A 72,089-nucleotide genomic window follows, 5' to 3' on the forward strand; every position below is an offset into this window, starting at 1 on the left:
ATTGCTTGAGATTTTGAGCACCAAAAATATTGTACCTCTTATCATAAGTAAGCCAAATCCAAATCACACTAAATTCTGAATTAGTATAAGGGAGTTTAAAAAAATTTTTAATTTTCCCTACAACTGCTCTGATATTTGCTATTGCATGCTTTTCTCATGGTTTTGGTGCTGGTGCCCTAAGTAACACTTTGGCCCCAGGGTTTGCGAAGGGATTTGTGGCAAGCAGGCAGTGCACAGATATAGTTCTACTAGCCACCAGTGTGTTGGGTGGCCCTGCCCCCACAGGGACTCCTCCAGCCCCACTTTGAGGACTCTTACTTTGGGGGCTCTGGCATCAGCTGTAGACCTGACAGCCCACTTCTGTAGAGGCTGACATGCATCCCTCTGGCTTTCCTTCTTTCTTCTTTCCTTCCCCCTATAACTCTGTAAACTTGTTTGACAGCAAGTAATCAGAAACTTGACTATCGGTACAAATCTAGACCCTAAAGAGGCCAATTATCTTCTTAAGAAGCCTGACAGTAGGAGGGTAGGTTTGACGGCTCATATCCTACGGTCTCAAGATGGCTGCCCCAGGGCAAGGCATCATTGTCCTCTTATAACATAACTTAAACTTTTTTTTTTTTTTGTGAGGAAGATCAGCCCTGAGCTATCATCCATGCCAATCCTCCTCTTTTTGCTGAGGAAGACTGGCCCTGAGCTAACATCCATGCCAATCATCCTCCACTTTATATGGGACATCACCACAGCATGGCCTGACAAGAGGCGTGTCGGTGCAGCCCGGATCCGCACCTGGGCCACCAGCAGCGGAGCACGTGCACTTAACCGCCATGCCACCGGGCCGGCCCCCATAACTTAAACATTAAAAAAAGGAAGCAAAAGGGCTTTCTTTCATGTGGTTCTTTCTTACATAGGCCAAAAAAATCCATGCTAAAAGCATCCTAACAGGCATCTGTTTATTTCTCATTGGCCAGAGTGAGGTCACATGACCATGCCTAGAACAATCAATGGCAAAGAGGATGTTGGGCTTACATCAATCAGGATTCATCCCCTGGGCAAGGGCCTGGGGCTTCCCTGAGCAATATTTGCCATCTTTGTGCAAGGAAGAAGGGGAGATGGCTATTGAGTAGGCTGCCATATAACCCCTTTCTCCTATCTCTTATGTCCTTTCTCCCAAAAGGCCTAAAAAGTAGAAGGCCTGGGGCAGGGGCAGGTCTGGGTCCAGGAACAGGGGACATGGTATGCTCATTAGTGAACTTCATAGTCATTCTTTTGCAGAACAATTGACCTCTGTGTTTTCCTAACTCTCCAAAGTCCTCAGAAAATTCTTTAATTCCAAGGCCGGAAAAACTATCTTGTACCCTGTACTAGTTTCCTATGGCTGCTATAACAAATGACCACAAGCTTAGTGACTTAACACAAATTTATTTTCTTACAGCTCTGGAGGTCAGAAATCCAAAATCAGTTTCACTGAGCTAAAAGTCAAGGTGTTAACTGGGCTGGTTCCTTCTTCAGGATCTGTAAAGAATTCATTTCATTGCTTTATTCAGTTTCTAGTGGCTTCCTCTGTTCCTCAGCTTGTGGCCCCTTTCACCATCTTCAATGTGTGTAACTCCACCAATGGCATTTGCTTCCCTGTATCCCACAGCCTTCTCCTCTGACTGACTCCTGCATCCCTCTTAGAAGGAGCATTGTGATTATTAATGCAGGATAACCTCCCTATCTCAAGATCCTTAAATTAATCACATCTACAAAGTCCCTTTTGCCATATAAGGTAAAATTTACAGGGAATTAGAACATGAATATCTTTGGGAGCCATTATTCAGCCTACTACACACCTCAATTACTTTTTTTTTTGTGTGTGAGGAAGATCAACCCTGAGCTAACATCCATGCTAATCCTCCTCTTTTTGCTGAGGAAGACCGGCTCTGAGCTAACATCTATTGCCAATCTTCCTCCTTTTTTTTCTTCCCCAAAGCCCCAGTAGATAGTTGTATGTCATAGTTGCACATCCTTCTAGTTGCTGTATGTGGGACGCGGCCTCAGCATGGCCGGAGAAGCGGTGCGTCGGTGCGCGCCCGGGATCCAAACCCAGGCCGCCAGTAGCGGAGCGCGTGCACTTAACCGCTAAGCCACGGGGCCGGCCCACACCTCAATTCCTGATCCTCCAATCTCAAAGTTTTAGAAGGGAGAACTTATAGGGTAGGAGGGAGTTCTAACGTCTTCTCAGTGACATTCAGCATCCCAGGAGCTCCGAATTGTCGCTTTGGGGTCTATAGCTTAGGTTTGTGGCAGGTGCTAGGGGTGGTGTTTGTGGCTGAAGGATAGAATTCCCATCCGAAGGAAGTCTTTCTCGGGAGCCTGTGGGGGAGACTTGTAACTCTCTCTGTGTGTTTTGTATTTTTGCAGATAAATGAATCACATTTACTTTAAGTCAGTGCATATGGAAGAGGTGGCAGACCCCATTAACGTGAAGGGACTTACATCAAATCACATGCTGGTGCTAGCTTCATCACATTTTTAATGAACTCCCACTGTGAAGCAATGATTCAATCTCTCCGATGACTATGGAGAATTTTGGTAGTGAGCTTACAGACCCCTCAGCCCTTTTCCTCTGTCTGCTTCCTCGCCTTTTGTTCTGGTCCTGGAGCCTGCCCCTGGCTTTCAGCGTCTCCGACTCTCATCTTTTAGATATTGGCAGCCTTGCATCCAGCTTTCCTGGCATTCCTCAGCCTTTCTGCCTGGTGAGTGTCTCTCATGGGCAGTGGCTTGTGAATGTTTGGTTGGTTTCTCCCCTGCAGCCTTGCCCTCCCCTGCAAATGGAACCAAAGCCTGGGGCAGACTCTGCAGGGTCCTGGGCAGAGTCACAACTGACCGACCAGAGTATATTTCAGGGACACTCTCCAGAGAAAACAAGCCCTAATTTGTAGGATTTGCCGATTTTCGTGATGCAGATACACCTACCGTGGCCTAATTCAAGCCACCAAGGTGAGGTCACCCTGAATGTGGAGTTGGGAAGAGGTGTGAACAACTGGCTCCAGCACGCCCCAGGGCCGAGCGCAGGCACGTCCTCATGACACAATATTTCCGCAGCCCACTTCTTCTGCAACAGGGAAGTACTAGTCAAACACATTCTCTCTGGAATTTTTTTCCCAAAGGAAGCCTTCCACACACTCGCATTCTCCCAAGTTAGTCTTTAGCCCGGGGGTGTGATTAGAAGTAAGCTTTGACTGGGAATTGAATTTTGCTCTTAGTCTTTCCCACAGTGGCTCTCCTTCCTTGGGTGAGGTAATGCTGGCTTATAGTCACTTTTACTGGCAAGACAGTCACCATGCAGGGGAAGTGAAAGGGCTAAATATAGGTGATCCGGCTCCTTCTGTGCATCTCAAGTGTCACACACAAGAAAATTCTCAACGTCATGTAGCATCTGAGGCTAATTAGCTGAGTTATCTATGGCAGTAAAAAAAAAAGGAAGTTAGCCCAAAATCAGATAGACGGATTTATTTCTCTTCCTTTCTGCATTCCTACACACAATGGGGTAGGGCACAGTGAGTGGCAAAATGACCAAAAATGGACTGTGAGAGGGAAAGCCAAGATGACCAGATAGTCCCCAAACTGCCTATCAGACCTAAGTGACTTAGAATGGATCCAACGCTGAACTATGACAGGAAATGTTGCTGAAGAAGGCACGTACAGTACAGGAGGAATAGTGGTGAAAACTCGCATGTCCAGGCAGAGCTCTGCCCACGGTACCTGCGGTGCTGTTTCATGGGCCTCGCCCGGAACACAACCAAGCAGAGGCGAGGGCCGGAGGGCATACCGCTCCCCGGGAAGCCAGGCACAGACAAGGGCATCCGAATGTTTGTTTGACTGAGCTGCTATTTCACCATTGTCTGCCTTGTTACCAGTTATGACATGTGCCAGAGCGGCCTTCGCCCCTTCATTCCACTGGCATTTGTTAAGACAACATTCACCAAGATCCAGTCTGGATGTGTCTTTTAGCCTGCTGGTAACTTTCCACTTTCAGGGAGATGTAATAAGGAGTTTACAAGTCCTAATTTCACAGCTTTTAAGAACAAGGATTTTAAAGCATAAACCTGGGAGAAATTCTTTTAAAGAAGAAATGAAGAGGGGAAGCTGAATTTTGGTTCCTAAATCCCCCCAGGCATTGTGCTTCTTGGTCCTTGGCGTCAACTAAAAGACGACAAGAGGAGCAGGAAAAATTATAGATCCATATTGGCTAATAGAGATATTCAGCCAAGGGGGAAATATTCAGGATGGGTATGGTCTGTCCTGGGCTCTAGTCCCATCTCCTACAACAAGGCCTAGCATATGGTCAACCCCAAATTAATATTTATTGAATGAATGAATGTAGATGATTGTTTTTGAGGATGCAAAGAAGGAAAGAAATGTAGTTTCAAAAGGATTTTTCTAAGTATCTACACCTGAGCCGCCTAGGCCACAGGACCAGGATTAGGGTGTGTGGAACGAAAGGCTTAAGGTACAAAACTGAAGGAGGTGCTCACTTTCAGTTTTGTGTGAGTTTCAATGCTGCACTTGTGTGACCTTGAGAGTAAGCTCGGCCTTAAATATCGTGCCCTCGACGTCTCACCTCACTCTGGTCCCAGCCCTGCTAGTCCATTTAGGGCCTACACAATTTTTTTTTAATTGTTTCTTCCTTAGGCTTGGTCCACTAACTCTACTCCGAGCCCCATAGGAGACCTTTCAGGGAAGGAGACATTTCAGGGACTAGGATTAGAGGCAGTTCCTACCTTGGGAAACCAGTGACTTCATAGTCAAGAATTGTCAGGTAGACCTGGGTTTTCTCAGCACTTACTGTGTACTTGGACAATTCCGTTAACCTCTGGAGCTTTCTTTTCTTCATTGATAAAACGCAGATAATAATACCCACTTCACAGGATAATTGTGAGCACTGGGAGTAATACACAAAAAGTGCCAAGTACAGTACCCGGCACATAGTAGGTGCTCAAGAAATGGAAGATTTTATTGCATTATTATTATTGGGAGCAATAGTGTTAATGCTGGCAACATTGCACAGCCAACTCTTTGCATGGGAGAGAAAACACACAGACTTGCTGAAAAACATATGCAGAGGCTGTATCGGAGGACAGATCTGACAGATGCAGGTAATCCAGGTGGAGCCCTGACTTGCATGCCAGGTGCTGTGCTAGGAGTTTTCCTGCATTTTCTTTAATCCTGACCACAGACTATTCTTAGTTGATTATCTATACTCGTGGACAATAGATAATTGTTACTGCACAAAGGGTACGATTTGCTCATGGCGAGACAAAAGCCAATCGCCGAGAGGCAAGATGGTGGAAAAGAAAGGGCAATTTATTACAGCTTGCTAGCAAGGAGGAAGATGGCTGACTAATATCTCAAAGAACCCTCTTACAGAACAAAGACTACCGGCCAGTTATATAGAGGGCTGGTCTCCAAGTGGGGGAGGCATCTGGTCCCAGGGTGGGGGCATCCATCTGATTACTGGGTGGAGGCATCTGGTCTCAGGGTGGGGGCATCCATCTGGTCTTAGTTCCTGGCAGTCTTTTGTTTCACTTGATATGCATCGAGACTGGAGCAACGCCCTATACTCTGATCTTTCAGTTGTCATTGATGATGGCTATCAGCATAGACTCTCTGCCTGGGGGTCATCACATCACATTCCTAAGGAACTCAAAAGAACAAAGTTATCAACTTATAGCAGCTGGGAGGGGCCATAAAGTCCAGAGTTAGTCAGAGGTCATCCAAAGTTACAATATGGTTTCACCTCTACAATATGGCTCCCCTTATGTCAACCCTGTATTGAGCGGGTATCATAATTTTTTAGTATAAGTATGGCCCATGCAACATTTGGGACATACTTATACTAGAAAAAATTAATTTGTTGGTTTCTGCAATCCAAATTTAACTGGACATCCTGCATTTGAACTGGCAACCCTCAGAGGCGAGTGGTTAGTGCAGGGACTCCAAAACGGCGCCCACCTCTGAGTGTGCCTCTGGAATGCACGTTTGCACTGATGGCCTCAGTGGCTCAGCACACTCTGCACTGCTTGCAGGTGGACATCTGAAGCCATCGTTGGTTCTTCTGGCTCCTGGCTTTCTCCTCCCTGCCTCTCCTTCCCCGACAGCTTCTCCTGCTGCATGCAGGAACTGTGGGCATGGCAGGAATGTACGAGACAGCTGGCAGTGCAGATGGGAAAGGGAGGGCAAGGAGAATTGGTTTAAAAATATATATAATAGTCAGCTGGTCCCATGCACCTCAGCCAAACACCCAGGGCAATGCTAGCTGCTTTCTGGGCTCACCACCACTCCCACCAGCCCTTTGTTTAGGGCTCTTCTCTCTGCTGTGTGTTTCACAGGAAAACAAAAAGAGAAAGCTTTTGCTGAAAAACTTTTGCTTATGGAAGTAGAATTTCAAAAATATGCCTCAGGTTCCTTGATGGCAGTGTGATATTTCTGGGTTGTGTTAATGGATAATCCTCAAAAAAAAAAAAAGATAAAATCATGACTGTCATACAGAAATAAAAATAAACACGTTAAAGATTTTATTTAACTCATTAATGAGGGAACTGGCATTACAACCAGTTCAACAAAGTAATAAAAACTACAAATTTATATGGAGTAAAGCAATGTTGAAATGAATGAGGAAATGGACATAAAACTGGCTTAGGGAGTGTTAGGTGCTGAATTGTGTCTCCCAAAATTTATATGTTAAAGTTCTAACCCCCAGGTACCACAGAATGTGACTGTATTTGGAGATAGGGTCTCTAAAGAAGTAATTAAGTTAAAATGAGATCATTAGGATGGGCCCTAATCCAATATGACTGGTGTCCTTATAAGGAGAGGAAATTAGGACACAGACACACACAGAAGGGAGACCATGGGCGGACAGAAGAAGACGGCCATGTAGAAGTCAAAGAGAGAGGCCTCAAAAGAAACCAACCTGCTGACACCTTGATGTGGGACTTCTAGCCTCCAGAAGTGTGAGAGAATACATTTCTGTTGTTTAAGTCATTCTATCTGTGGTATTGTTATCATAGCCCTAACAAACTAACACAGTGTGGAAGAGTCATTTGCATGTCTATAGACAAGAATTATTTCACATTTTCATCAGTTATTTACAATATACAGAGTTGTAAAATAGCTCTGTTAGAATCAGATAGGGGCCGGCCTATCTGATCTGGCTTAGTGGTTAAGTGTGTGTGCTCTGCTGCTCCCGGCCCCGGTTCGGATCCCAGGCACACACCGACGCACCGCCTGTCAGGCCATGCTGTGGCGGCATCCCATATAAAGTGGAGGAAGATGGGCACGGGTGTTAGCTCAGAGCTGGTCTTCCTCAGCAAAAAGAGGAGGATTGGCATGGATGTTAGCTCAGGACTGATCTTCCTCACCCCCCCAAAAAAAAAGAAAAAAAGAATCAGCCCAGTCAGTGTAATGAGACTTGATTTATGACCAGGATCCGTAAACTACTGCTTGTAGGCCAAATCCAGCCCCACCACCTGTTTTTGTAAATAAAGCTTTATTGGCACACAGCCACACTCAGTCCTTTACACATTGTCTCTGGCTATTTTCCCACTACAAAGGCAGAGTTAAGTAGTTGTCATCTGCAAAGCCTAAAATATTTACTCTCTGGTCTTTGGCAGAAAAAGTTTGCAGATTCTCCTCTAGACGATGCATGACTTTCCATTGAAGCGCAAATGGTTCCATACAATTGGAATGCCATTCAAGGTCATCCAGTCCAGGGGTTCCCAGAACTTGAGATCTCATGGGTCAGTAAAATTAAAAAAAAAAAAAATGAAAGATGGTCATAGGGTCTCCTATTTTTACTTTTGTCAAATACCAACTGCTTCATAAAAGAAGACATTTTAACTCCTTTATAAAAGAAGATATTTTAAAGTGACTAGCACATGAAACACTTGCTGCATTGTCCCTCTTTCTTTCATTTCTCTGAGGTTTGGTAAAAATAGCCACCGACCAGCCGCAGTTCATGGTCTGGATTGTGGAACCACTGATCTGGCCCTACCTTAGGCACCAACTCCTGGCTCTGTCCAGGGACACTCTACTGTCTCAGACCAGGAGCCCTGGCCTTACTTCCAGTACCCAGGCTGATGCCCTTGGCCTGGGATGTGGGGACCTCGGGGGCTTATTATTGCCAGAGCCAGGTACTGCCTTGCTTTAAATAATGTACTTTTTTTCTGATTTATGAAAGAAAGATGTGTTCAATGCAGAAAACTTGGGGAAAAAATGGGAAGAACAAAATTCATCTCTACCCAGAGAGATATAAAGATTTACGGATCCACAGGGGAATAAAAGCACTTTCCAATCTGAAAATCCTAAAGGGAGAAAACCCAGCATATCACCCACAAGCAAAATGGAACCTGGCACAGAGCAGGCACCGATATTTATTGAAAGAATAACTAAACTTAAGTAACTGCAATGATTTTTTCCTAGACGATCCAAGAAAATTCAAGAAGTCTTTTCTTTTTAATGTTTTGATAATCAAATGGCTAATATGGTAAGTCTACCAGGCAAAAAAATATTTGACGTATCTATTCTTTTTCCTTGTATCATTTTTTTTCTTTTTAAGGCTTATAACTGCCAAGAACAACCATTTAAGAAGCAAGAGTTATATATTTTCATTAATTGGTTTTCATCATGTTTTACTGTCCAAACAATTTACGTAAGTTTTCTTATTATTAAGCTACCCTAATGATACATACAATATAATGATCTTTAAAAGTCGATCTGGTAGATTCTCATGATCACAAAACGTGCCATTCCTAAAAAGCAAAGTTTAAATTATTGAATTATTTCACATTCATGCCTGGTCGAGAAACATCTTAAATTTGATATTCAAAATAAACAATTCAGAGTATTTCTTAACTCTCTGTGGCTTGCAGTCTTAAAATCAATAATTCATCACTATTTCCTATGAAAACATCATCCATACCTTCTGCTTTGCAAGGCAGTTCTAAGCCCCTTCAAGCAGTTTATCAAATCCATCTTCTTTAAGAAACAAACATTCCAAATAATCCCTGACAAACTGGAAGAATAAAAATGACTTCTCTCTGGTTCTTCTTTGTCTAAATGTTTCACTCATAGATGTCTTTGTTTCTCCTGATGTCTCATTATGGTTTTAGTACTTTCCTGTAAAAACATAAGCTCATTTTAACTTTTTAAAAATAAGCTGGGCCGGCTCCGTGGCTTGGCGGTTAAGTGCGCGCGCTCTGATGCTGGCGGCCCGGGTTCGGATCCCGGGCACGCCCCAAGGCACCACTTCTCCGACCAACCCGAGGCCAAGTCCCACGTACAGCAACTAGAAGGATGTGAACCTATGACATACAACTATCTACTGGGGCTTTGGGGGGAAAAAAATGAATAAATAAAATCTTTAAAAAAAAAATAAATAAAAATAAGCAAGCATCATCCCTTTTCAAAAATCACTTCCTTCTTTTGATGAGACATCTGGTTGCATCTTATTTAAGTCTTTGCTTGAATCCAGCCCACAACTATTTGCATTTGCTTATTTCTCTGCATCTCCAACCTTTAACCTCCCTGATCACAGCCCTCACTGTGCCCTGCCCTTGTCCAGATGGCCAGAGCCTCCTGCACTGCAACTTGGCCCAAGTGAGTCCTCAACCTGGCATATGATGAGGATGAGGCCTGGCATGGGTCCCAACTTCTCCACTTCTTCTAATTACATTTTTCTTTCCTTGTGCGTGAAAACTTTCCTTCTCAACATTTCCCGGGACCAGCCCTCTTCCTTCTCTCACTTCCTCTGGAACTTTTAATTAACGTGGCTGGGTTCAGCCCTTAATAATTTTGTCTCCTTACTTAGAATTGTTAGATCTGCTGCTACTTACTGATCACAGTCTTGAATTTAGTATGACCCTACACGTCACATACTATATGCTTCATATACGTTATTTCTAGTCTTCGCAACAAGCCTGTGAAGCCGTGTGAACTTGGACAAGCTACAAAACCTCTGTGAGCCTCAGTTTCCTCATTTAAAATGTGAATAATAACAACAGGAGTCTGCATTCTGCATACACTACACCACACGGCTTTTCTTAGATGGTTGTCTTATTTCTCTGTGGTGTCGCCGACACTTCCCAATGAGCTCAGTGTATCACTAGAGCTCACCACATACTTACTTGTTGATTGTTTGAATATAGTTATCTTATTCAGTTATTTTCCTGAATTAGTTCTAAGAAACGAAACACAGATTTGTATTTCAAGTTATTGAAAGCAATAGATACGTTAAGGAACCAAGGCAACAAGACACTACTTTTAAATGTCTAATGTGTATAAAGCTAAATTCTGAGACCTCTACTCTTGGAACGCTCTGGCTAATTGGATATCTGTTAACTGTTAATTAGTTTTTTGTTAAAATAGACTTGGTAGAAATTTAATAAATTTTACCAAATTTTAAGCTACTTTCTTGCCTTAGGAAAAAAAATCTGCTGGACATACCTGTATCCTGCTTTGGTGACTCAGGACTCTGCAGTGTCTCCAGGGTGGGATCTGGAGCATCAAGGAGCTCACTGAGGATGAGCAGGAGGGTGAGTGGCACATGCATTCTCCCAGGACTCAACTCCAAGAGGGTTTCTTCCCACTTGGTCCAGATATGGTTAATGCTGTCTTGCAGCTGAGGATTACTATTAGCTGGATTCCAGTTAACCAAATTTTTTTTTTGGCCAGTGTTTTTGTAACTCTTGGATCCCTTACTCGAGGGGCAAAACTTTTAAAATGACTTCAGTCAGGGTTCTTACCACTGGGACCAGTGCGATCTCCTTATGCATACATATATCGTTTTTTGTTTTTTAAAGATAATCATCCCAGATTTATATTTGTGCCCAAAATATTTTTTACAGCCTTAGAATTCTCACTTTGGTTGTGCTTTTGAGAAGTGCTAATTCTACAATCAAGTGCTGGCTGGGCAGCCACTTTAAATGAGGTCACCATTTGTTCAAATCAGTTTCTAAGCCCATCCTTCTCCCTCAGGTCTTGAAATAGCCAAGAGATCTACCTCCCAAGATATACGTGAGGAACTAAAGTGTGCAAAGACAAGAAAATCTAAAAGATGAATACAGATTATCTTCAGTTTTATTTACACTGCAATTGCCAAAATTACATGCTTTTTGGGTATTTGAAAAGTTGCTGTCAAAATTTATGATTGAAGTTTTGAGGAACCCAAACAAGGAGCCATATGTAATAACCTTCAAATCTACATGGCCGTGGGTCCCAAACTTTGCTGCACATGAGAATCATGGGAGCACACGGGAGCTCTTGAAACTCTAGATGCCTAGGCTCCACCCCAGACCAATTAAATCTGGGGGTGAGAGTCAGACATTAGTATTTTTTTTAAAGATCCTTAGGTGATTCCAAAGTCCAGCAAAGTTTGGGAACCGACGGCATGTGGAGTTGCAGGTGTAAGCAATTTGTAGCATATTACTTAAAGGACTCAACTTACAGAATACTTTAATTCACAGACCTCGTGTATATTTACATTCAAAATGCTTTAATATTATAATGGTAAATTATTTAAAAAAAATGAAAAAGAGACTTTCAGTAAATTAAAAATTATTCTGTTATCTGAAATACTGCCATAATATTACAATCCACTCCTTTTTAGGGGGAGAATATCAGGAACATTTATTTCCAGCTTCAAAATCCTTTTTATAAGTACAGAAGCAGAAGAAATACTGACGGATGAAGGGAAGAGAGGATATAAACAAAGAAAAACTAAAACGATTATTTACTAAGAATTGCAAATGCTCATTTTCTGAGTACACCACAAAGTTCCATTCTCGGTTCCTAGGACTTGGTGCAATTTTCAGGGACATGACGGTGGAGGGCTCGTGCTTTTAGTTTATCAACATAAACCTGAGTGTTCCTTTCCCCAGCCCTCCGTGAAAACTGAGACTTTACTCATCTTGAAAGAAAGAGAGAAAGAGAGAAAAGAGAGAGAGAGAAAGAAAGAAAGAGGGAGGGCGAGAGGGAGGGAAAGTGTTTCCTAGTGGTGAGCTCGCCCGTCCTTTGAACTGTTCTGTGGTTGAACGCCCCTCCTGATTGATCAGTCCTCATTGAACAGATTTTCATGTGTTAGGAACATTCAAGGATTACGTCAGCTGAGACTCCTGCTGCCTGTCTGGTAGAGAGAACAACTTATAATAACAAACACACTCCAGACTTGGATGAATTGCCCTCCTCACAACATGCGGGCCTGTTGGGGTCGTTCAGTTCTTCAAACAGTCCCGTTTCTATAATCTCTTCCTGCCATGCTATGGGGACCGCACCTGTTGCAAATCTTTGGAAGAATGTCTTATCTTTGTCATCAAATTCGACCCCCCGAACCTCAGAGAAATCGTCAATTTCATCGATGTCTTTGGCATAAACCACTGAAGGGTCTGGCACAAATGGAGGTTCAACTAGGCCAGCTTCCAGACGAGGAAAGTTGATGGTTTTGAAGAAAGGGTGTTTCCTAGGATCATCAGACTTTTCTCTGTGAAGAAAGGAGATTGCCAGCCTGAGACACAAAAATAAACCAAAATGGGAAATGTTCTAACAATACAAAATGGGTAGCATTCTTTTCCTATAATACATTTCATTTTAATTGCAAAGACAATATAACAACATAAAGAATAATCTTGAAAAATAACAACTTTAAAAATCACCCACAATTCCACTATACACAGACAGTAGCATTTTCATTGTTTGCAGATGGCCTTCACATGTAGATGTAATTTTTGAAGAGTCAAGTGATTGACATGACTTTTATTCTTGGTGTTTCATGGAAACACCTGGAAAATTCAGTGGGGCCAGAATCTGCTTGCCTGCAACTTCCAGTCATTGACTCTTGCTCTGCCCTTCGGGGTCACATAGGACAAGTGAAGGATATCTCTTCCCACATGACCACTGCTCACATTTTAAAAGATAGTACTTATATCTCCTCATTCTTCATATGACATGGTTTTTAGGAGTCCCACCTCCCTCCTCCAGTTGCCTCAATAGTCTTTAAAGACTTAAAAAACAATCAACTAGTAATTTTTAGTAGCATGAGTGAGCATACATTTGGTGCTTAAGACTATAGTCTTTTGTTATCAAGCCCTCCTTCCCTACACTAGAAATTATTCCAATATTTGCCTTAAAATAAGGGGAAAAATGTATGTTCTCAACTTTGTAACCTCTTGTATTAGTTATCTATTGCTATGTAACAAATTTCTCCAGCATTTAGTGGCTTAAAACAACAAACATTTATTATCTCACAGTTTCTGTGGGTCAAGAATATAGACATGGCTAAATGGGGTGCCTCTGGCTCAAAGTCTCTCATGAGGTTGCAGTAAAGCTGTTGGCCAGGGCTGTGGTCTCATCTGAAGGTTTGACTGTGGGTGGTGGTGGGGGGGAATCCACCTCCAAGCTCACTTGTGGTTATTGGCAAGCCTCCATTCCTCATCATGTGAGCCTCTCCACAAGGCTGCCTTATTGCACCTGGGTCTCTCCAGAGCAAATAACGAGAGAGAGAGAGAGAGAGAGAGAGAGAGAGAGAGAGAGAGAGAGAGAGAGAGAGCAACCAAGATAAGGCACAGTCTTTTTATTACCTAACCTTGGAAATGACATCTCATCACTTCTGCCATATTATATTTGTTAGAAGCAAGTCAACAAGTCCAGCTCATCCTTAAGGCAAAGGGATTACATGAGGGTGTGGATGCCAGGAGGTGGGGATCTTTGGGGACCATTAGGGGTGGCCTACCACACACTTCTCTTGGTTCTTCTTAAGTCCAGGTTTTAAAGAAATAAAAAGGGCATTGTTTTGTGGCTTCAGATTCAAATGAATTTCTTCTTTTTCTTTTATATGAATAGATATGCTGGTCTGACTAAGAAATGTCTTCCTTTTGGAAGAAGTCAATTTCTGTCATAAATCAACCTTAATAAAAATTAATCACATTCATGGTCTTTCCTTTTACATTTTCTATTCCAGTTACCAAAAAACTTTCAGAAAAGGATTGAAGACTTCCCCCATACATCTCCTTCAGAGATTCCCCACCATATCAGATGATAACTACAGCAGACTCTGCCCAGTAAGATGACTACAGTATAAACACAATAATGACACTCCTAATAAGAATAATGAGAATAACTAACATTTATTCAGAGCTTACTCTTGCCTAACACAACGTTAAGCTCTTCATTTATGTTATCACATTTAACCATCACAACAACCGTGTCTTTTAACTGTATTTTAAACTTCTTTTTAATCTCTACTTGCTTCTACATTTATAAATAGCTGTATATCTGAGAAAGCCAGAAAATACAGGTGAATTTTTCAAAGGAAAAGTTATAATCAAATGTTATTATGGAAAAGAGAAACTCAATTGGAGGTATCTGATGTTCAGCCAGTTCCCTGGTGTTGTTCTGTGATTCAGACCTTCCCCCATGCAGAAAGGCCCATCCAGGACTCCTCGGACTTTTCCCACTATGACCCAACTGAAAAGACAGGCATGGAAAGCTGTATCATGAGATACTGGAAGGTGTCTCTTTTCTTCCAAAAGCGATCAAACCTCCATCGATAAAGGAAAATGCAAGCTTGCCATCTACTAGAACCTACTGACTAGTGTCTATATGGTTTACATTATGTAGAGCAAGAGCCTGAAGGGAGGGTTACTGAGATAAATTGAAGCTTCATGATGGATTTTTTTTTAAGTTTGATTTATTGAGGTATAATTAACCCAGCAACATTCATCATTTTAAGGTAGCAGATAGATTTTAAGTGGGGCAGAACAAGGATAGAGCTAGAATTCCATCCAAGCAGAATCAGGAATAAACCTCAGGCCTATGTGTCTCAAAGAGAACAAACGAGTTGGAACGGGACCAGGGGCCACAAGGAAGGAGCTTGAACCACCTTGATAGCTGCAGGCAGGCATGCACACAGCGTCCCAGAGGTCAAGAGGGTGACTTAAGCTCACTCAGAGCAGCTGTAACTTGGACAAAAGGAGAGTGCCCAGGGGCTCTGGAACCTCGGGAAACTTGCCAAGCCAGTCTTTACATCAAGAGGAACATCTCAAGTAACATCTTAAGCAACCAGGCCAGATGGCCTTGGCTTGTCCATCAGAGATGGCCAACTGCAGCCCTTTCGCAGCTAGTTACAAAGGACAAGGGAACCATGGACAACTTTGAGGTTTTCTTTATGTTCCTAACACTCCCAGCTAGATGCTTCTAGAGGGCAGGACCCATGATTTATGCCCTTTTCCAATAAATGTCTGTGGTTGCTGATGCTAACAACAAAAGACCAGGCTTTCCAACCTCCGTTCCTTTCGCTCTTATGTCTGGGCCACGGCAAAGCTAATCACTTTGATCTTTTGCACCAGTGACTCTCACCTCAGTTCTGTAACTAGAAATAGCACGAAGATTATTTTACTTTTGAATCTTACCCTGCAGCTGTGCAGGGCTCTTTTGGCCCATAATCATGCAGTGTACTTGGGACAAATAGGAGAGGCTATTGATGGAGGCAGCATCTTTTGTAATAGCCAAAAGGGCAGCTGCAGGAAGTCTTCTCCTGCTTGGAGTGGAATATATTTCTGAGCATTAACAGAGGCTCTTGTGTTACTGAACCTCACACAGAGATGATAATGAATTTTCTTATAACAGTTAATGAAGGGGCCGGCCCCATGGCTTAGTGGTTAAGTGTGCGCGCTCCGCTACTGGCGGCCAGGGGTTCGGATCCCGGGTGCGCACCAATGCACTGCTTCTCCGGCCATGCTGAGGCCGCGTCCCACATACAGCAACTAGCAGGATGTGCAACTATGACATACAACTATCTGCTGGGGCTTTGGGGGAAAAAAAGGAGGAGGATTGGCAATAGATGTTAGCTCAGGGCTGATCTTCTTCACACACAAAAAAAAAACAGTTAATGAAGAAGAGATACCACCTGCCCATACATGAAGACCAGACGGAGGGGTTTGGTCGGCCATGAACAGTGGGTATTGGCTTGAAATTGTGTGTTGGAGAAGCACTTAAGTCAGAGAAGTTCATGGTTATTTGCTTTTGTTCTGGTGCACTGACTGATCAGAATAAAACCTGTAAAATACTTAAGTGGTCTTCATCTTTTATTTTATTAGAAAATACCATAGTTGACCCTATCTGGAGCCCCTGTGAGATGCTCAGAAAAGCTTTTGGCTTCTCTGCAAAATTAACTCACAGACTCATAAAGGCAAAGGAGGAAATCCTCTTCAGTGAGGTCAAAAGAAGGAGAAGGTTTTTAATTTATTTCAAATGCTTGTGAATGCAATGGCCTGGGGATGGGGGATTGAGGGAGGTGAGGGAGTGAGGAGGCGGGCAGTTGACTTCTCCGCTGTGTAACACGCTATTTAGGCATGTGCTCAGCTTTGGAGGACACCCGCTACATTAATCAAATGTTATCTCATTTGAATGAATTTTTAAAAAATACAAGGAGTTGAAATGAAAATTTTGGAAGGTTTTCTCTGTCACTGAACAGCTGGTTTTTATATGCCTTTTCTCTAATGTTGTAAACAGTTTTATTCAAAACAGTCACAACAACAGATGCTTTACAAAAAGTTTCTGCTTGATAGAACAGCTTTGGGCAATGATCCAGCGCTTTAAGGTGGCATTTTCCTGAAGAAGTTCGTCCATATTTCATTTTACAGACCCAAAGTGTGCTTATAAAGTATCGGAATACATTTTCAATCAAACACAGCAAGTGGGTGGTGTTCCCTTCAGGGAAGTCATCTAAAGAGACCGTTCACTTCCCCCACTGCCTCGGCCACTGTTGGTGTGGTCTCTGATACTCCCTGCCCTCGAGGACCAGGTGGGTAAGATGGTTAGCAGTCACCATACCCCATTCGCCTCTCCTTCCTGGGCACACAGAAGACAACACCAGCCAGCCCCCTCAACCCTAGGCAGGGCCTGAGGACTCGTCCTGGCCATCAGAAGTGTGTGTGAAGAGATGTGGGAAGTGGCCACTTCCCGGCTGAGGCAGTACAAAGCTCCCTAGTTCTCTGAGCTCTCTCTTCTCTTGCCACAGCACCTGAAAGCCACCAGCTCCAGTGGAGCTGTAAGATGGAAACAGCCTGGATCTGTGAGTCACTGCTTAGCAGAGAGAGAACTTGGAGAGCTGCTGGACCCATAATGGATTTTGTGTGAGTGAGAAATAATCCTTTTGTTTTAAACCAATGAGACTTTGGGATTTACTTGTTATCATAACATGGCCTATTCTGACCACACTAATACAACAACGTTGGAGTCCAAATAGGAAAATCAGCTCCACATTTTGCTTCACATAAATGTAGAGTTCCATCTAATTTCAAAATACTCATTTGTTAGTTTGGTTATCTGTCATGCTTTGAATGAATTTTGTTTCACTATTTAAAAAAATCAGGTCAAAAATTAAAAGCTTGCCTCCACACTCAAACATTTTGAGCTAAGGTAGCCCTGTTCTAGAGCCTTCACTGGCAATTACTTGGAGGATTTAGAGTAATTCAGCCGCTAAGTTCTGGTGTAATAATAAAAGTCAGTCATATTACTCTACGGTTGTAGCTTTCACATTTGTACATATTTTTAGGTTCTGAAAATTGAATCCAAGTAATTTAAGACATTGATGCTCATAGTTTAGTCAAAATATTATCTGGTATCTGCCTTAGAATAAATTAATAATAACTGCTATCATTTATTGAATGAGTCTTGACATACATTATATCTAACTTTGCATACATTATATCTAAACCTCAAAATATCCCACTGTGTTAGTCAGGGTTCTCCAGAGAAACAGAACCAACAGGATGTTGAAGGGCTCCAGGATGTACCACAGTGGCATAAATATTATTTTGAGCTGAAGGCATTTGAGCGTCAACAGATGCAGGTTTTGAACTCCCCTTATCTGCCTAAGAGCAGAGCCTCCCCTAAGAACTCAACTCATAAATCCTCTCCTGAGAGTTTTGGAAGCAGGGAAGACTGATTCTTATCACCAGTGACAGAAATCAGCGCCACACCTAAATAGACATTGTCACAAAACTATCATATCTTCCCATCTATTCTCCTAAGGGCCCATTTATCTTTCCTAAAAGGCATTTGTTCTCCTGTAAGTGCTCTTCCCCCCACCATTTCTGAGAAGTCATTTGTTTTCCTGTAAGTGCCCTTCCCCCCTCCCCTATTAAAATGGTATATAAGCTCCCAATTCCAACGACCTCCTAATCACATTTTTCTGTGAACTCCTGTGTATGTACGTGAATTAAAAATCTGTCTTCTGTCAGTTCAATTTGCAGGCGTCCATCTCTAAACATAAGAAGGTAGAGGAAAAATTTTTCCTCCCTGACAATATGTGTGTAGGTGTATGAGAGAGAGAGAGAGAGAGAGAGAGAGAGAGAGAGAGAGAGAGAGAGAGAGAGAGGAAGAGGTTTATTTTAGGGAATTGGCTCACACGATTGTGGAGACTTGACATGTCCAAATCTGCAGGGTAGGCTGTCAGGCTGGAGACCCAGGGAAAAGTTGCAGCTCCAAAGGTGGTTTGTTGGCAGAATTCCCTCTTTACCCAGGGAGGTCAGTCTTTTTCTATTAAGGCCTTCAACTGATTGGATGAGGCCCACCCACATTATGAAGAATAATTTGCTTTACTCAAAGCCTACTGATTTATATATTAATCTCATCTAAAAAATACCTGCATAGAAACATCTAGAATAATGTTTGATCAAATATCTGAGTACTGTGGCCTAGCCAAGTTGACAAATAAAATTAACCATCACACCCAACCCCTGCCCCCCCATTTTATATATGAGGATATTGAGACTCAGAAAAGGTAATTCAATTGCTTGAGGTAAAACGACCACCACATAGCAGAGCTGGGATGTGAGTCTATATCTGTGACTCTAAAGTGTTTTGTTTTCTCCCTACATCACACAGTCACCCAGTGCCAAGGATCTTTTCACAGGTCAGCTTTCACTTATTTTTTTCTTCTAAAATATCTTGATCTTATTATTCCATTGTAAGCAATAAAACCTGACTTTCCTCAAAACTAATTTCAACTGTACTTAACATAGCTGGCAGCATTATATGTACTCACTAAATATCTGTTGACTGACTGATATTTTACAGAGATGTTTAAAAGGGGCAGAATTTTCCAGAGCTATGGTTATCAGTACTGATAGTTTTTAAGTTTTAATTTTATTCATTTTTGAATAGATAATTTATTCACATCATTCAAAAGATAATAGGGTTATATAGTGAAAATCCTCATTTGCATCCCTGTCACTACCTCCCAATTTCCCTTTATTAGAGGCAACCAATCCTATACATTCCTTGTATACTCTGCTTGAAATCTTCTATGCAACTGTTTGAATTATATACTCTTTTTGTTCTTTTTGATGTTGCTGTTTTGCACCTCACTTTTTCATTTTAAAATATATCTTGGAGACTTTTCTGTATTGTGTTCATAGTGTTTGAAAGCATTGGAAATACTTAACCATATAATATGCAAATAATAATAGGAAAATAATACTACTACTTAATCCCAAGGCTTTGTCACTGATTCAAAGTATTTTCCCAATCCCTGTGGACAATGCTAACAGCACTAATCATCTCTATCACCTGGAAGTTTACCTGCTTCCTAAGCGTTGCTCTGGTTTTTTAGCCAAGAAGAGTCTGCAAATATCTTTTACTTCCTCTGTGAAGTTATCATGTTGGAATGTGACCTCCTCTTTCAGAGTTCTTTGCTTTAAATCCTCTTTACTGACTTTTTCCTTGAAATCTTTGAATGGTGTTCGTCCAGCAACCATTTCATAAATACTGCATCCCATTGCAAACCAGTCCACAGGATAGGAATAGCTCACTTTTTCCATCAGGATTTCAGGAGCCATATAGCCATTGGTTCCAGCCTGTAACACCCCAAACAAAAAACAAAACAGAACAAAAACACTAATGTGAGTGTAACAGATGCTGCCGATGGCCTATCCAATACCCACTCTCCTTTACTTACCTTGTTAAGGGAACCCTTATTTATTTGGGGTGGCAATGTGTCTAACTTAGTCTATTCCCTGCTTTCCCAGCAGCCTCTGGTACAGTCAGGGAAGGCCATGTGATCCATTTTGGCCAATGAGACAAAAAGAGGATTTGGCTGGAGTGCATTATAAAAAGGACAGACTTTGCTGCTCTTGAAGGGGAAAATCACGCAGCCTCTCTTAGTCTCAGCACCTCATCTTTAAGGTGAAAAGTTCAAGTGGATGTCTCTAGGATTCCCTAAGAACTGTCTGTATTTTATTCACAGGTAATAGAAAATTAGATGCATGATTTTTTTAAGGTTAGCACTTTATTGCTAATATTGATGTTCACATAATATTATCTAGTCTATGATGTTTTTTACTCTATTTGCTAGGTAATGATATTAATATCAGACATCTCTGCCTGCTTGTCTGTCTCTGCGTTGAAAAATGAACACTGTCATTTTAATCCAGAAAATCCTCATATGAAACTTCATTTAACATGCATGACTACATATCATAGGCACACTTCTACTGACAATATATGCCAAATGACCATTGGGTTAAAAATATATATATATATGTAAAATACACATGACACAAAATTTACCATCTTAATCATTTTTAAGTGTACAGTTCAAGAGAATTAAATACATTCAGATTGTTGTGAAACCAATCTCCAGAATTCTTTTCATCTTGCAAAACTGAAATGCTACACCCATTAAACAACAACTCTCCATTGCCCCACTCCCTAGCCCCTGGCAACCACCATTCTACTTTCCGTCTCTGTGAATTTGACTACTCTAGGGACCTCATATAAGTGGAATCATGCAGTATTTGTCTTTTTGTGACTGTGTGTGATTTTAATACATTCATTCATTCAACAAATATTTAATGAATACCTACAACATACTTTGTAATTATAAAGTATATATTTATATCATAATATGTTTTCACAAAAATTAAGTTGCTTTTGGTTAAAGTATAATGTATAACCTCTGCAGCAATTAAAAACACAAAGAACACCCTAGAATGACAATAACCTTCTATTAGTACATAAAAATGATAATGATAATATAAATTATTGGCAGAGTTGTGAGAAATAGATGTGCTCTGTAAATTGACCCAGACTGTTAGGAGAACAGTAAGATGTACAGTAACAGAAAATAAGATGTATCAACACTCCTGTCCTTCGACCAGGTTACTTAACTGTGGAGTATGTACCTCCAAGAAATGATTCAGAAGAAAGAAAAAGGAATCTATATCAAGATGTTCATAGCTCCATTACTCATAATGGTCACAAGCTGGAAACATCCAGATACCCATCAATAAAGACAATAGACCAGAGTCTATTGTAATACCAAGAAATTTATATATGTAATGGGTTTCACACACTGATTACAAATATGCATTTCAGTACATCAAAAAAGATTGGAAAGGGGCTGGCCTGGTGGCATAGTGGTCAAGTTCACATGTTCCGCTTTGGCAGCCTGGGGTTCGCAGGTTCAGATCCCAGGCGTGGACCTACGCACTGCTTATCAAGCCATGCTGTGGCAGGCGTCCCACATGTAGGGTAGAGGAAGATGGGCATGGATGTTAGCCCATGGCCAATCTTCCTCAGCAAAAAGAGGAGGATTGGCAACAGATGTTAGCTCAGGGCTAATCTTCCTCACCGGAAAAAAAAAAAAAAAGGTTGGAAAGTGTTTTTAGCTGTTCATTAGGTGATTTTTTTCCTGTGTAATTACTTAAGTATATGTTTTTTATGTGCACAGTATATGTAATGCCTTAGGAATATTAAATTTCATGGATAATTTTTACATGGATAACAACAATGAAAAAAATAAATGACTCAAGATCCAGCAAGGAGTAATTGGCCTGTGCAAGAAGATTCTGGAAGCGACTGGGGTCTGACAGGCTGGGCATGAGTCAGCATGGCACTGCTGTTTTCATAGAAGCTGGTATATAATTTGGATGACCATATGTTCCGGTTTGCCTGGGACAGCCCTGGTTTACATCTGTTGCCCTGATGTCTTGTCCGGTTTTGCATCTGCCCAGACAATAAGCCCTGACAGAGGCCCAGGATATAGTCTTACTCATCTTTGTATCCAAACCAGGTACTGACCGCAGGGCCTCACTTGGTGCATGCCCAACAAAACAACAGTAAAGATGGTAACTAGATGCTTTCCGTTCACTATCCAACAAATATTTATTGATCCATGTCGTGCAGTGAGTCCTAGGAATACTGAGACATATAAGGCCTGGCCCCTGCTCTTAAGGATTTACAGGCTGTTGGAGACAGAGAAGTCAAAAAGTTAATTCAGAAAAGTAGGATAAATGCCAGAATGGGAGTGCAAAACAAGCACAGGGAGGCCAGAGGGTGTGCGTGTGTGTGTGTGTTTGTGTGTGTGTGTGTTGGGGTTACTTCACTGAAGAGCGAAGGCTGAGCTGAGTCATGAGGGAAGAATCTGTCTCATAGAGAAGACTATCCAGGTAATGAGTATGTGCAAGAGATGGAGTCAGGAAAAATGTGGGGTGTTCAGGAACTTGAAGAAATTTGGCGTTTCTGGAATATAAGATCTGTGGGATGCAACAGTGGGAGGGAAGACTGGAGGAGGAGATGTGGATGAGACTGAGAAACACTGTATGCCAAGGTAGCAAAAATCCATTCCCAGTCTCCCTTTCCTCGTATCCCTCTACTCTAGAGGCCAGAAGGCTAAGTACTCCACCTCCAGCCTCCTGTGCACCTAGGGTGGCCATATGATATGAGCTTTATTTGAGAGGTATGCAAGGCAAAGGTGCCGAGGGTTGGCAAAAGGGGAAGTCAGCTTACTTGGAAATACATAAAAGATATAAGACGGATTAATGGATCAATAGAGGGATGGATAGACATGCAATAAAGCGAATCTACTAAAATATTGATAATATACAATGGAATAGTGTTTGGCCATAAAAAGGAATGAAGTACTGATACGTGCCACAACATGGATGAACCCTGAAAACATTATGCTGAGTGAAAGAAGCCAGTCACACAAGATTACTTATTGTATGATTCCATTTATATGCAACACCCAAAACAGGCAATTCCACAGAGCCAGAAAGTAGATTTGAGGTTGCTTAGGGTTGGGAAAGGGAGAACGGGAGTGACTGCTAAAGGGTATGTGGTTTCTTTTGAGGGTAAAGAAAATATTCTAAAACTGTGATAATGTTTGCATGTCTCTGTAAATATACTAAAAACCATTGAATTGAACACTTTAAATGGGTCAATTTGATGGTATTTAAATTATATCTCAATAAAGCTGTTTAAAATGTCAATGGTAAACTCGAGGTTGTGGGCATACAGGTGCTCACTGTGAAATTCTTTCAACTTTCCTTTATGCTTGAAAGTTTTCATAATAGAATGTCAAGGGAAAAAGGAGTGAGGAAGGGCGGGTAACGCATCAGCCAGGTGTTACCAGACTGGAGGCTGGTTCATCAAGCACAAGAGATTCTTCTGGAAGGGTCACAAGGAGGAGCCACAGGAGAGAGCGGAGGGGGCGAACCTATCTGCCCAGCTGCCTCCCATCTCCCATTTCCATCAGTCAAGGACTATCCGAAAGCTAACTTGTCTATATTTCCAGATATGGCATCCAGACCCTTAGCAGCACCCTGGAAACCAGGTCCCACATCCCATGGTGTGGCATTTCATCCAACTCTAAAAGTGGAGGGGCAACTCAGCCTAGAACCGGTGCCCACAGGGTTCCGTCCAGAGAGAAAAGCGGGCAGCAGAGGGACTGTAAGAAGGTATGTGAGGATCGTGGCCCAGGACACCAACTTCATGAAACTTCTCAATGAGGGACTTGGGCGTGGGGCTGCTTCTTCCGCGGTGCTCGCTCCTGGCTGGCCTCTCAATCCAGAAACCAGCAGCTACCAGCACTGGGAAATTTTCTCATCTTATTTCTTTGATCATTTTCTCCCTTCCATTTTCTTTCCTCTCTGTTTTTGGGAATCCCGAACTTATCCTTTATGCTTCTTATCTTTCGCTCCTATTTTCCATCTCTGTCTTTCATTATTTTTTTTTTCTGAAAGACTTCTATTTTTCCTTCCAACTCTTCTACTTTTTTAAAAAAAGTATTTTACTATGGGAAATTTCAAACATATACAAAAGAAGAGAGACTAGAATAATAAGCTCAGGGTACTTTACACCCAGCTTTGACAATCATCAACACACGGCCAGTCTTGTTTCATCTGCGCCCCTACCCACTCCCACTGCCCCACACTATCCTAGACATCGCATCATTTGTATTTCACCACGAATCTCTAAAAGATAAAGTCACTTAAAACAAACAAACAAAATCAAAGCACTACCATTATCTCACTTTGAAAATAACAATACTTCTTTAATATTATCAAATGTTTACACTTTCTCAATTGTTCTACAAATCTGTCCTCTAAACAGTTTGCTTAAATTCGGATCCAAATAAGGTTCATATGATGTGACTGATATGTCTTTTGAATTTCTGTGAACATATAAGTTCCTCCTCTGTCTCTTCCCACCCCCTGCAAGTTTATTTATTTATTTATTTTTGACGAAACTGGCTAACCTGTAGAGTTTCCCACAGTCAAATTTTGCTGACTGTATCCCTGTGGTGTCATTTAATATGTTCCTCTGTTCTTTGTGTTTTTTGTAAATTGATGGCTAGACTACAGGTTTAATCCTTCGATTGAACTTCTGATTTATGCAAATGTTTTTTTAAAATATGTAATTAACATAGAATAATGTGAACAGATCTTAAATATTCAGTTCAATAAATTTTGATAATTGAATATACCCATGTAAATACCACCCAAACAAGATATAGAACATTTCCATCCACCCAGAAAGTTCCCTTGTGCCCCTTTCTTGTCCATTCTCTTTCTCACTTCCCAGGCAACCACTTTCTGATTTCTGTCACCATAGACTACTTTTGTCAGCTCTTGGATTTCATGTAAACGGAATTGTATGATAGATTCTCTTTTGTGTGTGACTTTTTTTTTTTAACATAATGTTTTTGAGATTTATACATGTTGTTCTGAAGACATATTTGTGTATTTTTTTTTTTTTGCGAGGAAGATCAGCCCTGAGCTAACATCCATGCCAATCCTCCTCTTTTTTTTTTTTTTTTCTGCTGAGGAAGACTGGCGCTGGGCTAACATCCATGCCCATCTTCCTCCACTTTATATGGGACTCCACCACAGCATGGCCTGACAAGCGGTGCATCCGTGCACGCCCGGGATCCGAACCCGGGCTGCCAGAAGGGGAGCGTGTGCACTTAACCACAACGCCACGGAGCCAGCCCCTATTTGTGTATTTTTTACTCCCAAATGTCCTTGTTCTTCTCAGAATGTTCCTTGTTTTACAGCATCTGTTCTCGTTTCATGGATGCAATATCTTCTCTTAAATCTCAAAAGATATTAATTATAGGTTTTAAAAAACGCTCTCTTCCACTCCTTGCATTGTTCCTATTTTCTACAAGTTTTTTTCTTCTGTTTGTTTTGGCATTGTCTGTCATTTTGTAGGGTTTTTTTCAAATGACAAATGATCTTTGGCTATTTGTTCATATTTAAGAATGTAACACCAGGGGGCCACCCGGTGGCGCAGCGGTTAAGTGTGCACACTCCGCTGCGGTGGCCTGGGGTTCGCAGGTTCGGATCCCGTGCGCGCACAGACGCACCGCTTGTCAAGCCATGCTGTGGCGGTGTCCCACATAAAGCAGAGGAAGATGGGCACGTATGTTAGCCCAAGGCCAGTCTTCCTCAAGAAAAAAGGGGAGGATTGGCATCGGATGTTAGCTCAGGGCTAGTACTCCTCACACACACACAAAAAAGAATGTAACACCAAAAAGTGACAAGAAGTTTGTCAACTGATGGGCTTCCCTGGAGGACGATGCTGCCCAGCCACTTCACTGGGGACCCCACCTGTGAGTATCCGTAGACTTTTTCTATTGGGCTGCTCAGTTTCCCCAGAGAAATCCTCCAATACTTCACCAGAGAGGCATCAGCTGCTGGCCCTCATTCTGGAAGCTGAGATGGGAAGGGGCTGAGAGTCTCCCCGTACAGAGTATTTCACTCTCCACAACTCTCGGTTGGCTGTATGTTCCTGGGGCTGGCTTCTCTCTGATTCCCTCTCTTCTGCTGGGTGGGAGAGGCACGGAGAAAGACTACAAACAGCACCCAACTGCAGTGCAGACAGTGGTGACCGTAAGTCCTACTCAGCAGCACTTATTATGAGCTCGCTCCGTGTGTGGCACCCTTCCAATGAGCAGATTTCAGACGCGAGTGACTTTAAGGATTAAAATTGCTAATCAGGACACCAGATGAACATAGTCTCTCAGTGGAAGGTGTAGGGTGAAAGTGGAGAACAAGCCTGTCCTGAACAAAGGATTGTGAGTGACAGGCTGGGAGACAAATTGGAAATAATAATGGACAATACTTATTGAGTGCTTGTTACATGCTAAATATTTTCTCAAGTGCTTTATGTGAATTTCTAGTTTAATCTTCATGATAACCCTATGAGATAGAGACTACTTTATCCCCCATTTTGTAGATGAGAAAACCGAACCACAGAGAGATTAAATCCTGCCCAAGGTCACCCATCCGAGATCCACACGCAGGCCTGCACGTGGCTCACTACATTACACTGCCTCTGCGCAAGGAGGTGAGGGGGGTCTTTCTTACCCCCTAGGATCTCTTCAGGACTTTTCTTCTCCTTAGAGTCCCCTCCTTCCCTCTCCACATCTGCCAAGTACTAAGCCCTTGGCCTGGTCCGTTCTTGCTTCAGCTACTTCCCTTCCCCTTTCCCAACAAATTCTCCATTTTTTTGCCTGTCTCTCAGCTCATCAGGCTGCCTGGGCTGCTCCACACCACACAGGTGGCTGAGGGGTGGGGACCAGACCTTGAGCCATGTTCCGGGACTACCCTGCTCCCTCCCCAAGGAAATCAAGAAAGAACTGGCCCACCATCTTGATGCTCTGAAGCCCCTTGGCGTAGTGGAAAGAGCCTGAGACAGTATGCAGGGTAGCCTTAAATTCATTACAAATAATTTTCAGGACTAAATTTACCGCTTGGCCCTAAAAACAGAAAATGTCAGTGATGGAATTCAGAAGGGCACCACCCCCTTGCAGAGTGGAGGTATTTCACAGAGAAGAATGGAATTAGAGGCGCACGCCAGAGTCTAAGCACCCGAATTCCATTGCAGCCTCCAGCTGAAAAAATTAATTGCCTGCCCTTTATGCCATTTGTCTTGTGCATGTGAACTGCCTCCTCAGAGCGGGGTGGGAGGAGAGACAGGGCCACGCAGCATGGGGCAGGGTCCAACCACGCTGACCTCTCGTGGCTCCGTTTAACTCCTGCAGTTACAAAGGGCCCCGCACATCAGTCTCTGTGTCATCAGAACAGTGGCTCTCGGTCCGTGTGCCCAGCACCGCCACTGCCAGGGCTGTGGGGATCACCCAGTGTCAGCAGCAACGGATCTCTTAGTGGAGGTTTTTGTGTGTGGTTTGCCTTTTTTTAAAAAAACTTTTTGCTAATTTTGTTTTGCTTTTGGTTTTATAGTGCCCTTTGGTGGACCCACACAGGCCACACCTGGTTAGCCAAAGTGTACCCAGCATTGCAGGTGTCAAGTATCGGACCTCACAGGGTTTAGGACGCCAGGCAGGGGCCATTCCCTGCCCTCCTTGCCTCCCAGGGGACAGTGAGAAGTCCATCTACCACAGTCATCACTTGTGGATTGCTGAGTCCCATCAGGGGCACCTGTCACTTACAGGTATCCAGACTTTGAGGAAGGTGGACACCCTAAGGTGGGATCAGGACCAGAGCCAGCCTATGGGGACCTGTGTGGACACTCTCTCTATTTCTCCTGCTGTTGGAGGCTGGCTTCCACTGACCCTGTCGTTGTTGTCACTCTCAGCCCTGGGCCCATGGGGGCTGAGTGGCAGGGCCCGGGGAAGTGAGAGGATTCTGCACTCTGAATAGTCCCAATATAGCCCTGGACAGCAAGGGACTGTGGCTTTGGCAGGGATGAGAACAGGGAGGGGCCTTTCAGTGGGGCTGAGAGGGCACAGTTCACATGTTAATAGTTTCACATGTCCGTGAAAAAGTGTGTATGTGTGCGTGTGCACGTGTGCGTGTGGACGTGCAGGTCCTTCAGTGTCAAGGTCATGAGTAAACCTCCAGCTCCCACTGAATCTGAAAAGTTGGCAACCTTCAATTCCATCATTAGAAGAAATGCCGGTGTTGTGCCCCTGGTGTGGCCAGGTCAGGCTGGATTTGATGAGCGGGGCAGGGAGAAAGACGCAGAAAAGGAAGCTCTCTGCGCTTCCCAGAGGCAGCGGCCCGGCAGACCGGCCCGCAGAGCAAGCAAGACAGCGCCCGCGGGTGCCTCTTCCCCCCAGCTCATCACAAACCAGATCCACTCGACAGCACAATCCAAACAGAAGAGGGAATCAGAATGTACATCTTTTGTTTGCCGTGGCAGGAGAACTGTTGAGCAGAGGAAAAAAACAAGCTGAGCTTAGCGCTGTCAGCTCTTTCCTGGGGCTCGCTCCTTCCTTCCTCCAAGGGGGGCCTGGCCGCTTTGTTCTCGTTCCCAGCTGCTCCTCTGTGCCTTTAAGCGGTGGCCTTTGCAGACCTCGGAGGAATGCGCCTAAGACCCCAGGGGACTTAGCTCCGAGTCTCCGCCTGCACTCTCTCTGCCTGCACACTCGGCCCCAGGCTGCAGCCTCCATCAGGGCCTGCTTTTGCTCCTCACCCTCCTGCCCAGCAGTCACTTTCTGCCAGCCACTTCCTGGGCGGGGAGCACAGCCTCACCAGAGGTGGCTAGGGGGTCCCTGCAATAATGCTTTCTGCAGCTCTACAGTCTGGCATCAGTCTGCTGTGGTTCATTTTCCAGCTCTACTGATTATTAGCTGGTCACCCTCCTCTAGTAAGTCAACCTCTCTGAGCTTCATAGCTCTTACCTCAGAGGACCGTGATGAAGATTAAAGCCATTAAGACACACTGAGTGCCTCCCAAAGCCTGGCACACAGCAGGCCCTCAATAGGTGTTAGCAGCTATGGTGACCAAGCCTGGTTCTGGGTCTCAGGCAGGGCAGCCACAGAAGAAGAAAAACCCAGAAGCCTCTAAGTCTCCAACAGATTGAAAGATGGGCCTGGCACATTGTCAGAGATCAACAGCTGTGATTCTTCCACTGGAGTGTGTTGGTCGGTGGTTTCATGTTCTGTGCATCTGTCCAGGAGCGGGCTGAGGCATATTTTCCACGGTGCCTCTAAGATGCTTGGGATAAAACCACAAGCGAAGCTCCAGGTGCCTGCTCAGCTCAGCCCAGAGGTGAGCTGCACCCCTGCCCACTGCACACCCGGCCGCAGCCTTGGGGTCCTCTTGTCCCTGTGCCTCTCAGAGACCAAAGCACAGCTGTGAAGGTCACCTGAGCAGCTACGGTGCCTGTCAGGTGAGGCAGAAACAATGCAACAGTAGGGATTGTGGCTGAGGGTCTGGTGCTCGGCTTCTCGTAGAATAATCATAGCAATCATTTCTTGAGTGCCTACCAAGTGGCTGACCCCCTGCTAGGCATTTATCTACCTTGTTCCTTAATCTTCTCATCAAGCCTAAGAGGCAGGCCGTATTAACCAGGTTCAGAGAAGAGGCATGACTTGCCTGGGGTCAAGTGCAGGGCTATGGCCAGCCCTTGAGGCATGTCTGTGCCAATTAGAAAACACACTTGACATGGCTTGGTACATACAACGCAGGTTGGCTCTCAGTCCTCACTGTCCCCACGGCCAGGCGCCCCCGGTGAGGGGTCAGCCTGCACATCTGAACAGAGCAGGCACAGTAAGTGGCAGAACCAGGACTGGCACACTCACGCTCCTTGCATCTCACTGATCCTGAGGACTGTATGTCATCGCCTGCCCTTGATCTGAATGGATGCTCTGAGCTTCCAACACATGTCTGTATCAAATTAGATGATACAGCAACCTTCTTGTCCCTGGATTGCATCATCTTGCATGACAGCCCCTCCTGCCGCACCCTGCAGGCCTCCTGGCTCTCTCTCCTCACTCCCACAACTCACTAGACAATGTGCCGCCGCCCAGTTCCCAGACCCTCGGCCTCACTCCCCTCCTTTTTACCCTCATCCAACTCCCTCATCCTTCCAAGGCTGGTCTTGTCACTTCCCTGCCTGAAAGCCTTCAATGGCTCCCCAGCACTCCTGGCATTGGGTTCAAATGCCCTTGTCCCCTCCAGCCCCCTAGAGCCTGACATCTGCTACTCTCTCCAGTTGTCCCCTTTGTCACACTCTCACCCCATGACTCCACACTTCAGGCAGCTGCAGAGCCACTTGGTTCTGTGACTGAACCCCATGCCTCTCGCTCCAGGCTTCACCTGGGCCAGGGTTTTTCAACCGCGGCACTATGGATGTCGTGGGCCAGATCGCCCTTGTGGTGGGGGGCTGTGCTGTGCTGTGAGATGCTAGCAGTACCCCTGGCCTCTACCCACTAGATGCCAGTAGCACTTCCCCAGTCATGACAACCAAAAATGTGTCCAGACATTGCCACAAGTCTCCTGGGCCCAAACTGCCCTCAGTTGAGGACCCCTGACCTACGCCGATCCCTGTGCCCGGCCCCCTGTCCTCCCTCTTCACCTGCCTAGCTTCTGCTTGCCTTGTAAGTCTCCTCCTGGAAGCCCTTCCTGACCCCATGACCCCATATTGGGCCAGGTGCCCTTCCTATGCACCCAACTCGGACAGCCCTGACCACACTGTACTGTCACTGCCCTTTCCTTGTTGGTCTCTTCTCTGTCCTTGGGCTTCCTGAAGGCAGGTTCCCCGTTGTACTCAGGGCCCGAGTCTACACCTGTGACACAACTTCACCTAATAAATCACTATTGACACTCCCTCTCCATTACCCCATTTCCAAACCATCACAGAGGCCTATGCGTTCTGCAATCTCTTCCCACTTCTCCCGTTGCGCTCCGGCTCCACCTCCCCCTCTGGGGGCTGAGCTGCCATCATCTCTACCTGGATTACAAATGACCGAGATCCACCTGAATCCCTTCTGATCTGTTCTCACTTCAGACGGAGGAAGTTTTTCAAAACAGAATTCTAAGCACGTTGCCCCCTTGGTTAAATCCTTTCAAAAGCTTTTCTTAAGCAAAAAGCTGAAGTCTTTAACACGGCCTATGATGCCAGGTGTGGTCTGGCCCCTGCCACCTCTCTGGCTTCAGTCGAACCACTTTTCTTCTTGCTTTGTGCTTGTCATTTCCCCCAAAGCAGCAGGTGCTTTGCACTGGCTAGTCCCATTGCCTGACATGCTGTGCCCCACCTGGAGTGGATACCGTGGGCTCTGCCCAGATCCCCTCTCCAGGATCGCTACCTCCACTCCCCAGCTGCCGGGACCATGGCTGGCCTCCAGTGCAGTCGAACAGGGCCCTGTGCTCAGAAGCAGCCCTGTGCTGGGGTTTAATGCTGTGCCGAAGCTGTCTTGACAATTTTTGAATTTGTATTTTGTAAGTTAAGTCCAGTGAGACGATGTTGCACGCGCCCAGGTCCCGGAGCCTCGGCTCACACACAGTCCTGTCTCCCAACATCTTCCTGCCTCGCAGCAACGGGTTCTTGGCTGTCTGCTCCCTGTCTCTGCTCAGCAACTGTTGCTACCCTGTGTCCCCAGTGGGAGCCTGGACTGGAATGCAGGCAGGGTTGGGGTGTGGCCCGTGCTTCCTCAGGTCCAGTTGTGGGGTGGGGCCCTGGGTGTCTGTGAGGGTCTCCACTCACCCCTTGTGTGTCCTCGAGCCTGAGGGAGAGGGACATTAAACAGCAAATAAAAAACCACCATGACTTGTTGAAAGATTGAGCATGGAAGAAAGGAGACAGCTTTTTCTTGATATTTGAATAAGGGGCCCCACATTTTCACTTTGCAATAAGCCCTGAAAATTATGTAGCCAGCCCTGGCTGGGACCATTGACTGCTGCTAGCTCACAGCTGTTCCCCTCCCTGGGAACTGCCCTGTGCAGCAGGGAACTGCCTTGCCTAAGCTGCCCCCTTCTGGCAGCTGGCCAAGGTTACTGACTGGCTTGTGGAAAGATACAAAAGCCTGTACCTCACCTCGATTTGGGACAACTCTGAAGGGCCATCCCAACTCCAGAGCTCGCTGAAGGATTGACTGAGGTCTTAGTTCCACCCCATTGTGGGTCAGCTTCTCCCTCTGCCCAATCCTGCCTTCCTCATGCACGTGTCTCGTGAGAGTGCTCCCTAATGAATCTCCCACATGCAAATTTGTCTCGGAGTCTATTAGCCCAACCTACGTCCCTACTCCAAATACTTTGTTGAGTGAATTCCCATCTGTCCTTTTGATATCAAGCAAACTGTATTTCCCCTGTGGTTTACTCTCTGATCCTCACACATTAAGTCAGATCCTCCTTGGAAAGCCCCATAGACTACATCTACACAGCATTTATCATAATCGAAATTTTACATTCATCTGAGTGATTATTAAGTTCTATTTTCCCCACTAGACTGTAAGTTCCATGAAGGCAGGAAATCATGTCCATTTTTGCTCATTGTTCTATCTTTCATGTTTAGCACAGTTCTGGCATCTGGGACTGCTCAATGAATATATGTGGAATGAATGATGAGTGAATGAATGACTGCCTTTTGAATGAAGGAATGTCACAAATAATTCCAAGACTGTAATGAATATTTTTGAATTCCCTTAATAGTGGTAAACACTTTGAGGATAGATTTGAAGTTTTTGTAGTGGTCAAAAGTTACTAGGAACTAAATTTAGTTAATGATAGTGGTTATAATTTTGGTGGAGACATATGTGTGGCCGTGAAGAGACCAGGATGCCTCTCCTGTGTGGTTCATTAACTGGTTCTCAGAAGTAAATTCTCAAAGAGAAAAAATTTTGGAGCAGGGTCATAATGGTTGTGTTGTATGTAGGTATTAACTTCCAATGACACACATTCAGAGATCTTTCAAAAATCACTTATTCAGTGTGTCTCTAGTGTTATAATAGAGGCTTAAAAGCAAATATAATGCCCAAACTCCATCACCCATTATCCCTCTGAATGCTAAGGGTTGGCCAGAGGCTTCAAGATAGGACTAGGTAACCAGGTCACAAGCTTCTGAGTGGCGGTTCTAACATCATTCCCATTCCCAACAAAACAGCAAGTTTTAAGGACTCATGTTCCATAAAATCTGAAGATCACTCTTCTCCACAAAGAATGCTGACATTGAAAAATCCCAGCATGAGCCCGACTGCCCAATTTTCCTATTATATGTTTCTAGAGTCTCTAAAAAATGATATGAGTTAGTTTTACTGCGTGCATGTAGATGTCAGCTGAGACCAGGCCAGAGTGCTCATTGCATTTACTAACGTGGACGTAGACAGTGGCTGGACCACATTTAATTACACTGTGCTGATGTGTGGGAGGCTGGCTCTGAGACGTTAGCCACATCACGCCCCAGGTAGGTTGGAGTGCTCCTTTTCTGAAGTCTTGATTGTCAGAGGTTCAACTAGGCTTGTGGTTGGTGTCCATATCAGACCAGACCGAGCAAGGTTTGCTGATGTTATCACATGCACTTCTTCTGTCTGAGTTTTACTGGGTGGGGAGCCTTTATAGTATTACAAACAGACAGAACCATAGGCCATGTTCTGTCCTGTGTGTGACCTTAACAAGGTGGAGTTGAAACAGTAAAGGCTCTTGAATGTGACGTACCTAGGTTCACATCACATACTAGCAATGTGACTTTGGGTGGGTAACAACCTCTCTGAGTCTCAATTTCTCCATCTGTAAATTGGAGTTAATAATATAGTCCCTACCTTGTAGAAGCTTTTCGTAAAGGATCTAGATCCCATCATCCCTTGATTAAGGGGTCAGACATCTTCCGAACTTTTCCAACCATGGAGGTAACAGAGGTGATTAGGAGCATCCACTATTTTTACCTCTTGACATCCATTTCCCAGTCTTTTCCATCCTGATTTTCCTTTGGAGAACACATTCCTCTCCTCTCAGTCCATGATATTTCCATGGGACAGACCTTCTCCCTGGCTCCTGGGAACGGCAGTGATCCAAGCCTGCCTGGCGGAGGTGGCTGTGGCTGGGCATGTGACCTGAGTTGTCTGTTGAGAGTCTTCCCTGGGAGTGGTGAAGAAACTACTGTAAAGAAGTGCTTTCTTCTCACGGGGTGCTCAGTTGGTAGGAGCTGCTGGTGGCCTCTCTGCGGGGAGCCCCTGCCTGAGAGTGAGGCCAACACTGGAGAGCAGAGGGGACAGAGGGAGAGATTCCGAGGGACACTGCTCAGACACCTGGAACAGGCCAAGCCTCTGGGCTTCTTAGTTATGTAAACCACTAATTTCACTTTCTTAAGTAACTTTGTTTTGTCCTGTAAGAACCCTGCATAATAATCCAGTAAATCATAGTAACTTATTCCATGTATTAATCTTTAGAGTTCACAAGTTCTTTCCTCCAAATAATTCAAAGACTATCTCACAGATTCATAAAATCTTAGAGACTAGAGATGTCCTGAGGCCTGCCTGTGATGGCAGACACAGTGAATCAGGGATAAGTCGGGGACAGGGACCCAGATTTCCTGCCTCCTGGGCCAGTGCCCATAAGCATCCCTGCCTTTCCTCCTGTGGCCGCCACAGTCTGTCTCAAACTTGGGCAGAGCCGCCCTGTGCCTTTCCTCCTGAGGGGTCGCCTTTCCTCAGTCGCCACATTCTAGGAGTGGTTCTGTGCCCCACCTGCCCTCTCTGCTGAGGACAGCCACTTTTCAAGAGAAGTAAGTACAGCTGTGGGTCTTGATGGAGCCTAGGTGAGAGGCTGGGGGCCGAGCTCCGGACATAAGACTGCTCAGTGCCCAGGGCCCTACCTCAACCCCATTGCCTCATGTGTGGATCATTACAGTAGCTCCTTGCGGGTTCCCCTTTCTCCCCAACCCCAGTCTCTTTCTTCTTCAATTCATCTTACATAGTGTCAGAGTCATCTTCCTAAAGAATCACTCTGGGGACCGGACCCGAGGTGTAGTGATTAGGTTTGGCATGCTCCACTTTGGCAGCCTGGGTTTGTGGGTTGAGATCCTGGGCGTGGACCTACACCACTCATCAGCCATGATGTGGCGGTGACCCACATACAAAATAGAGGAGGACTGGCACAGATGTTAGCTCAGGGCTAATCTCTCTCAAGCAAAAAGAGAGGAAGATTGGCAACAGATGTTAGCTTGGCGTGAATCTTTCTCACCAAAAAAAAAAAAAAGAATCACTCTGGTCATTGCACTTTCCTGCTGAAAAACCTTCAATGGCCCCCTACTGCCTACAGAGCAATGCCCAAACTACTTCATCTCCTGTCCCCTGAATTGCCTGAAAGGACCCGTGCCCCTCCAGGGAGGCCGGTTCCTACCTAAGGAAGAGCTACCCACTTGGAAGAATTTCAAATTCTATTACAGGCTCAAGTTCTATGATGACAGATGGTAGGCCTTCTGAGCCCTGCTGAAGGAAAACACTGTCCCTCTAACAATGTCCAGCACCTTGCTATCTTCTCCATTAATTTTGATGCTATCATCCAAAAAATCTTTCCCCTAGCTACCTTCCTTTATTAATGACTTGTATGAGTTTTCTATTGCTGTGTAACAAATTACCACAGACTTAGTGGCTTAAAATAACTCCCATTTATTAGCTCACAGTTCCGTGGGTCAGACGTTTGGGCACAGCATGGCAGGGTTCTTTGGTCAGGATCTCACAAGGCCAAAGTCAAGATGTGTGCCGGGCTGCATTCCCCTCTGGAGCTCAGGATCCTCTTCCAAGTTCACATGGTTACGGCAGAATTCAATTTGCTGTGGTCGTAGGAGTGAGGTCCCTGTTCCCTTACTGTCTGTCAGCCAGGGGCAGCTCTCAGCTGCTAGAGACCACCTACATTCCTTGCCACATGGCTCCTTCCCTCTTCAAAGCCAGCAATGGTGTACTGAAGCCCTTTCGTGCTTTAAATTTCTGACTTCTGCTGACTCTAACCTCTACACCCATATCTATCTACCCTCTACCCACTCACATGCTTAGGTCAGGCCCACCTGGATAATTTCTCTTTTGATTAACTCAAGGTCAACTGATTAATAACCTTAATTACATCTTCAAAAGTCTGTTTTGTCCTATAATGTAATATAATCATTGGAGTGACATGTCCTCATATGCACAAGTCCAGCCCACACTCAAGAGGAGGAGATTATACAAGAGCAAGGATCACTGGAGGTCATCTTAGAATTCTGCCTCCCACACTGTGGTAACAATTATTCTCTAGTTTTAATGCTTGTGTGAGTTAAGAAGCTGAGTCAGATTTCCTAATCCTTCTCAATATTTTTTTCCTGGGGGCTAGTGTGACAGATGCTCTCAGCTCACCCAACCCCTAATCTCACTCCTCTTCCCCCTTACCATGCCCTACAACAGAGGCTGGAAAATGAAAAACTCTCTTTTTCAGGCTCCCTTGCAGCTGGAGGTGAACACATGGCATCGTCCCAGCCAATGGGATGTCAGCAGAAGTCTGCTGACATTGCTCCTTTCTTCCCCTTTCTTCTGTCCTGGAATGTGGACTTGATGTTTGGAGGTGCAGAAGTCATCTTGTGGCAAGAAGGAAAAGACCAGGAGATTTTTAGAGGCCTCGGCCCTGGAATTGTTGAGAAGAATCCGGTATGCTGTTATACGTAGCAGAAAGCAATCCTAACTTACACAAGACTGCATGAGTAGCTGAATGAGAAGTCCCCAAAGCTGTGATGCCTTAACTTTTCGGGAAGGGCTGCACAGAGTCAGTGCAGATACCAACCTTTATAATCAGGGTGATTTTTCCTTCTCACTTCTTCACAACGTTCACAGTTATTCTTTTGTGTGTGTGTGTGAGGAAGATCAGCCCTGAGCTAACATCCAATGCCCATCCTCCTCTTTTTGCTGAGGAAGATTGGCCCTGGGCTAACATCTGTGCCCATCTTCCTCTACTTTACATGGGACGCCGCCACAGCATGGCTTGACAAGCGGTGCGTCGGGGCGCGCCTGGGATCCAAACCGGCGAACCCCAGGCCGCCGAAGCAGAGCGCACACTTAACCACTGTGCCACTGGGCCGGCCCCAACACAGTTATTCTTTATACAATATCTTGACATCAAACAATGTTAGTGGTCACAGAAGCCCTGTAAATATGTCATTTTTCACTTCTTGTGTGCAACGTTGTGAGTATAATGATCTTAAAATCCACTTGGGGGCGCAGGTACACGCGTGGGAGCTGCCGTAAACAGGGGATTGAGGGGCTTTGTCTTGCTATAGAGGGGTAGGCAGTGAAGGAGGGAGGCTTTCCTTCCTTCTGTCTTTCTTTTTATGTCTTCCAATCTTGCTCTCCCTGACTAACACTAAACATGAAAGATAGAACAATGACTTTCCCCCCAACTCCTCCTGACGGTCCCCTGGGCTTCAGTGGCAGGCCTGGGAACTGGGGCATAAGACTTCTTGGATGGGGCAAGTGGTCTAAACCCTGAAGTTTGGTCTCATGGGACAGAGGGGGACTCAGGAAAGGCAAAAGAGCCAGAGGTCTCTAGGCAGTAAACGTCTCCACCAAGTGCATCCGTTACGAGATTCCCGCAGGTTCCAAGAGAGCCAGAGAGCTGGACGTAGGAGCCCCTGAAGGAACGGTGGCCCACGAGCAGAGCTGGAGGAAGACTGGGATTTAGAAGAGAGAGACAAAGCTGTGTCTCCTAAGCCTCCAGCCAGGGGGGGATATATCGCCCATCAGCATGACGCATGCACAGGGGACACTCAGAAGGAGCGTTTCTGCTCTGCATACCTGACAAGACAAATTCAAAACCCTGAAGCAATGCTTTTCAGGTTTTCTGTGCACAGACAGCATGGATTTACGACATTGCTGTTTCCATAGCAAGGTCCCAAGGAGGCAAACACTCTGCCTCCTCCCCCTCCTCGCCCTCCTCCCCACCCACTTAGGAGAGTGTGGCTGAAGTCCTCCATTCCGCACTGCCTCTTGCTCGGCCGCTCCTCCACATTCAGCCCCTCCCTTCCTCCAGAACCAGCAGTTCCTCTCCTGGGTCTTGTCTCAGCATCTAAACCTGCTCCACTCTCCCTGCCTTAGAACTCCATTCTCCTCCCTGTGTCCCCCTCTAGCGACCAGCCTCCCTCCTTCCTTAGTTTCACTGCCTACTGCCAGCTCAATCCAACCTCCACAGTGGGAGTTTACACCTTGGAAAGTGCTCTTCCTGAGGACACCGTGGTTTCCTAACGGCCAAACCCCGCAGACCGTGTGACCTCTCTGCAGCATTCGGCAGTGCTGACCCTCTTCTCCCCAAAACCTCTTCTCCTCTGGATCCTGTGGCAGAGGCTGCCAGTTACCTGCTCTATATCCAGCCTGTCTTCTGCCTTACTAACTAGAACTTCCCTCTCCCCCTCCAAAAAAAAAAGTCATTTATCAGCTTCTCCTACAGATAGGGGTGGCCAGATAACAGCTCCAGCCAAGGAGATTTAAATGGAAGCTGTCAGATGGGGCTTCCAGGAAACCTCCTTAAAAAGAGGCACACTCAGCTTCTGTGTGCATGCTCATTTACTCATGACCCTTTCTTCTTTCTCCTGCCTGGAACATGGACATGATGGCTGGGGCTAGAGCAGCCATCTTCTAACACATGGAAAAGGCCAAAAATCACAGAGACATTGATCCCATCATTCTGCAGCTACTGAACTAATGCCAGCCACTGCTTATCTCCACACTACTTGTTACATAAGAAAAATAAACCCCTGTCTTGTTTAATCCACTGTTATTTGGGTTTTCTATGATATGCTGCTGAAATCAGCCCTTAACTGATACAGCTCCCATGACTATGCCTCTCCTGCCTCTCCTCCTACTTCTTTACCCTCTTCAAGACCCCTCTTCTTCCACATCCCCTACATGTTGATGTTCTTCAGCTTCTGTCCCTGGCCATCCTCCGTCACTATCCCATACGAATCAGTGGTGTCTGGTGCTTCCCAAGCCATGGTGACTCCAAATCCTGACGTCCAACCCAGATCTTTCTCCAAAGCACCAGACCTATTGGTCTAAATGTCCAGTGGACATCTCCACCTGCCTGTCGCATAGGAGCCTCATATACAATACAATCACAGTTGAACGTGCCAGCTTTCCCACAGTTCTGCTCCTCTTTCTGGTCACTGGAGCTAGAGACTCTCCCCATCCCTCACCCTCATGCTCAGCTGGTTCTGAAGTCCCATCAGGTTCTTTCCAATAGCTCCAATTTACTCCCACTTCTTCGATCCTACCATTCTCTACAGCACCTGGGCCAATGCATTAGCCTCAACTAGCTCCTCCGCCTCCCATCTACCTTCCAGACTGGTCTCTCAAAAATGCAAATCTAATCACGGCATTCCTCTTCTTAAAACTCCTCACTGGCTCCTTGCCCCCACAAGAAAGCATTCCAATGCCTTTGCATGGTCTCAGCCCTGCACATCTTGGCAGCACCCCTTCCACTATAGCCACACGAAATCACCTGCACTTTCCCAAACTTGCCGTGACTTTTCTCACTTCCTTGCATGATTGTTCTCTCTGCCTTGTAGAGACAGAGAGATTGTTCTCTCTGTCTTGTAGAAATTGCAAAAATAAAGTTTTAGGTGAATATTTAAGAACCTGACTTGGGCCCTTGTCTTCCTGGGGAATCTCCCAGACACTCAGTGGTAAAGACCCATCAGAATTCCAGAGATACTGTATTGTTGACTTAACATAATTGCTTAACTATAATTCCCTTTTTAATCAAAGAATTTTCTGCACATCACTTTGTACTAAATTGACCAAAATAAACATAAGTTGCCTTTGTTCTCTTCTATATATTTTCATTTAAAATTTCACCTTTTTTTCTTTTTTTGTGAGGAAGATCAGCCCTGAGCTAACATCCATGGCAATCCTCCTCTTTTTGCTGAGGAAGACTGGCCCTGAGCTAACATTCGTGCCCATCTTCCTCTACTTTATACGGGACACCGCCACAGCATGGCCTGACAAGCGGTGTGTCAGTGCACGCCCGGGATCCAGACCCAGGCCGCCAGCAGCGGAGTGCGTGCACTTAACCGCTATGCCACGGGGCTGGCCCACTAAAATTTCACCTTTATCCAGTGTAAAACATTCCCCCATACCGCACTCAACAGGAAAGGAGGTATTTACTTTAATGTGCCAAGTGTTAGAAGGTTCTTCTTTTTCTTTTTCTTGCCCTATTAAAGTTTACCTTCTAGGATTCTGAAATTTCAGGGCCCAGCCCCTAAAATTTTCCAGAAGAGGAAACTAAAGCTCTATTGACTCAGGAACATGGCACTAGGGGGGTGGTTATTGGTGGAGCACTGCTAGACCCTAACTATGGATTCAGCTCTTGCCATCTCACCATGAAGGCATCTCCAGTCCACAAAGGAGGCTCCCCTCTGCCTCCAATGAGAGGAGCAAAGTAGCCCCCAAACAGCCAGCTAAGCTAATCCTCTTACACCACTCCACTTAAGGCAAGATGACAACATAAGGGCTTTAGGGAAAAGGAAATTAGAAAAATTACATCCAAGGCTCTGTAGCCTTCAATAGCCCTCTCCCCTCCTCTCTGACTCTGTGCCCCATCCTTGGGGCACGTGAAGAGCCACTCACCCTCTGGGTGATGGGCTTGCCATCCTGGATCTGCACGGCCAGCCCCAGGTCAGACAGCCTGCAGTTGCCGAGGTCGTCCAGAAGCACGTTCTCAGGCTTCATGTCCCGGTAGACGATGCCGAGGGAGTGGAGGTGCAGCACTCCGCAGGTCATCTGGGCCGAGTAGAAGACCACCCTGCTCATGGGCAGGCCCCGCGTGCCCACGCTGTAGATGTGGAACTTGAGGTCTCCCCCGTTCATCAGGCTCATGACCAGGCAGAGATGGGACTTGCTCTCAAAGGCATAGGCCAGAGAGACGATGAAGGGGCTGCTGATCCTCTCCAAGATTTCCTTTTCCGAGAGAGCCATTTTCTCGCCATTTTTCTTCTTCAGCCGCTTCTTGTCCAGTTTCTTACAGGCGTACATCTTACCAGTGTTTCTCACCTGGACAGCACATACCTTAAGGAGAGAAAGAGAGGGAGAGGGAGAGGAAGAGGTAGACGTAAACAGGACTGGAGATAACAAGGAGAGGATAATGCGAGGCGTGGAGGGGCGGAAATCAGCAGAGGTGAAAAGATGGCAGGCTTCTGAGAAAAGAGAAGCTGTAAGAAGCGTTCTTTAAGAAACAGCTGGGACCACAGTGAGGGTCCACTTCACCCCCACTAGGTGGGCCATAATTAACAAAAGGGAAAATAACAAGTGTTGGTGAGGATGTGGAGAAATTGGAACCCTCATGCATTGCTGGTGGAGTGTAAAATGTGAAAGAATTTGATGGTTCCTCAAAAAGTTAAACATAGAATTGCCATATGACCCAGCAATTCCACTCCTAGGCATATACGCAAGAGAAATGGAAACAGGTATTCAAACAAATACTTGTACACGAATATGCATAGCAGCACTGTTCACAATAGCCAAGAGGTGAAATAACCCAAGTGTCCATCAACAGATGAATGGATAAATGAAATGTAGAATACCCATTCCATAGAATATTATTCAGCCATAAAAAAGAATGAAGTACTGATAGATGCTACAATGTGAATGAACCTCCAAAACATGTGAGTGAAAGAAGCCAGACACAAAAGGTCACATATTGTATGATTCCATTGATATGAAACATCAGAATAGGCAAATCCACTGACACAGAAAGCAGACCAGCGGTCGCCAGGGCCTGGGAGGAGCGGGGAATGGGGAGCAACTGTTAATGGGGTGATGAAAATGTCTTGGAACTAGGTGGGGGGATTGTTACACAACACTGTACTGCACTAAATGCCACTGAATTGTACACTTTAAAATGCTTAATGGTTAATTTTATGTGAATTTTACCTCAAAAATTTTTTTTCTACTTTGAAAGAGCTGAGCACAGCAGTGGTGCAAAATGAATTCTCAGTTTTACTTCAAGATGAGTGTGTTCTTAGATATTTGAAGTTTTTCTCAAATTACCTCCATTACCGCAATTAAGGGGGAAGGGAGATCTCCCATCATACATTGCTATCACTCTCCAAGTGTCCAGGGCATCTCAGACTGTTCCCGGCGTGGGCCCCATGATAAAGCCTCTTGGCCAATTCCACATGTCGTCTTTCCTGTGCCATTCTCATTTTATTTCACATGGTGACCAGAAAGAAGAGGTGACAGCCAGCTAAGAATGCGCCACATGTGGCACTGAAATCACTTCTAACCTCCCTTGAGATTAAAAAAATATATATATATATACACCCGTTTATGCTGTTTACTTCACCTTGCAGCCCGGCTACGCAGAGACACTCACCTCCCCAAAACCGCCTTTCCCCAGCACCCGGAACTCAGTGAAGTAACTGTCTGACACTGGTCGCATCTCAAAGACTTTCCACTGCAGAAACTTGTCATAGAAGGGGCTGGCCAGGAAATCGCGGAAGGGCTGGTCCTGCAAGAAGGCCATGGCCTCGGCCTTGGCCAGCGCTACTAGGCCCGCTCGCTCTTCATCGCTGGTGGCTGCTTGGCACCTGGTGGCCAGAGCTGGGCTGAGGAAGGGGTGCGGGTGCTCTGGGGCCGGGGCAGCCGCGCAAGCGGCCACCAGCCCCCGCAGCGTGCTGTCCTTGTCGGGGCCCTCCTCAGCCAGCTCCCAGCCCTGCGCCTCCTCCAGGAAGGCCACGGCCTCCTGGTACGGGGGCACGGTGGCCAGGAAGTCCCGGAAGAGGCGGCGGCCGATGGGCTGCTGCTCGCACAGGCCGTGGAAGTCCCGCGGCAGGGCCCGGCGGATCTCGGCGCAGCTCTGCGGCCCGGGCAGCATCAGGCCGCGGCGCCGCCGCTGCAGCTCCCTGCTGTCTCCCTCCGAGGTCTTCCGAGCCTGCAGGTAGGCCGTGTTGGCGATCAGGTTGTCCAGGCCCCCCATGTCGACCATGGCTGGGCACAGAGCGCGCTCCCCAGGGGAAACCAAGGAGGGATGGAGGCCCTTGGCGGGGACTGGGCAGGTCTGGGGGCCAGCTGGCCGGTTTCTGTTCTAAGGCTCAGAAACTTCCGGGGGATTTACAGCGAGTCCCCCGGTCTGCGCGTGGGACTGGTGCAGGGTGCAGAAGGAGGTTTCTCTTGTAAGAAGCTTTGCTGGCTATGTATAGCCGGCCAGGGAAGGGCACACCACACGGTAAGCCACCGCCCACCAAGGCAAAAGCAGCCTGAAGCCCCTGCAGGGTCCACTTGCTCATCATGGGGGCCTTGCCCCATGCACGCCCGCTCCCTGAATTCACAGCTACCAGTTTCCCAAGGAAGGGAGCCATAAGAAGGTGGTGGGTTATTTGTTGCTGACGGCAGTATTTTAAACTGTTTCTAATCTTGCATGTTCCCTAGCAGGCTCAAGCTCTGTAAACTCTGAGGAATCACAGGTCAGGAAGAGGAACTGTGAGGAGGTGGAGAGGTTTTCTTCCTGGTGTCTGGCAGCCCGATGCAGAGCAGGTTACAGAAGAGAGTGCTCATGGGCCTTTGAGTCCTGAAGCATGTTCCCAGAGGCCCTCGGGGACTCAAGCGGTGGCCCTCAGAGCTGGCTGTGGCTCTCCCACGGCTGGTTGCACCCTGAACAGCCTGCAGAGATCCTGGAGCTATAGCTTTCTAGTTCTATAATGTCCCTGGGTTAAAAAAAGAGGGGAGGTCACCTTGACCCAAAACGTCCCATGCAGTGACATAAGCAGGAAAAGTGCACCACTTCACTGCACAGTGATTGAGACTGTTCTGAGGGCACATCTAACAAGTGGAATCCGAATACAAAGGGGCCTTGGGTTGAGACCCAGAGCAGAGAAGTTTCAGACATGGCCCCTGGTCATCTTTGCCCACGCAGACTCCCTCCTGAAGCCAGGAAGCTTCCCTCCACCAACATCACTCAGAGCCGTCCCAGACCACGACCTCACAAAGAACAGAAATTGGTTTAGACAGAGATCAGGCTAAGAACCTCTGCTCCAAAAATAACACTGTGTCCTACAGGGAAAGAATACTCAGGCTTTTTCTTCACAAAGCAAGGCTTAGGCAGCTTAAAAACAAAGTCATTCAGTATTATGCCAGAGTGTTAAAAAGGGGAAAAGAGAGAGAGAGAGGGGAAGAAGGAGGGAAAAAAAGCTGGTCATTCTTTTTCCAAACAAACAACCTCTAGCACATACTCTGTCCAAACATCGTCACGGCCGCTTCGGTCTGCCTGTCAGAGCCTGCCTGCCGTTCCCCGCGGCCTCACGCTACCAAGAATTACGTAATGAACCCGTGGGCGCCCTTTGGCTTTGCACTGCTGTGCTGTAAGGCATCACCCCTTTGGTCGAGATGGCGATCTGCGCCGGTGGCCACTGCTCAGCATCACGCCAGCTGCTCTGAATCCCACACGAGAAATGTTGGTACTTTTTTTGTTCTTGTTGTGTCATCCTGGCTCCACATTTCTGAGTAGTGAAGAATCAGTCTGAGAATCTCCCCTGACAAGGAAATGCCTTTTCTCCTGGTTCTTATGAATACAGTGGCAGTATAACAGGGTGGAACTTTGAAAAAATGGTAGGCTTGTCATCACATAGATATTTAACCTTATCACTGAAGAAAGCACTAATGAGTATATATGCTACGAACTGCTTGCTTCCACTTGCACTAATACTCTCTGTTATCCCTGAGTAATCACTTAACCCACCACTGGCTAAGAAAAACGTGCAAAGCCACAGATGGAATTTAATATTTTCTAGTAGCCATGTTAAAAAGGTAAAAAGAAACAGGTGAAATTAACTTTAATAATATATTTTATTTAGCCCAATATAGCCAAAATATTATCATTTTAACATGTAATTGATATAAAATTGCTAATGGGATCTTTTACATCCTTTTTTGTGCCCTGAATTTTCAGAATCTGCTTTCTATTTTACACTCACCACCCAACTTAATTCAAACCAGCCACATTTCAAATGTTCAGTAGCCACATGTGGCCAGTGGCTACCTTATTGCACAGCAGAGACTTAATTCTTCTTTATGTAGCTTTGTCATTCATAAATAAGAGGAGGTTTTTCTTGTGTTTGGTTGTTTTCTAAGCAGTAATACCATAGCCCATGAGGGTAAAAAAACAAACTCTCTTAGTAATTAAAAATTATCTGACTGATGAGAACAGAATTTAGAGAATATTTGAATACAAAGTTTAGAAGTTACAAAATGACTATATGTTGCCTACAGGCAATTTTATTTTATTTTATTATTTTTTTTGTTGCGGTAACTGGTTTATAACATTGTATACCTACAGGCAATTTAAAACTTAATCATTATTTTTTAAGTTTTACCTACCTAAAACAAAAAGAGGTCTATTTAAAATGGAACACTTTATGTGATTGCTAACAATTAGGCTCCAGGGTTTTTCCCAACTTGATGAAACAGTAATTGTAGGTCCAATTAAAGAACAGCACTAAATCCTTAGCTTAGACAGAGCCAAGTGCTGGGTGCATTCAGGATACCCTGCACCAGTGGGAAGAGTACCAGGAATCTTGGAGATGTGGCCCGACGGTTACAAGCACTGACTCCAGCACTGCTTGGGAGAGCCGAGTCCCGGTTCCAGCAAGTGCTAGTGGTGTTATCTTCAACAGATTACTTAACTCTCCCAGCCTCAGTCTCATTATCTGAAAACAGAAATAACAAATGTTGATTCTTGAGTAAGTTTTTGAGAGAAGTAAATGCCAAGTAGTGCCTGGCACTAAGAAGTGATCAAAAAGTGTTAGCTTTTGGGGCTGGCCCCATGGCGTAATGGTTGGGTCTGGTGCGCTCTGCTTCAGCAGCCAGGGTTCATGGGTTTGGATCCCAGGCGTGGACCTATACCACTAGTTAGCCATGCTGTGGTGGTGGCCCACATACAAAGAGGAGGAATACTGGCACAGATGTTAGCTCAGGGCTAATCTTCCTCAAGTAAAAAAAGAGGAAGATTGGCAGCAGATGTTGGCTCAGAGCAAATCTTCCTCACCAAAAAAAAAAAAAAAAATTAGCTTTTAAATGATGAATATCAGTCATCAAAACTTGATCCAAAATTATGCTTTTCTTATAGGCAGATTGGAGGGAGGAGAGACCTAAGCAATGTGGAAGAAGGTGGGCTCCTGTGTCCAATGTCCACCTAGCATAGGGCAACCAACTCAGGGTTTCACATGAGCTTGGAAAGCTGTGGAGTCTAGTGAAGCTGGAAGACAGGAAGATCGGGTTAAACTGACACGCAAGATTTCTAACAACAAACTATTGCAACTAAATGATTATTATAGTCTGTTATGTGAAAAGAGGAGATATTTTATTTTGAAAGAAAAATCAACTTTTATGATAGGAGAAAACAATGAAAATATTTTAGTATCTTTTATGACTAATTTTGTAATCTAGAGAAAAGAAAAAAAATGCTCTTTATCCAGATCTTCCATTACATTTTGCATCATGTGGTTTGAAGCATTATTTTTTCTTTTTTTTGGTGAGGAAGATCAGCCCTGAGCTAACATCCATGCCAATCTTCCTCTTTTTGCTGAGGAAGACTGGCCCTGGGCTAACATCTGTGCCCATCTTCCTCCACTTTGTATGGGACGCCGCCACAGCATGGCCTGACAAGCGGTGCATCGGTGCACCCCCGAGATCCTAACCTGGGCCGCCAGCAGCGGAGTGTGTGCACTTAACCGCTACGCCACGGTGCCAGGCCCTGAAGCATTATTTATGATGTGTATGTGCTTAAATTTTAAAATGCTCTGATATACAACATTTGAAACATAAAGAACATAAAAAAGTTTAGGTTAATGATTAGTAATAAGGTATGCTTGGTTTGTTTCTCTTTCTAAGGATTTTTAATTTTGAAAAATACGTCCTAGGATAAGGAAAATCATAAAGCTAGGTTTCTAGTAAGAATGTGACCTTCTTTTACAATGTACCATTCTCTGCCTTGTCCAGTAGAACATCTATTTGAGGATCAAGAATTATGAGGTAATATAACTTGATATTACACGGTATCAAAAACAGAAGATATTTTGAGCAGCGTAAGTTCTGAACCAGACTAATATGTTAGCATTAGGATACCCATAGAACCCAGATAATTCTTCAACTTCTGATTTAAATCCTTCCATAGTAAAGATTTTGTTTTTTTCTTTCAGTAGAAGCCCTCTACTGGAAAGGAAAGCAAAAGAGTCTTTATCCTTCCAACCACAGCTGACCACACTTTATATTTTAATAATTTGGAGAAATCAAGGATATCTTGTTGGTTAAAATCTGTTGATACTAAACAGAGAAGAGATGGAGCTAGATAGATTTCAGACTATTATTTCAATGTGGTCACAGAATTTTTTCACAAAAATTTAGTTTTCAAGCACTTTTGTCTTTTTTTAAAAAATTATTTTATTGAGGTCATATTGGTTTACAACATTGTGTGATTTCAGGTGTACATTATTATATATATATCAGTTTCTGTATAGACTGCATCATTCTCACCACCAATAGTCTAGTTTTTATCCATAACCATATATATGTGCCCCTTTACCCCTTTTGCCCACCCCTCCACCCCCTTCCCCTCTGGTAACTACTAATCTGTTCTCTTTATCCATGTGTTTGTTTATCTTCCACATATTCGTGAAATCGTATGGTGTTTGTCTTTCTCTGACTGGCTTATTTAGCTCAACGTAATACCCTCAAGGTCCATCCATGTTGTTGCAAATGAGACGATTTTGTATTTTTTTATGGCTGATTAGTATTCCATGGAATATATATACCATATCTTCTTTATCCATTCATCAGTTGGTGGACACTTGGGTTGCTTCCACGTCTTGGCTATTGTAAATAATGCTGCAATGAACATAGGGGTGCATAGATCTCTCTGTATTGTTGCTTTCATGTTCTTTGGATAAATACCCAGTAGTGCCATAGCTAGATCATACAGTATTTCTATTTTTAATTTTTTGAGAAATATCCATACTGTTTTCCATAGTGGCTGCACCAGTTTGCATTCCCACCAGCAGTGTATGAGGGTTCACTTTTCTCCACATCCTCTCCAACATTTGTTATTTCTTGCCTTGTTAATTATAGCCATTCTGATGGGTGTAAGGTGATATCTCATTGTAGTTTTGATTTGCATTTCCCTGATAATTAGTGATGTTGAACATCTTCCCATGTGCCTGTTGGCCATCTGTATATCTTCTTTGGAAAAATGTCTGTTCATATCCTCTGCCCATTTTTTGAGTGGGTTCTTTGTTCTTCTGTTGTTGAGTTGTATGAGTTCTTTATGTGTTTTGGAAATTAATCCTTTGTCAGATATATGATTTGCAAATATTTTCTCCCAGTTGGTGTGTTGTCTTTTCATTTTGTTCATGGTTTCCTTTGCCTTGCAGAAGCTTTTTAGTTGATGTAGTCCCATTTGTTTATTTTCTCTTTTGTTTCCCTTGCCTGAGTAGACATAATATTTGAAAAGGTGCTGCTAAGACTGATGTCAAAGAGTGTACTGCCTATATTTTCTTCTAGGGGTTTTAGCGTTTCAGGTCTTACCTTCAAGACTTGAATCCATTTTGAGTTAATTTTTGTGTATGGTGTAAGACAATGGTCTACTTTCATTCTTTGCATGTGGCTGTCCAGTTTTGCCAACACCATTTATTGAAGAGCCTTTTCTTTCTCCATTGTGTGTTATTGGCTCCTTTGTCAAAGATTAGCTGTCCATAAATGTGTGGTTTTATTTTTGGGCTTTCAGTTCTGTTCCATTGATCTATCTGTCTGTTTTTTGTGCCAGTACCATGCTGTTTTGATTACTATAGCTTTGTAGTATATTTTGAAGTCAGGCATTGTGAGGCCTCCAGCTTTGTTCTTTTTTCTCAGGATTTCTTTGTCTATTTGGGGTCTTTTGTTGTTCTATGTAGATTTTAGGATTCTTTGTTCTATTTCTGTGAAGAATGTCATCGGGATTCTGATTAGGATTGCATTGAATCTGTAGATTGCTTTAGGTAATATGGATATTTTAACTATGTTTATTCTTCCAATCCATGAGCATGGAATATCTTGCCATTTGTTTATGTCATCTTCAGTTTCTTTCAATAATGTCTTATAGTTTTCAGTGTATAGGTCTTTCACCTCCTTGGTTAAGTTTATTCCTAGATATTTTAATCTTTTTGTTGCAAATATAAATGGGATTGTATTATTGACTTCCCTTTCTACTAGTTCGTTATTAGTGTATAGAAATGCAACTGATTTTTGTAAGTTGATTTTTGTACCCTGCAAATTTGCTGTAGTTGTTGATTATTTCTAAAAGTTTCTGGTGGATGCTTTAGGGTTTTCTGTGTATAGAATCATGTTGTCTGCAAACAGAGTGAGTTTTACTTCTTCCTTTCCAATTTGGATACATTTTATTTCTTTTTCTTGCATAGTGGCTCTGGCCAAAACCTCCAGTACTATGTTGAATAGAAGTGGTGAGAGTGGGCACCCTTGTCTTGTTCCTGTTCTCAGAGGGATGGCTTTCAGTTTTTCACTGTTAAGTATGATGTTGGCTGTAGGTTTGTCATGTATGGCCTTTATTATGTTGAGGTACTTTCCTTCTATACCCATTTTATTGAGAGTTTTTTTTTTTATCATAAACAGATGTTGAGTCTTGTCAAATTCTTTCTCTGCATCTATTGAGATGACCATGTGATTTTTATTCCTTATTTGGTTAATGTGGTGTATCACATTGATTGATTTGCAGTTGTTGAACCATCCCTGCATCCCTTGTATAAATCCCACTTGATCATGGTGTATGATCCTTTTTTGTTTTTTTTTGAGGAAGATTGGCCCTAAGCTAACATCTGTAGCCAATCTTCCTCCTTTTTTCTCCCCAGAACCCCAGTAGATAGTTGTATGTCATAGTTGTACATCCTTCTAGTTGCTTTATGTAGGACACCGCCTCAGCATGGCTTGAGGAGCGGTGCGTAGGTCAGCGCCCAGGGTCCAAACTGGCGAACTCCAGGCTGCCAAAGTGGAGTGCACGAACTTAACTGCTACGCCACCGGGCCAGCCCCCTGTGATCCTTTTAATGTATTGCTGTATTCAATTTGCCAATATTTTGTTGAGGATTTTTGCATCTGTGTTCATCAGTGATATTGTCCTGTAATTTTCCTTCTTTGTGTTGTCCTTGTCTGGTTTTGGTATCAGGGTAATGTTGGCCTCATAGAATGAGTTAGGAAGTGTTCCATCTTCTTCAATTTTTTGGAATAGTTTGAGAAGGATAAGTATTAAATCTTCTTTGAATGTTTGGTAGAATTCTCCAGAGAAGCCATCTGGTGCTGGACTTTTTTGTGTGTGTGTGAGGAAGATCATCCCTGAGCTAACATCCATGCCAATCCTCCTCTTTTTGCTGAGGAAGACTGGCTCTGAGCTAACATCTATTGCCAATCCTCCTCCTTTTTTTCCCCAAAGCCCCAGTAGACAGCTGCATGTCATAGTGGCACATCCTTCTAGTTGCTGTATGTGGGATGCCACCGCAGCATGGCTGGAGAAGTGGTGTGTCGGTGCACGCCTGGGATCCGAATCCAGGCCGCCAGTAGTGGAGCGTGCGCACTCAACCGCTAAGCCACAGGGCTAGCCCCTGGTCCTGGACTTCTGTTTTCTGGTAAGTTTTTGATTACTATTTCAATCTCTTCACTTTTGATTGATCTATTTGCATTCTCTATTTCATCTTGATTCAGTTTGGGGAGGTTGTATAAATCTAAGAATTTATCCATTTCTTCTAGGTTATCCAATTTATTGGCATATAGATTTTCATAGTATTGTCTTATAATCCTTTGTATTTCTCTGGTATCCATTGTAATTTCTCCTCTTTCATTTTTAATTTTATTTATTTGATCCTTCTCTCTTTTTTTCTTAGTGAGTCTGGCTAAGAGTTTGTCAATTTTGTTTATCTTTTCAAAGAACCAGCTCTTAGTTTCATTGATCCTTTCTACTGTTTTTTTTTGTCTCTATTTCATTTATTTCTGTTCTAATTTTTATTATTTCCCTCCTCCTGCTGACTTTAGGCTTTGTTTGTTTTTCTTTTTCTAGTTCTGTTAGGTGTAGTTTAAGATTACTTATTTGAGATTTTTCTTGTTTGTTGAGGTAGGCCTGTCTTGCTATAAATTTCCCTCTTAGGACTGCTTTTCCTACATCCCCTAAGAGTTGGTATGTTATGTCTTCATTTTCATTTGTCTCTAGGTATTTTTTTATTTCTCTTTTGATTTCTTCATTGATCCAATGGTCGTTCAGTAGCATGTTGTTTAGTCTCCACGTATTTATGACTGTCCCTGCCTTTTTCTTGTAGTTGATTTCTAGTTTCATAGCATTCTGGTCAGAAAATATGCTTGATATGATTTCAATCTTCTTAAATTTATTAAGGCTTGCCTGTTTCCCAATACATTGTCTATCTTTGAGAATGTTCCCCATGCACTTGAGAAGAATGTGTATTCTGCTATTTTTGGATGGAATGTTCTATATATATATATCTATGAAGTCCATCTGGTCTAGTGTTTCATTTAAGGCCATGGTTTCCCTGTTGACTTTCTGTCTGGATGATCTATCCATTCATGTAAGAGGGGTGTTGAGGTCCCCTACTATTATTGTGTTGCTGTCAATTTCTCCCTTTAGTTCTGTTAATAGTTGCTTTATATACTTTGGTGTTCCTGTGTTAGGTGGATATATATTCACAAGTGTATGTCCTCTTGGTGGAGTGTCCCTTTTATCATTATAAACTGCCCCTCTTTGTCTTTCATTGTCTTTTTTTTTTTTTTTTTTTTTTTTTTTTGTGAGGAGATCAGCCCTGAGCTAACATCCGCCAATCCTCCTCTTTTTTTGCTGAGGAAGACGGCCCTGGGCTAACATCGGTGCCTATCTTCCTCCACTTTATATGGGACGCCGCCACAGCATGGCTTACCAAGCAGTACTTCGGTGCGCGCCCGGGATCCGAACCAGCGAACCCCGGGCCGCCGCAGCGGAGCGCGCGCACCCAACCGCTTGCGCCACCGGGCCGGCCCCTCATTGTCTTTTTTTATCATGAAGTCTGCTTTAACTGATATAAGTATGGCAACACCTGCTTTCTTTTTGCTTGCCATTTGCTTTGAGTATTGTCTTCCATCCCTTCATTCTGAGCCTGTGTTTGTCTTTATGGTTGAGATGTGTTTCCTGTAAGCAGCATATTGTTGGGTCTTGGTTTTTAATCCATCCAGCCACTCTGTGTCTTTTGATTGGAGAATTCAATCCATTGACATTTAGAATGATTATCGGTATGAGGGCTTAATACTGCCATTTCATCTCTTGTTTTCTGGTTGTTCTATATTTCCATTGTTTCTCTTCCTTTGTATTTCTGACTGTCATTTCAGTTTGGTGGTTTTCTGTGATGGTTTTCTCTTTATTTATTATCTGTGGCTCTGCTCTGACTTTTTGTTTAGTGGTTAACATTAGGTTTGTGTAAAAGATCTCACAGATGAGACAGTCCATTTTCTGATAGCCTCTTATCTTCATTAGCCTAAGCAGGTTCCATCCCTTTCCCCTTCCCTTTCTGAGTTATTGTTGTCACAAATTATTCTTTTTTCTGTTGTAAGTTTGTGATTGAATTGAAGTGTTTATAGTTATTTTTGATGCTTTCCTTCCCTTTATCTTTAATGTCATAATTAAGTGTTTACTAACCTATTCTGATATATAGCTGTAATTTTCTGATTCTGTCTGTTTAGCTCCTTGCTCAAAGTTTTGTAAAGCTTTGCTCTTTAATTTCAGATGGGAGGGCTCCTTTCAATGTTTCTTGTAAGGCAGGCCTAGTGGTGATGAACACCCTTAGGTTTTGTTTATCTGGGAAAGCTTTTATTTCTCCATTATATCTGATGGATAGTTTCACTTGATAGAGTATTCTTGACTGAAAGTTTCTGTCTTTCAGTATTTTGAATATATTATTCCATTCTCTCCTAGCCTGTAAGGTTTCTGCTGAGAAATCCACTGAAAGCCCAATAGGAGTTCCTTTGTAGGTTATTTTCTTCTGCCTTTCTGCCCTTAATATTTTTTTCTTTGTCATTGACTTTTGCCAGTTTTAATGTTATATGCCTTGGAGAAGGTCTTTTTGCATTGATGTAATTAGGGGTTCTCTTGGCTTCATGTACCTGTAAGTCCAGTTCCTTCCCCAGGTTTGGGAAGTTCTCAGCTACTATTTCTTTTTCTTTCTTTTTTTGTGAGGAAGATCAGCCCTGAGCTAACATCCGTGCTCATCCTCCTCTTTTTTTTTTGCTGAGGAAGACTGGCTCTGAGCTAACATCTATTGCCAATCCTCCTCCTTTTTTTCCCCCAAAGCTCCAGTAGATAGTTATATGTCATAGTTGCACATCCTTCTAGTTGCTGTATGTGGGATGTGGCCTCAGCATGCCGGAGAAGCAGTGTGTCGGTGTGTGCCTGGGATCCGAACCTGGGCTGCCAGTAGCAGAGTGCGTGCACTTAACTGCTAAGCCATGGGGCTGGCCCGCTACTATTTCTTTGAACAAGCTCCCTGCTCCTTTCTTCCTCTCTTCTTCCTCTGGAATACCTATAATCCTTATGTTGCTTTTCCTAATTGAGTCAGATATTTCTTGAAGAATTTCTTCATTTTTTAAAATCTTAGTTCTCTCTCCCCTTCCACTTGAAGCATTTCTATCCTCTAAATTACTAATTCTGTCCTCCATAACGTCAGCTCTATTTTTTATGGTGTCTAGATTATTTTTTATCTCATTAATTGTGTTCTTCATATCCAGAATTTCTATGTGTTTTTTTTTTAGAGCTTCAATTTCTTTGGTGAAGTATTCCTTCTGTTTGTTAATTTTATTCCTGAGCTCATTGAACTGTCTTCCTGAGTTTTCTTGTAACTCGTTGAGTTTCTTTATGACAACTTTTTTGAATTCTCTGTCATTTAGATTGTAAACTTCTGTGACTTCAGGATTGGTTTCTGGAGACTTGTCATTTTCCTTCTACTCTGAAGTGTTACTGTAGTTCTTCCTGGTGTTTGATGAATTGATCCTTTGCTGGCACATTTGTGGTAGTATCAGGTTGCAGATTCCACCTGCCTTCACTGGGGGAGGGGGGCAGGAGGTGTGTTTTCTGATCCTGCCCCATCTGCTGGAAGTTGTGCCAGTAGGGCTGCTCTGTGTTTGTGGGCTGGCTGCAGCCACTCGGTGGGTCATACATGCAAATGCAGGCAGGGCCTCTGTGCTCCGCTGGTGGGTTGCTCTCATGCTGGTGGGACTGCTGTGCTCAATAGGGGACTGGCTGAGCCACTGTGCTAGGCGGGAGGGGAGGAGTGGTTTCTTTCATGCATGGGCTTGCTGCGCGTTCATGGGAGGTTCAGCTGAGCTGCTGCACTTGGTAGGTGGGGCTCCTTTGTGGGGGCTGAGCTGCCGCCATTTGGTGGGGAGCCTTCCCACTGGTGGGGCTGCCATGGCAGGGTGGGCATTCCTGCAGGCCAGGCTACCACTCTGAAAGTGTTTGCCTGCAGGCCAGGCTGCCCCCACCTCCTCTTACAGTTGTGCCAGCTGCTGTGTGAGGACCTCTGACCTGGATCTCTTCTGCTGGGGATGGGGGATGGTGTGCTCACCTAGTTCCACTGCTTCCTGGAGATCCAGTCCACCCACCTTCAGATGTAAGGCTGTGTGGATCTTTCAGGTGTCCTATTGTTCTGCGTAGGAAATCCTCTGTTGGTTAATGAATGTCTGTTTAGTTGTAACTTAGGGGTGAGAGACAAAGGGAACAACTCACCCGGCCATGATGCTGATGTCCCCAAGCCCTTTTGTCTTTTCTATTGAAATATTGAATAGGAAGACTGGTTGGTGGTCTTGCCTAATATTCTTTAACAGAGTTCTAGAGACAATTAAGGTTTTCTTAGTGAAATTAGAAAGAAGTGATACAAAAGTTATTTTCAGAGAAATAAGTATAAAAATCAAACGGAATAAAATCACCATTTTATCACACTATTTTTAGACATCTTTTCGTTATGGAAAATCTCAAACACACATAAAAGTAGAGAGAATAGTAAAATGAACTCCCATATACACATCACCTGAGTTTATTATCAGCATTTTGTTATTTCTCCTTCACTTTCATCTAACACGCCCACCTCCATTTTTTTGACTTAATTTTTTTAGAGCAGTTTTAGATTCACAGCAAAATTGAGAGGAAGGTACAGAGATATCCCACATACCCCCCGTCTCCACACATGCATAGCTTCCCCTCCTATCAATATCCCCCTCCCACAGAGTGGTATATTTATTACAATTAATGAACCGATGCTGACAGATCATAACCACCGAAAGTCCATAGTTTACATTAGGGTTCCTTCCACCCCCCACTTTTTTTTGCTAGAGTATTTTAAAGGAAATCCCATGTCATTACATCCATAAATACTTTGGTATTATATACATATATATTTATTAGTAAATATATAAAATATGCAACATATGCACATATATACACATGTATATTATATATTTCTATTTCATATAATATAAACAAACAGGGGTTGATGAAGCAGCTCAGAGGTTATCTCTAGCAGAAAGCTATTCCCACCCCTAGGACTGGAAGGACAAAGGGAGGAGGAGGTGTTACCAGAGCCCATGAGCCACAAACACCTAATGGACCATGGAACCATGCTGGGGGCTGTAGTGGGTTGAATGATATGTTCAAGTCCTAAACTCCAGTACCTGTGATGTGACTTTATTTGGAAATAGAGATTTTGCAGATGTAATCAAGTTAAAATTAAGTCATACTAGATTAGGGTGGGTCCTAAATCCAACTATTGGTATCTTTATAAAAAAAAGGAGAGAGAGATTTGGATACAGAGACACAGAGGAGACACATAGAGAGAAGACAATGTGAAGATGGAGGCAGAGATTGGAGTGATGTGTCTACAAGCCAAGGAACGTCAAAGATTGCTGACAACCACCAGAAGTTAGGACAGAGGCATGCAACAGATTCTCCCTCAAAGTCTTCAGAAGGAACCAACTCTGCTGACACCTTGATTTTGGACTTCTGGTCTCCTGAACTGTGAGAGAATAAATTTCAGTTGTTTTAAGCCAACAAGTTTGTGGTAATTCATTACGGCAGCCACAGAAAGTAATATAGGGGCTGTCTGGTAGGAGCTGGGACCAGGGAGGGAGAGATTGTCCAGTGGGAGCTGAAATATCAGAGGAGATGCAGCCACTGTCAGAGATACTACAGGAAGCTGAGAGAGAGGGGGGAGATGCCCTGGCATCCCATCTCCATTCACAGAATCTGGCCAGAAGCCAGAAGGCAAGTGCTGTGGACTGCATTGTACCCCCCCCCCCCCCAATTCATATGTTGAAGCCCTAACCCCCAACGTCATTGTATTTGGAGATGAGGTGTTATGAGGTAATTAAGGTCAAATGGGGGTATACGTGTGGGGCCCTATAGGATTGATGGCCTTATAAGAAGAGGAAGATCTCCCACCCCTACTCGCTGCCATGTGAAGACACAGGAAGAAGGTGGCCGTCTCCAAGCGAGGAAGAGAGCTCTCATCAAAACTCGATCATGCTGGCACCCTGATCTCAGACTTCCAGACTCCAGAACTGTGAGAAAATAAATTTCTATTATTTAAGCCACCCAGTCTATGGTATTTTGTTATGGCAGCCCTAGCAGGCTAATACAGCATGGGAAGCTGGGAGGTGAGCCCCCTGAAACACAGATCAGACAAGAGTAAAGTCAAAGGAATCATCTGAGAAAAGCAGGCCAGTGATCAGCATAACTATCATGCTATTATCACCCCTAACACAATTACCAATAATTCCTTAATGTAATCCAATATCCAAAAATAAACTTTTATGTGTTAAGCCTTGAGATTTAGGGGTTTATTACCCAGCCCGGTTTAGCTTATCCTAAAACTGTTCATTAGCCTGTATATGTTACTACTTGTACCTGGCCAAGTGCTATCTGAAAACATTCATACGTGCATTCATTTGTTCAGAACACTGAGTGAGCATCTACTGTGTGTCAGAGATAGAACCAGGTCCTAAGGGTACAATGATGAATAAGGTCCCTGCTACCTCCCTTCTTTCTTTCTCCTCTCAATGTATATTTATTGCAGTCTTCCCGCCTGGCATTGTGCTGGAGCTGTGGCCTCAGTGGGGAGCCAAAGCAGATGCCCTCATGGAACTTATCATCTACTGAGGAAGACAAAATTAACCATGTGATTTTCCATTTCTGTGAAGTTATCCGGTGGGGAGTTGTGTGATACCATGCCAAGGTATGGCAGGAGAGTTGGTGGGGCAGGTCCAGGAAGGCTGAACTTTGTCCTGAAGGAAGAGTAGGGAGGGAGGAGCATTTCCAGAAGAGGGAGCAGCTCATGTGATGCCAAAGACCCGTGTAGCTGGAGTGCCGTGAATGAGGGAGGAGGCATGTGGTACCAGATGAGGCTGCAGGGACAGCCAGGAGTCAAACTGTCCTTTTAAGGATTTGGTCTCTGTTCCAAGAACAATGGGAGGCCACTAGAGTGTTTAACCGTATAGGTTATATTTGTGCTTTCAAGAAGATCCCACTGGCTGCTGTGTGGTGAAGGGAGTGGGAGCAGGGAGCCCGAGGGGAGGAGACTGTGGCAGCCCAGTGAGCAATGATGGTGGCAGTAGAGATGGAACAAAGCAGAATGAGTCTCAACCTATGCAGACGGCAAAATGGAGAGGAGATGGTGAGATGGAGAGTGAGGAAGAAAGAGATGAAGGAATGACTCCAGGGTTCTGGCTTGAGGAAACTAGACAGGTGGTTAATATTATCACTCACCAAGATAGGGAAAACCTGGAAGAAGGCTTGGTTTGAGTTCCGTTTGGGACATGTAGAGTTTGGGGTGCCCATGGGACAGCCAAGTGGAGATGTTAGGTGGGTAGTTGGGATACAAGGGTCTGGAGTTCAGAGGAGAAGTCTGGGGGGGATGCGCATTTGCGAGCCATGGTGGTGTAGGTGAAAACTGATGCAGTTATTGAAGAACCTGTCCAGGAAGTGAGTGAGACTCAAAGAGAGACAAGGACTGAGCCTTAAGGATCTTTAGCATTTAACAGTCAGAGAGAGGAGGAGAAGCCTGCAAAGGAGACTGAGAAGGAACGGCCAGAGAAGTCGGGGAAAAGTCAGGAAGTGGGTGCTACAAAAGCCAAGGAGAGAGTGGTCAACTACACTGAATGCTGCTGAGAGGTGAAGATGAGGACGAAGAAATGATGATTCATCGGGCAAGCTGGCAATCATAGGGTCCTGGTTGCGTCGTGGGGTTGGGTTGTAAGCCTGACTTGAGTCAGCTGAGGAGGGAAGATAAAAAAGTGGAGATTGCAACAGAAGAACTTTGGCTGTGAAGAGAAGGAGAGATAAGCAATGGGGGAGCTGAAGGGGATGTGGGGGAGATGGAGAAAATTAATGGCAGTGTTTTACGCATGTGAAAAGCTGACGGAGGATCCAGCGTAGAGGGCATGGTGACAATATGAGGATAAATGCATAAGATTCCTGAGAAGACGGGAGGAGTTCAAAGCACAGGTGAAGGATTTTAGGATGAAGGGCAGCTCTCCAAACATAACGAAAGAGGAGGGTGGGTCTGGGTGCCAGGGTTTTACATTTGGTAGCTCCATTTAACATACCATCCATGATACTGTGTGGTTAAGGTCATCTTGGAGGTAGGCACCAAATCCAACGGGAGCATAGAGGAGGGAGCAATTAATTTTCTAGCTTTTAGGAAATGTCAGTCTAAACTAAGCATTTTCTTATTAACTCCAAACATTATCCAACAGCCACAGACTTAGAATTAAGTATTATGTAAGCAACCTTAGTGTTGACCTGGTCTAAGCTCTTATTGTACCTGAAGAAAACTGAGATCAGAAAAAAAATAAATGCTAGATTTGGATTAGGAACTCAGGGTCCCACTTTCCGGTCAAGGGCTTTTTTCACTCTGCACTGTCGCTGTGACACAGAGAGGCTATGGGGTCAGAAAGGTCCAGTTTGGACTGGAAGAAGCTGGGATTGTATTTAGAAAGAATTCTCGTGCTTTGTTTCCAATCAAAATGGGATTTTCTAGTTGTGAGTCTTGCATGGTGTCATGGTATAACACTAAGCATCTAGTTCAGCTCTATTCCAATTGAAAATGAAACTATTACTGTGCATCTGAAGGAAAAATCCTTTTATTAACAGGAATCCTGACCTTCCTTAAAAGCCATACCAAAAATAGATGGTGACAAACTGTGCTTTAGAGTCTATTTAAGATAGAAGAAGTTGCAAATACTTTAATAGGGCCAAAAGAATCTGTAGACTTGTTTAAAGTTTCTTGTTTTTATATAAATTAAATTAATAAATACTGAACCTTAGGATCTATAATCTGGCATAACATAAACATCTTCCTCTCTAAACAAGACTCTAATTGTTTTAATAATGACTACACACCCTAACAGAGAATATTCTTTGTAAACAGAGCTACAACAGCTGAGAGAGAAAATTAAGTAATTGGTATATTTGAAGGAAACAGAAAATACTTCCTGATAGAGGTTCTATTTAGAAATGAATTATGGCAGATATACAAAAGAAAATGAATTGCATGTGTTCACACAATGAGATTTAAAAAAATTAAAACAACTCTTTGGAAAGTAAGAGATTTTATTAAAGAAGACTAAGAGATTATCAGAGAAGACCAAACAATACAATGTTAACAACAACAAAAAAAGCAAAATAAAGTCCACAAAACATATATTTGGTATGTGGGGGAAATGTGGGAATTAGCTGGAAAAAGTTCTTGTGGTTATAATGAAAAATAAAATAGGGAGATATAATGAAGAATAAAACAGGGAGATAAATGTCAAAGTTATTTTTAGTAGAACATAAAAGACTGTATTCTGGAATGGAGAAGTATTAAGTGTTTGCTACAAATTTTGGTAGTCTGCTTCTAAAAATTTTCCTTTTTCATATTCAGTAAAAAATAAAAATAATTGAGAGTTGAGAGAATAAGGGAATTATAAGCAAAAGTGAACAAGTTAAGCATTAGAACACAGCTAAATGTCCACAGGTGGGGGGGATTTATGTTAAAAAATATCTTCAAGTATATAAACACCATCAAGTTTAGTAAAAAGGGTAACATTAGGGTCATTTGGTAATAGCAAATGAGATGCAAGACTTATTTCCATATGCAGTAGGGGCCATAAGAGAAGGCTGGACTCTGATGTGTTATACTAAAGAAAATGCAACACCAGATTCAGTTGGTGAGACTCAAACACCTCACATCTGATATTACATTGCAAGTAATGACCTTGATGTATAAAAAGGAATTAGTATAGGTAGAATTGAGTACTAAGTCATACCAACTAAAATCCAGACATAATTCTCCTGGCGTGCCTTTCATTTGTCCATTCAGTCTATTCATTTATCGGATAGATGGATGGATGGATAGATGGATAGATAGATAGACAGACAGATAGATAGATAGACAGATAAAGCCTATTGTGTCAGGCACTATTCTAGGCACTGAGTGTGCAGCAGTAAACAAAATAAACAGAAATCTCTGTCTTTATGGAGATTACATTTTAGTGTGTGAGACTGTCAATAAAAAAAATATATAGTATATTAAATTGTAGTATTACAAACCAACCCAAAACTTCATAACCTAAAATAATAATGTATTATTTCTCATGATTCTGTGCTTTGATTGGGCAGCTCTTAGCTGGTTTAACTCAGGTGGCTGCCTTTATTTTATTTATTTACTTATTTAAATAAAACTGTTCCTTTTTTTTTTTAAATTTTATTTATTTTTTCCCCCAAAGCCCCAGTAGATAGTTGTATGTCATAGCTGCACATCCTTCTAGTTGCTGTATGTGGGATCCGGCCTCAGCATGGCCGGAGAAGCGGTGCGTCAGTGCGCGCCTGGGATCCGAACCCAGGCCGCCGCCAGCAGTGGAGCACACGCACTTAACCACTAAGCCACGGGGCCGGCCCTCAGGTGGCTGCCTTTAGATGGTGAGTGGATAGACCCTGAGCTCAGCTGGGAGAGCTAGGCAGCCACTGGAGGTTTTCAGCAGGGGACTGCTACGATGGCATGGATATTTTAACAGGATTATAGACTGAAGTGGGCAGGGATATAATCAGAAAAGTCCGTTTGGAGGCTATGGCACTAACTCTGGTGAGAAGTCAGTGAAGGCTTCTTTGCTTATGAGAAGATTTGCTTATGAGTTGAATGTGGGTGTGACAGAAAGACAAAGGACAAGGTTGACTCCAGGGTTTTGGGCCTGAGTAACTGGAAGGATGAATTTCCCGTAATCTCAGTTGGAAATCCTCTGGAGGAGCAGGTTGTGGGGTCATCAGGAACTCAGTCTCGTACCTGTTAAATTTGAACTGCCTATGAGGTATCCAAATGGAGATCTTAAGTGTCTGCTGGATCTGTTGGTCTGGAGCCCAGGGGAGAGGCCTGGGCTGGAGTTATTCACTGGGAGTCACCCAGTAAGTGGCATTTAAAGCCGTGGGACTGGATGAGACACTCTTGGAGTGATAGCAGAGAAGTCTCAGGACTGAGCCCTAGATGTCGGGGAAGTGAGAAGGGCAGTGGGGAAGAGGGAAAGCCTGCAGAGACCGGCATCCTAGCAGCTTAGTGAGGAAAGGTGTCAAGAAAGACAGTGATCAACTGTGGCAAATGCTGCTGGCAGGTCAAGCAGGATAAGGGACTGAGAATTAACTGTCATTGACAGTTTTATTTACTGGTTTCTTTTTGAAGCTGAGAAGAAACATTAAATGGGGTGAAAATGCCGATTTTATTTATAAAAGTGGGTACATACAAATGAGATGGTATACTATCCATAAAGGAAAAAACAAAACAAAAACCTAGCAGTATTGTCAGGTAGGGGGCCCACTGGCATTCATTCTTTGGGCAGATAAAATAATTCTGCTTGAGAGCTTTATGTTTCTTTTAATTCAGAATTTTTCCAGGGTCTAGTTTTTAGTTGCAAACTTGACTTTGAAGTATTTGTTGGTTATCATGATCACGGATATTTGAAATCACTACTGTGTTGTGCTGTGTATTCTTCAGGGAGGGGGAGACAAATTAATATATTCTTGATTACCAGTGGTTAAATACGCTATTTTAATAAAATATTGAAACAAAAAAATTTAGCAATTTGGGTCACTAGCGAGCTTGACAAGAGCTGTTTCAATGGAGTAGTGTGATGAAATCCTTATTAAGTCAGTTCAATAGAGAATGGAAGGAGGTAAATTTGAAGCAGTCAGTATAAGTTATTCTTTTGAGAAGTTTTGCTCAAGGGTATGACCACGGAGTGAGTGGCAAGGTAGGGGTGGAGAGGCAAGATCACTGGAGGAGGTCAGGGGACTGAGAGGCCAGGGTATTAGAAGCATCATCTACGTGAATATTGAAATCACCAAGAATTATCCAGAGTAGTGATGGAGACTGACAGACACCTGGGAGCTAGCATCTTCACACAACGAAGGGGAGTGACTTGTGGGGCCACAAGAACACTGTAGTGAGTGGTGGTCTAATGACATGAGAGTCAAAGCTGAGTGTTTTTAGGGAGGGAAGCAGCAATGACGAGAAATGAAGACATCTCACACAAAGCCAGGTCCAGCAGTATGAGGAGAGCAGGAGGGTTGAGGAAGAAGCAGTGTTCTCAGGGGAGAACCAGGTTTTAGGGAGAATAAGAAAGTGAAGGGAACTTTCGGAGAAGGATGAGGATGGAGGACATTTTGTTGGTGTAAATATCAGAGGGCAGAGGAAGACTTTCAAAAGTTGGGGAGGAGTAGGAGATGGAGCAATAAAAGGGAATATAAAGATCTACTTGAGATAAATCTAGATTTAAGAGAATGCGAGGTGACCTGGAAAGCCTGGGTTTCTTATGTTCACTGACCTAACTAGGGATAAAGGGCAGGATGAGATTGATGGTCTCAAAGCAGATGGTGGTGGCCAAGCCCTGAGTGTTGGGGGTGGCAAGGGGTGCCTGCCTGTTATGGGCACACATGATGCTGGAGCTCCCTCTGGACCACTGCTGCTGGAGTTGAGGCAGGTTTTAGGCGGAGCACTTGGGCCCCCTCTCACTGTGGTCTACGTAGGTGGAGCTGGCAGAGGGTTGGTCTGACCTGAGCTAGGAGGACCTGGGGCATTTGCATGGTTAAGTAGGGGGTTTGAGGGGTGTGGAGGACAACTGCACAAGGACTTGCAGAGTAACTCCTTTACTTTGCATCTGCCTGACCGACCTAACAGCAGGGCTGTGATGGAGTCAGGACTTCAGCACTCCTAAGCTTTATTAGGGTGTATACACTCACAAGACCTCAATTCTCGACCACCTGTCTGACAGAAGCCCAACACTTTGGCCTCAGGGCTGTCAAGGGCTATTTTAAGCATAAGGTATGGGAAACACCCATGCCCATATCTTTTATCCTTAAGAAGATCTAAGCCTGTTAGAAAAGTCCAGAGTTAGTGTTGTTAAAGTTTAGAGTTCAGTGAAGAATTTTAGGCTACACTAAAATTTCCATCTTATAATTGGAGGCAGCTCCAAGATTTCGTACATTTAAAATCCTGAAGAACATTCTAGAAGAGAGTTGGAATGACTAAAACATTTCCCCTTTTAAAAAAATCACTTTGTCCATTACTTCTTTCTTCTGCATTTTGATAAACTTCTTGAAAATGTAGCACTTCTAATTAACTCCCAAGAGCTTTCTCAGATTAGCTCCACAGGGGACCAGAACAAGAGGAGAAACACAATTATTTTGATTTGAGTGCTTGCTTGAAGAGTTGAATAATAAGACAAATGGAACAACCATTAATGCATTTTCTTGTATTTTCCACTTAGTAGCAAATGTAAAAGGGTGTTGGTTGTGGTCTTAGATAATAATATCCATCTTTTTAAAAAAAGATTCAGATTTTACATACAGTAAAATGCACAGACCTTAAGTGTACAGTCTGATGAGTTTTGACAAAGGTATAAACTCATGTACCCATCACCCAAGTCAATATATAGTACATTTCTATCCCCGCTGAAAGCTTTCTTGTGCCCTTTTCCAGTCAACACCCCCACTGAGAGGCAACCACTTTTCTGATGTCTATCACTATAGATTAGTCTTGCCTGTTCTTTGAAAAGAGAATCATACAGTTAAGTATTCTTCTGTGCCTGGATTCTTTTGCTCAATCTAATGTTTGAGATTCAGCCATGTTGTAGCATGCATCAGTAATTTGTTCCTTTTTTTAATGCTGAGTAGCATTCCATTCTACGAATATATTACTTTTCTTTTGTTGGTGGACATTTGAGTTATAAACACGAGAAAACCGGCTTTGACTATTCATCTATGCCTTTTTGTGGACATAGGTTTTCATTTCTTTTGGGCAAATACCTAGGAACAGAATTGCTGGGTCATAGGGTATATGCATATTTAACTTCTTACGATACTGCCTTATTGTTTTCTCAAGTGGCTGTTCCATTTTTCATTCCCACCAGCAACGTATGAGAGTTCTAGGTCCTCCACGTCTTCACCAAGACTTGGTGTTATTGGTTTTTTTAACTTGAGCTATTCCAGGGGGTGTGTAGAGGTACAGCATTGTGATTTTGACTTGCATTTCTGATGGAATGTTAGGCACCTTTTCATGTGCTATTTGTATGTCGTCTTCTGTGAAGTATCTTTTCAATTCTTTTGCCCAATATCTCTTTAATTAAGCTTTTGTTGAGAGTATGGCCTCATCAGGTAGTATTCTGTTGACTGATCAGCTTCTTCTCTAGTAGAGAAGCTGAATGTTGTGCAGACTCTGAGGCAGCAATGGCAAAAATAAGATAGCCAGGTAAGAGCATTAGATTCAGAGCTTTCCAAACAGTTTCAATTTCTCAGGACAATTGTAGAAGAAACCATTTTATTTGTGCAAGAAACCATTATATTTATTTATATCTCCATGTGCTATTTCAGTTCAAAGTTTCAAAATACAAAGAACAAATATTCTGTAATTTCTGCATAAAATTAGAGTTGGGGAAAATATCCAAAAGTGGTGTTCCAGGGGCTGGCCCAGAGGCGTAGCAGTTAAGTTTGCACGCTCCATTTCGGCAGCCTACAGTTTGCAGGTTTGGATCCTGGGCACGGACCCATGCACTGCTTATGAAGCCATGCTGTGGCGGCATCCCATATAAAGTAGAGGAAGATGGGCACGGATGTTAGCCCAGGGCCAATCTTCCTCAGCTAAAAAGAGGAGGATTGGCAACAGATGTTAGCTCAGGGCTAATGTTCCTCAAAAAAAAAGTGGCGTTACAGCCTCTAAAACACGATTCTTTTATAGAGTTATATTTTTGAGAAATATAATTTTGTTCAAGGACTATCCCAATTCATGTCATAATGGACATGTGCTAAAGGCCCATTAAAAATTTTTGCATTACAAGTCAGCATATTAAATATAAACACAATGTCATTTCAGAGATTAAATGATCTCTAAGATCCTTTCCAGTTCTAAGAGTATATGAAAGTAAAGTATATGTAGCAGCAACTCCCCAAGTATTAACAATCATTAAGTTATTTGTTAACACTAATTGTGGCAGATAATCTAGGTTGACTAATTCGACACCTACTCCCAACTACTTTTCCCCTTTTCTTCCACTGCTGTAAAAGCTGGAAAGCCAAATACTTTCCCCATTTTTCTTTGCATCTAGAAGTGACTATGTGACATAATTCTAGCCAATGAGGTACAGACTAAGGACACTGGGGAGGGCAATCCTTCCCAAGTAAATTGTTCTTCCCAAATAAAAGTCAATGTCTTGCTAAAGAAAACAAATCCCTTTACCCCTCACTTTCCCCCAGGAATGTGAATGTGAGATCTGAAAATACAGCAGCCTCCTTGGGACCGTGAGGGAGAGGGACTTGATGCTGAAGATATCAAGAGCAGAAAGGAGACAGCCTGGTTCCTGATGGCACCACTGACTGTTGTACTTCCTTCCTTCCTGGACTTCCTACTCCAGACTTCTTCTTGTGTGAGACAATAACTCCCTATCTGTTTAAGCCAGTGTAGTCAGGTTTTCTGATATTTGCAGACAAATGTATCACCTTAACAAGCTGATTCACTTGTGTTTAAAAGAAGATACCACACCAAACATGAAATTAACTTTTATATTATGCACCATTATCTCCTTATGGAGCCTGGCTTTATTAAGGACATAATTGGTTTTCCAAGGAACTCCAAGTATTGAGACATAATTATATTTTAACATGAGCAGAAGGGCTTAACATTTTCACCATATCATCTACTCTAGGAACCAAATTAAAAAACATTGATAGGGGCCGGCCCTGTGGCATAGCGGTTAAGTTCGCATGCTCTGCTCTGGTGGCCTGGAGTTCGCAGGTTCAGATCCCAGGCGCTGACCGACACACCGCTTGTCAAGCCATGCTGTGGCAGCATCCCATATAAGGTAGAGGAAGATGGGCATGGATGTTAGCCCAGGGCCAATCTTCCTCAGCAAAAAGAGGAGGATTGGCAGGGGATGTTAGCTCAGGGCTAATCTTCCTCACGAAAAGAAAAAAAAATCAATAAATCTATTAACCTGCTCCAATATTGCTTTAGTGTTTATGAAAAATGTACCATTTTAATATATATATATATTTTTTTTTGTGAGGAAGATTAGCCCTGAGCTAATATCCGATGTCAATCCCTCTCTCTTTGCTGATGAAGATTGGCCCTGGGCTAACATCCGTGCCCATCTTCCTCTACTTTATATGGGACACTACCCCAGCGTGGGTTGACCAGCGTTGCGTTGGTCTGTGCCCAGGACCTGAAACTGCGAACCCCACGCCGCTGAAGCAGAGTGTACAAACTTAACTGTTACGCTACCAGGCCGGCTCCTTAATATATTACTTGTTACCAATGATCTCTTCATATGTTTCTAGTCTTTGAAAACAAACATAAACTCCTTTTTCAGGGCCTTTTTTGTGAGACTCCGTCGGTGCACGCACAGGATCCGAACCCAGGCCGCCAACAGCGGAGCGTGTGCACTTAACCTCTACACCATGGGGCCAGCCCCTTCAGTGCCTTAATGTTTGAATTTAGATCAGATATGACAGCAGTATAAGAGAATGCAATAAAATGGTTTAGAACACAATGAAATGCCTTGGCTAATAGTCTGAAAACACAGAATACACAGCTCTAAAATACAACTATAAATGAAGAAGTTTGCATGTAGTTTTACCAAACTAAAAACAGAAATATGTGAACAAACTTTAGAAAAGCAATTTTGGAGAAAAATATGTTCAAATAAGGTATTCTACTGAGACAGTATAAGCTGGTGGTGAAGAACACAGACCCTAGAGCCAGACTGCCTGGGTTCACAACCTGCTTTCCACTCACTAGCTGTGTAACCTCAGGCAGGTGTCTTAGCTCCTTGGGCTGCCATAACAAAATACCGTAGATTGGGTGGCTTAAATGACAGAAATTTATTTTCTCACAGTTCTGGAGACTGGAAAGTCAGAGATCAAGATGTCAGCAGGGTCAGTGTCTGGTGAGGACTCTCCTTGGGTTGCAGATAGCTGCCTTCTCACTGTGTCCTCACACGGCCTTTTCTCAGTGTGCGCATGAAGAGAGCGAGATCTCTCTACCTTTTGTTATAAGCCACCAATCCTACTGGATTAGGACTCACTCTTATGACTTCATTTAACCTTAATTACCTCCTAAAGCCCCATCTCCAAATACAATTACATTGGGGGTTAGGGCTTCAACATATAAATTAGAGTGGGGGTGGAATTCAGTCCATAGCAGCAGGTTACTTAGCCTCTCAGTGCCTATGTTTTTTTAGCTGTAAAAAGAGTTAATAAATAGAAAAGGGTTTTTGTGAGGATTAGACAAGTTAATACATGTAATGCTCTTAGAAGAGAATTTGGCACATAGTGTTATACAAGTTTTATTATTATTGACAATATTTCAGCAAGTTTCTAAGAAGAAATTCTAACTTCTCAAAAATATCATCAAAATGTATATAATTACTATTAATCAGGGTTTCTCAACCTGGCACTATTTTACATTTTGGGCCCGATAATTCTTTGTTGTGGGAGCTGTCCTGTGCACTGTAGGATGTTTAGCAGCATCCCTGGTCTCCACCCACTAGATCCTAGTAGCACCCCTATCCCCAGTTGTGACAACTACAAATATCTCCAGACATTACTGAATGTCCCCTGCAGGGCAAAATCACCCTTGGTTGAGAACCACTGCTATAACTCTATCAAGGACACAAAAGTAGCTACATAAATTTATAGCTTAAAATATTAAGTCACTGTGAAAATATAAGTTCTTACAAAATGTAAAGAACAGGAAACTATGTCAACCATCCTTTTTTATACTTAATACTGAGGTATTTCATATAATTTTGGATCTTTGTATTTGGGTTAATTTCTTCCCCCTAGGTACAATGAATTGACCAGCTAAGGGTTTAAAAATGTGTTATGCTCTTCGTCAAGGATAAGATTTAAGTGTTAAAGAAGGCTCATGCTCAACATTCTAGTTTCCAGAGATAATCTTTTAAAGGGAAAGTGGAAGGTCACTTAAAACAGAATTTGATATAACTGAGGCTCCCATGATTCCTAAATTCTTTTTTTTCTTTTTTTTGGTGAGGAAGATCAGCCCTGAGCTAACATCCGTGCTAATCCTCCTCTTTTTGCTGAGGAAGACCGGCTCTGAGCTAACATCTATTGCCAACCCTCCTCCTTTTTTTTTCCCCCAAAGCCCCAGTAGATAGTTGTATGTCATAGTTGCACACCCTTCTGGTTGCTGTATGTGGGACACAGCCTCAGCATGGCCGGACAAGCGGTGCGTCGGTGCGCGCCCGGGATCCGAACCCAGGCCGCCAGTAGCGGAGCGTGCACACTTAACCACTAAGCTACGGGGCCGGCCCTCATAATTCTTAAATTCTGATAGAACGGACCTTATAAACAGATGGTCTACACCTGCACTGTCCCACAGAACTTTCTTTAATGATGGAAATGTTCTATTCTGTGAAATCCAATATGGAAGCCACTATCCACATGTGACTATCAGCATTGAAATGTGTTTAGTATGACTATAGGACTGAATTTTAAATTTTATTTTAATTAATTAAAATTTAAATAGCCACATGAGGCTAGTGGCTACACTATCGGACAGCACAGATCTATCCCCTTCAAGAAAGAAATGACTGCTCCATAGGCTATGGAGCACATACATAACACATACTGTTAAGTGAAATGGAAATGGGTTTTCATAATCCACACAAGAATCAGTCCTTGTAGTCATATACTGTCTATGCTGCAAGTGAATGTGGTCTGTCCTTCTACTTCTCAGAGCACTGTGTATCTCTTAGAAGGTTCACTACATCACAGTTTACAATTCTGCTTTAAGTCTAACATTCCCTAACAGACCGTGCAGTCTCTGAAGACAGAAAACTTATCTGTATTCAAAGCCTCATATGTGGTAGGCAAGCAATATATATTACATTTTTATTATAAATATGTTATAAATATATGATTTCCATAAGAGTAGAAAAGGCAGAGCAGGAGTTAGCATAGCAGGGGTTAATTTACAATGGTCTAAGAATCACCACTAAAGAGTTAATGACAATTATAGTATACCAACCATGCAAAGCTTGTTCTATACTATGTATTTTTTTGACTTATAAAGTCACACCCTGGGTGGTCTGGCAAGAGTTCTGATTATTCCATTACACTAAAATTTTGGTACAAAATAATTTAGCTGCATTTTTTAACATAAGTCCCAGTAAATTTAAGTAGTTAATAGGTAGCTCCTTAGAGGCTAGGATAAAATGCAAATGGCATAGAATATTTCATCTGTACTGAAATAGTTCCACAAGTTTTTAACTGAGATTTTCATCTTGGCAGCTTTTTCCAACTCTCCTCCCAGCCCTGTTCGCTACAAACACACCTTGGGAACCACTGTGGGAGGGCCCGTTATTGCTGATGGGAACATGCTTTTCAGATGTGATGGGGTGGTTAAAAAAAAAGGCTGAAAACTGTTCTCCTAAAAACTCATGTTGGCAGTTCTTCCCAGGTGTAGGTACACACAAACATTGTAATTCTTAGAAGCGGCATCACTGCAAACAAGACACCTTTCTTAAAAGCCATTCTCGAATTAAGGCAGACGTCAGCGGCCGACAGTTACTGAGTGCTTACTATGTTTCAGGCACTGTTCTAGGCAGTTGCATGCATTAATTCATTTAATCTCCATAGCAGCTCTGTGAAGTAGATAATACTGTTATTCCCATTTTAGTTGATGAAATAGGCACAGAGAAGTCAAGGATTTTGTGCAAGATCACACAGGTAGTGGGCCGGCCCTGTGGCTTAGTGGTTAAGTGCATGCGCTCTGCTGCTGGCGGCCTGGGTTTGCATCCTGGGCGTGCACCGACACACCACTTCTCCGGCCATGCTGAGGCCACGTCCCACATACAGCAACTAGAAGGATGTGCAGCTATGACATACAACTATCTACTGGGGCTTTGGGGGGAAAAAAATAAATAAATAAAATCTTAAAAAAAAAAAAAAAAGATCACACAGGTAGTAAATGACAGAGTCAAGATTCCAAGCCAGGCTGAGTGACCCCAAAATTGCAGTCTTATTACTAGGATCTACTGCAGCTACACACACCCAGAGAAAGTGTGCTTGCAGCCAACCTAGGACAAGCAGGTAGTGTTCTAATCACTGACCCAGGTTTATCAAGTGCACAGACAAGAGAAAACAGCAGGTTGATGGTAAAGCTTACTCCTGCTGTGAAAGGCTATGAAAATGGAGGGCTGTAAAAGAAGGTTTAATTTTCTAAACCATATGGATATCCCCCAAGTCAAGTCATCAAAAAATGTATCCCTATATTCATATCTGCAAGACTTCAATGAAATATTTCTACTAAGATGGAAAACCTAAAATTAAAACAGGAGCTCAACATTTACAAAACTTTTTAATATAAAATCTGGAGATCATGTTGACCAAAGGATTAGAAAAAATATAACAGGCAAGTCATTCAGGCCTCATTACCATCCTTCACAAAAGCTCCCAGTGCTACAAGTAATGTAACATGTTAACAACAATTAGCTTTTTCTTACAAAATTTTTATTAACAACACTTAGGAGTGCTTTATCCAATAACCAAAAGGACATTATTTTTAAAGTGCCACTTCTATTAAAGGGGCTTCTGAAAATGACTAAAATGAAATAGTAACAGTAGCTTACCATGTGCTAGAACCTGTTCCCAGAGTTTTACATGTGTATTAATCCATTTAGTCTTCAGTCCTCAAAACGAGCTGGTGAGTTAGGTATTATTATGGTTACCTACATTGTCCATGAGGAAACTAAGGAATGGAGAGGCTAAGTAACGTGCTCAAGGTCACACAATAAATGCTGCTGCTGTGGTTCCAACCCAGGTGTCCCGGCTCCTCAGTCTCAGCTGTCAGCCATTAGGCTGAGGATCAAATGGCAGAGAAAAACTTATTCTGCAAGACATATTTTGTTGAACAAAACCTAATCATGGCAGAAATGGAATGACACAAAGATGACAAATTAGCAACTTGCATGCAAACATTTCTCATATTTTTTTTTACTCCATTCAAATGTTCAATATAAAATAGCTTGAAATTTAAAACATATTTGTACTTTAATTCCAATTTTCCTTATATTCAAATCACAGTATTTTTCCTTTAAACATTTTTTTTAAACAAGGGCTTACTAAACAGTTTACTTACTAAACTAAATTAGAAATTTTCTAAATTTCTTTTCAGAGCATTCATCAAAATTAGCCCTTGGCAATAACTTAAAAAAGCAACAAAGTATTTTTTAAAATAGTTACTTTTTTTATCAGCTGTCTACTAAACTTCTAAAGGAACACTTAAAAAAATTTTTTCTAGGGGCAGGCCCAGTGGCCCAAGCAGTTAAGTGGGCGTGCTCCACTGTGGCGGCCTGGGGTTCGCCGGTTCGGATCCTGGGCATGCACCGATGCACTGCTTGTCAAGCCATGCTGTGGCAACGTCCCATATAAAGTAGAGGAAGATGGGCATGGATGTTAGCCCAGGGCCGGTCTT

At 43.5% G+C, this 72,089-nt stretch overlaps 1 protein-coding gene across 1 annotated transcript; it reads right to left on the reverse strand.

The window, feature by feature from the left end:
- Positions 1–12,186: 12,186 nt before the first annotated feature.
- On the reverse strand, positions 12,187–43,010 carry GRK7 (G protein-coupled receptor kinase 7). Its single transcript, XM_058548986.1, has 4 exons — positions 42,399–43,010; positions 40,655–41,092; positions 19,627–19,901; positions 12,187–12,523 (listed from the first exon to the last, which is right to left on the reverse strand). Exons 1-4 carry the CDS (start codon positions 43,008–43,010, stop codon positions 12,187–12,189), a joined length of 1,662 nt encoding a protein of 553 aa, XP_058404969.1.
- Positions 43,011–72,089: the final 29,079 nt, after the last annotated feature.

This window comes from Diceros bicornis, chromosome 2 (assembly GCF_020826845.1).
Source record: "Diceros bicornis minor isolate mBicDic1 chromosome 2, mDicBic1.mat.cur, whole genome shotgun sequence".
Lineage (NCBI taxonomy): Eukaryota > Metazoa > Chordata > Mammalia > Perissodactyla > Rhinocerotidae > Diceros > Diceros bicornis.

Bases quoted from the DNA above. Each gene is read 5' to 3' on its own strand.
- GRK7 (XM_058548986.1), bottom strand. From the start codon at position 43,010: ATGGTCGACATGGGGGGCCTGGACAACCTGATCGCCAACACGGCCTAC. The intron at 19,902-40,654 runs GTGAGTGGCTCT...GGGGTGTTACAG, and splicing joins GCAAGCCCATCACCCAGAGG to GCTGGAACCAATGGCTATAT. The intron at 12,524-19,626 runs GTAAACTTCCAG...CTTTCTTCACAG, and splicing joins GAGCAACGCTTAGGAAGCAG to AGAAAAGTCTGATGATCCTA.